Raw genomic sequence first — 72,089 nt, 5'->3', positions numbered from 1 at the left:
GTATTCGGATTATAAAATCCGAACAAACCAGAACCCATAAGAAGAAGAAGAAAACAAACACAAATTAAACATCATATGTTTGAGCAAATGCAAACTAAATTGATGGATTCGAGCAATTTCACTATGATGGAATGTGGCAAGTTTCGAAATTTGAAAGGTTTGACAGTATATTAGGGAAAAATGCAAAAATGAATAAATAAAGTAAGGAGTCTGAGATTGATTTAAATACTGGCAAGTATCAAATTTTATAATCCAGAACATAATAAAATCTAGAGACAAAATAGATAAACCGGAGGGCACGTGGGAAAAATGGAGGCTGGAATAAGACATTCTCCACATGTTATTATCAGATTATACCTTCATCATCTCTATTAAATGAACGATGGCCAAATAAAATGAAATGCCAAACAACATTGTGTATGGTGCGTTGGATTCTAAAGCAAACTGAACTATGCCAGTGCATGCAACGTTACTTTTAGATCGTATTGAGCAGCCAAATACTTCGCTTCTGATCGAAAATGAATTTGAAGTTGTATCAAACACTTTGATGATTTGAATTTGTTGCTAATTCTTTTTAGATTTCATCATGAATAACTACCGGATAGTTGTTTTGTTTCTGTATTAAAAAAACTACTGTATCCTCGTATCAATCCTATATTTTCTTTACAGAATTTGCAAGTACATGCATAAGCAACTGTTAATCAACCAGATTTGATTGCGGATATTTGATCGAATTCCAAAAACGTCGTTTAAGATTATGCCCACATAAGTGTGCTTCACTCTATCAAGAGTGACCAGAAATTCAAAGGAATAAAGCGTTTGCAAAAAAGAGTGTAATAATAGGGATACTAGCAAACCAATTAGGCAAGGACCTAGGTAAACATAATGCCCAGCATCAAATGCAACAGCACAAAGCAATTGAGGATTTTTTATTTTTTATTTTTATTTTGAGAGGTGAACTATGGATTTTAGGGATAATACTTTGGTGACATAATGTCACCGTGACATTAAATCTGAGCCACACTTTTTGTGTGGCTCAGATTTAATGTCATGGTGACATTATGTCACCAAAGTGCCACTCGGATTTTAGTTAGCCCAATCAACTACTTAGTAGATGAATATTTCTTTTTAAGCCCCCGCACATCTCTTTAGACCCCATAAAATTATAAAATTGTTTTTAATAAGGATTTGTCTAACATGTGCAATATTGCACATGTTAAGGTAACTAAAAGTATCAAGTTTTTATTGAAATCAACAATTATTTAACAAAAAGTTATATATTTAATACAAAATATTCAAGCTCCAATGCAAAGTTACTATATTAAATTTCTTAACATGTGCAAATTTGCACATGATAGAAAAACCCTTATAATAATATCTTAAAAATATATATAAACGATGAGATGAATGTCCAATGCAAGAATAAAAAGTGTAACAAAATCAATAATGAATTAATCCAAGTGGTAAGAGTTTTGGGTCCCTTTAAACATGTGGTCATGGGTTTGTTTCGTGGCCCATGCGTATGAGAGAAAAAAATCGATTGAAAGGGAATAAAATTGGTGTTTGGCAAACCTGAAAAAGGAAAAATGTTAGATGAAAAGAAGGTTTGGGGTTTCTGCTTGTGCTCAAAATATGTAAATATGTGATTAACAAAAAATTATTTATTTATAATTAACATTTGCATTAGAATATGCTGCTAAAAGATAACATAATAACTAATCGAACCTTTTTTTTATCAAAAATAAAAACTAATCGAACCCTTTTTTTCCTCAAGCATAAAAACTAATTGAATGATACAGTGCTAAAAGATTAGTAATAACTAATTGAAGTTTCTTTTCCTAAAAACAAATAAACAAATTGAAGTCTTTTAATAATAAAATAAGATCATACATGTAAAATCTGTTGAAAGTATTATGTGTAGTTTGTTGAGATATTTCTGCTACATAAAATATTAGAAATTCAAAAAAAATTTAAAGAAAATATTGAGTGGATAAGATCAAAATGTTGTTGAGATATTTATGTTAAATAAAATATTGGTTTTTAAAAATAGAAAAAATAATAGAAATATTGAGAATGAATGTGGAAGTGACACGTGGAATACAAAAACTTACTTTATATATATACTATTGATTTTTTGAGGGAATATATACTATTGATTATTGATTGATCGATTGATGTGTAGTTTGTTTAGATATTTCACCTACATAAAATATTAGAAATTCAATAAAAATTTAAAGAAAATACTGAGTGCATTAGATCAAAAGTTTGTTGTCCTCGTGAGCATAGCTCAGTTGGTATGGACAATGCATAATATATGCAAGGTCAGGGGTTCAAACCTTGGTCACCACCAAAAAAAAAAGATCAAAAGTTTGTTGAGATATTTATGTTAAATAAAATATTGGTTTTTAATAATAAAAAAATAATAAAAATATTGAGAATGAATGTGGAAGTGACATGTGGCATAAAAAACCTTACTTTTTATATATACTATTGATACTATTGATTGATTGATGTGTAGTTTGTTGAGATATTTCTGCTACATAAAATATTAGAAATTCAATAAAAATAAAAATAAATACTGAGTGCATAAGATCAAAAGTTTGTTGAGATATTTATGACAAAAAATAAAATATTGGTTTTTAAAAATAGAAAAAATAATAAAAATATTGAAAATGGATGTGGAAGTGACACGTGACATAACAAACCTTACTTTATATATAGGGTTAATTATGTTTCTAGTCCCTATAAAATAGCGACCTTGTAAGTTTAGTCCCTACTTAATTTTAATAGCATTTTTAGTCCCTATAAAAAAAAATTACTTATAATTTTAGTCCCTGCTAAAACAAAGTTTGATTAATTATCCTTAAACTCTTAAATTTTTGAACGATTTTTTTGAGACAAGATTAGAACACTATGAAAGGTTCGTTTACTAAAATTTAGAATTTTCTGACATGAAATGAATTAAATATGAATTTTTTAAAACGACAAAAGTTAAAGATAAAAAGTAATAAAATCTGGATGTAGAAATCAAATTTTGCAATAATTTTTTGCGGATGAACTTTTAGTAATGTTCTAAACATGTCTGCAAAAAATTGTTCAAAAATTTAAGAGTTTAAGCATAAATTAAACAAATTTGAATTGAGTAGGGACTAATACTCAGTGCAGAAAAACAAAATTAGGGACTAAAAATGCTATTAAAATTAAGTAGGGACTAAACTTACAAGGTCGCTATTTTATAGGGACTAGAAACATAATTAACCCTTATATATATGCTATTGATTTAGAAATAAGTACCTGAAATAATAGTATAGATTTAGAAATAAGGACCTGAAATAATAGTATAGGTGTTATCATAAAATGATAGTATAGGTGATTAATAATATTAAAATGCTACTGGTGAAATAATAATATCTTAGGACCTGAAATATTATTATTAAAATCAAAACGCTACTGATTAATAATATTGAAACGAAAAGGACCTGAAAAAATAGTATATGTGGTAATCGTATAGGTGATTAATAATATTAAAACGCTACTGTTGAATCGAAAAGAGAAAAAAAAATAGTATAGGTGTTAGTTCAAGGACGTGAAACAGAAACAATAGTATAGGTGTTAGTTCAAGCACCTGAAACTCGTAGGTGTTTGTAATGGATGCCAACAACAATAGTTCAAGGACCTGGAAAAAAAAATCAGTAAGCTCACACGTAGGTTTTAGTTCCCTCTTATATTATATATAAAAATAAAAATCTAAGCATAAGTAAAAGTAAAAGAAAAAATAGTATAGGTGTTTGTCAAACCTGAAGAAAGAAAAAGCTTAGATCAAAAGAAGGTCTGAGTTTCAGTTTCTGCTCAAAATATGTGATTACGTGATTAAAAATTTTTCCTTTATTTATAGTTAAAAAAAAAAAAACAAACCCGAAGCCTTTTTTTCCTCAATGAAAAAAACTAATTGAATAATATGGTGCTAAAAGAGATAGTAACTAATTGAAACTTCTTTTCCTAAAAAAAAGAAATATTTAATGGATAATATTGAAAGTATTATATATAGTTTGTTGAGACATTTTGGCTACATAAAATATTAAAAATTAAATATGAAATTAAATAAAAATATTTCAGGTCCTGAAATATTATTATTAAAATCAAAACGCTACTGATTAATAATATTAAAACGAAAAGGACCTGAAAAAATAGTATAGGTGATAATAGTATAGGTGATTAATAATATTAAAACGCTACTGTTGAAACGAAAAGGAAAAAAAATAGTTTAGGTGTTAGTTCAAGGACTTGAAACAGAAACAATAGTATAAGTGTTAGTTCAAGGACCTGAAACTCGTAGGTGTTTGCAATGGATGCCAGCAACAATAGTTCAAGGACCTGAAAGAAAAAAAAACAATCGGTAAACTCACTCGTATGTGTTAGTTCCCTCTCATATTATATATAAAAATTAAAATCTAAGCATAAGTAAAAGAAACAATAGTATAGGTGTTTGTAAAACCTGAAGAAAGAAAAAACTTAGATCAAAAGAAGGTTTGAGTTTCAGTTTCTGCTCAAATTATGTGTTTACGTGATTAAAAAATTCTCCTTTATTTATAGTTAAAAAAACAAATCGAAGCCTTTTTTTCCTCAATGAAAAAAAACTAATAGAAACTTCTTTTCCTAAAAAAAAGAAAGAAAAAAATAAAGGAAGATTTAATGGATAGTATTGAAAGTATTATATATAGTTTGTTGAGATATTTTGGCTACACAAAACATTAGGAATTAAATATAAAATTAAATAAAATATTTAGTGGATAAGATCAAAAGTTTGCTGAGATTTTTATGTCAAGTAAGATGTCAAATAAAATATAGAAAAAAATATATAAATATTGAGAATAAAAGTGGAAGCGACACGTGGCATAAAAAACCTTACTTTATATATATACTATTGATTTAACTACAATTTAGAGTGAAGAATTTTTTTTAACCCTTTGGTTTTGAGGAGAAGGGACCCTGATAATTCAGAGTTCGATAGTTAGGTAAATATAATATGTTTAATAATTGTTTTACTCAAGAGTCAAACTCAAGGTCTAAATAGTAAAATATGTTTTTATTTCCTCTAAATATACTTAAGGACATTTATATCATTCTATATAGTAAAATATGTTTTTATTTCCTCTAAATATACTAAATTTTCATTTTAGTCTATTTAAAATATTTCTTCGATTTAAGGCCCGTCTAAATATTCAATATTCAATTTTGTTCTCTGTTTTTTATACAAAAGTTCATGTTTTCTATCCCAAATGATTTTTTTTTTGTTCTCAGTTTTTTATACAAAAGTTCATGTTTTCTATCCCAAATGATTTTTTTTTTTTTATGATATATAAATGTCCAGACCTTAAAATATCATTAGTTTAAGAGTTAATTGTTCAAATTGATCATGTAATATACAAAAGTCTGGAAAATGATCCTGTACAAATAAAAAAAAACACATATTCTACAGATGAAATTTCACTTTTTTTCTCTTTCTATTTATGACCCTCTAATGTACGTGAAGTTCAGAAAAGTGACTTAGAGATTAAATTTTTTCATTATTTTTTGTATGCATGTTTATGATGTTAAAATATGGCTTTAAAAAAAATAGAATTTTTCAGCAATAGACGGATTAATTATGAATTTTTAAAGTGACAAAACTCAAAAAACGAAACAACAAAAAACTTGACCTAAAAATTAAATTATGAGCTAATTGTTTTAGAACATAAAAATGATAAGCAAAGTTTTAGAACATATTTATGACGCCTCAATTTATTTCAAATTTTCAACTAAAGCATGCAAAATGGAAATTCCACCATTATCGGTCAAATTTTATTCACTAATTTTGTAGGCACGGTAAGAACATCCGAAGAACTTTCACCATAAAATTTTAGAGTTTTTAAAAGAGGTACGAATTAATTATGAATTGTTTAAAAAATTCATAATTACGGGAATAAAAAATCCATAATTAATCTTTCGCTTATATTACAAGGTCAAAATTATGTAGAATCTCAAATTACAGGGGTTTAATACATGTTTTATTATTATAGGTTCATTTTCAAACTTCGCGTGTATTACATGGTCAATTTGAACAATTAACCCATAGTTTAATAATTTAATTATTTAATCTTTATTAATTTATCTATAACTTCAAATTTAAGATTAAATTGTTAAATTTAAGATTATAGTTCAATGATTAAACTAATGATATTTTATGATCTTATCCACAATATATCACAAAAAAATCGTTTGAAACACAAAACATGATTCCACGATATATCACAAAAAAATCGTCTGAAACACAAAACGTGATTTTTTGTAAACAAACGGGGATGAAAATTGAAAACAAATATTTAAGGGAATAAAAAATCGATAAATTTTTTTAGAGAGATTGAAATGAAAATTTGATATATTTTAAGAGAATAAAAACATATTTAACCCTGTTTTATAAAACTATCTCATACCACATTACTAAATAATCATCTTTTTTCTATTCATTCTCTCTTCTTAATTTCACTTTATTTAAGATCACCTATCTCTATCTTTCCTTCATCAAACAAACAAACAAAGTGCAAAGAAGGTAGAAATTAGGTTGTTCCCATTTATTTTTCTTAAGGTTTTTTCAAAAAAATATGGTTTTTATTCTTCCTAGTAACCAAAATAAATTTCCCCTCTATAATCTTTATTTATTAATTTTATTAGGTCTGCAACAACTTAACCTAATAATTTCCCTCTAAAATGCTGCATTAGGTTAGCAGCAATTTAACCTAACAAATTCCATCTAAAATGCAGCGCACCAATTTAACATAACAAATTCCCTCTGAAATGCAGCAATCCCTAATATTTCTCCTCACGGATAAGCTTTTCATTTCTATTGTCATCGTTTGTATATATCTGTTTCTGTAGACTTTTTTTTTTGACAAGTTGTTATACACTTATTTAATACGTTTACAAACAGAATACCCTAATTTTCATGCAAACTCCGCTAAAAATGTTATATCACACGCTTTCACTTTGACAACAAATTACTAATCAAACAAAAATTATTAATTAGGAAATTCACTGTATTTAATTTCATGACGAATTTTTTTATATTTAAGTTATACAACAATTGTATAATTTTATTATAACGTTTATTTGATTTAGATTTTAATCATACTTCTCTTTTTGCTCTTCTTTTTATGTTGATTTTATCTTATGTTTCTGATTTGGACAATAGGATGATTATGTTGCTGATGACAGATGAATTCGAGGAGAAATTAAAATGGAGACAATGAGTGATAGTAGTCTCCTAGTATGAAGAGGAAGTGAAGAAGCATACAAATCGCTTCTTCTTCCATTCAATCAAGAAGCAATAGGAGGCTTGCAACATCAACATATTTTTTTTACTTACCCAATGAGTGTTGGAACATGCCTTCAAATTTATCATCAGCGATAACTACAACAAACACCGCGACTTGACGTCCCTATCCGTCGTCTCAAAACAGTTTCTCTCCATCACTGACCGTCTCCGGTTCACTCTCACTAATGCAAACAAGCACACCCTTTCCTCCTTCGCCTTTTACATAGATTCACCAATCTCACCTCCCTCAACCTCACATGCTCCATCGGTTACCTGGACAAGCTTCTCCACCAAATCTCTTGTTTCCCATCAAACCTCACATCACTCTTTCTCTCCCTGGAACGCCACACCTTTCCCACAAATGGGTTGCAAACCTTCCGCCCAAAGAAGATTACTACTTTAACCTCCCTCACTTGTTCCAACGTTGCTTTTCTCGATAGCTGTTATTAGGAATCAAGAAGAAATGAATGAAAGTGAATTCTCATTGATTGTTGAATGATTACAATGGGTATATATACATAAACTAGGGAGCATCATATCATAATATGTGCATGCAATATCATAACAAAGCCCTAGTTTCTATTACTTGCGCAGCAAGTTATTGTCTAAACTAATCATTCTCATCATAAAACTAATCATTCTCATCACTCTGTGATAGCCCCCCACAAGTTGGAGGTTGATAGATGTTGATCAACCCTAACTTGGATAGAAAAACATGAAAATGCTTAGGAAGCAATGCTTTAGTGAAGAAATCAGCCACTTGATCTTGGGATGAAATAGGTAAAAGTTTAAGGATCCCTGATTGTAACTTTTCTCTAATGAGGTGACAGTCAATCTCAAGATGCTTAGTGCGTTCATGAAAGACAGGATTGGCAGCTATATGAATAACACTATGATTATCACAATAAAGCACAGGAAGCTTTGAACAAGTGATAAGCAAATCTTTGAGGAGATACAGGATCCATTGAAGTTCACAAGTGGCAGATGCTAAAGCTCTATACTCAGCCTCTGAAGAAGATCTGGACACAGTGATTTGCTTCTTAGTTCTCCAAGAAATCAATGAACTACCCAAGAAGAAACATTGGCCAGATATTGACCTTCTGGTGTCAAGACAACCAGCCCAGTCTGCATCTGAAAAGCCCTGCAAAGTGATGGAAGAGCTTCTGGGAAAGAACAAGCCTTTACCAGGACAACCTTTGAGATACTTGAGAACTCTAATAGCTGCTTTGTGATGTGCTTGTGTAGGTTTTGATAAAAACTGACTCAACTGCTGAGTGATGAATGTAATGTCAGGTCTGGTATTGTTAAGATAAAGCAGTCTCCCAACTAATCTTCTGTAGGCAGGAACATCTTCAAATGGTGCACTTGAATCTGAATGAAGCTTAAGAGAGGAATCAGAAGGTGTTGATAATGGTTTAGATCCCAAACTCTCAGTATCTTCAAGTAAATCCAGGCAGTATTTTCTTTGGCAAAGTGAAATGCCCAGCTTTGAATGTGCAACTTCAATGCCCAGAAAATATTTCAAGATACCTAAATCTTTAATTTTGAATAGTGAATCCAAAATGGACTTGATGTGATCAAACTCAATGAGGGAGTTGCCTGCAAGGATGATGTCATCAACATATACCAGAAGAATTGTAAAGGAAGTGGGAGTTTTCTTCACAAAAAGTGAATGATCAGAAGCAGCTTGAGTATAGTTGTGATCATAGAGCACAGATGTCAGTTTTTCATACCATTTTCTGCTAGCTTGCTTTAAGCCATAAAGAGATTTGGTTAATTTGCAAACTTGATTTGGTTTGGTGGATTTAATGCCAGGAGGAATCAACATGTACACATCTTCCTGCAACTCTCCATGTAAAAAGGCATTATTAACATCAAGTTGATGTATATGCCAATTATGAATAGATGACAAGGCAATAACAAGTCTCACAGTAGTGAGCTTGGCAACTGGAGAGTAAGTATCAAAATAGTCCAAGCCCTCAATTTGATTGTAGCCTTTAGCAACCAATCTTGCCTTGTATCTTTCAACAGTCCCATCAGCATGAAATTTCACTTTATAAATCCACCTGCAACCAATAGGCTTCACATTTGGTGGCAGATCCACCAGTTTCCAAGTCCCAGTTTTCTCAAGAGCTTGGAGTTCAACTTGCATATCCTGTTTCCAACAATCAAGCTTACTAGCCTCTGCATAGGTCTTGGGCTCAGGTTGAGTATGTAAATACATGACAAAAGAAGAATGATTATTAGATAAATGATGATGAGAAATGTAATTAGAAATAGGGTATGTAGATGCAGTAATATTATTGCATATATAATCTTGAAGATATGCAGGAGTATGGATATTTCTAGATGAATGTCTAGGAGCAATAGGTGATATATGTGGTGGAGAGGATGGAGAGTCAGGTAAGGAGGGAGAGGGAGTGATAATGTCATCAATAATAGGTGGAGAATGGAAATCAGGAGATGCAGGTGAAGAATGAAAATGAGAGAAGTATTGCCAAGAAGGAGAGGTGGAAGAAGAAGTATGAGGATATGGAAGGAAGTTTTCATGAAATGTAACATGTCTAGAGATAAAAATTTCTCTAGAATTGAGGTCATAGAGTGTAAAACCCTTATAACCTGACTGATAGCCAATGAAGACAGATTTCCTGGCTCTAGGGTTTAGTTTGGTTCTGTGAGAATGTAAAGTTGAAGCATAACATAAACAGCCAAACACTTTGAACAAAGAAATATCAGGGATTTTATGATGAAGAACAAAATATGGGGATTGATTTTGAAGAATAGGTGTAGGAACTCTATTGATGAGAAAGACAGCATGTTGTAAAGCATAAGACCAATATGAAGGAGGTAACTTGGATTGATAGAGCAATGCTCTACCAACATTGAGAATGTGTTGATGTTTTCTTTCAACACGACCATTTTGTTGTGGAGTTTCTACACATGACCTTTGATGCACAATACCATGAGAAGAATAAAAGGAAGACAACATGAATTCAGGACCATTATCAGTTCTCAAAACTTTAGGAGTAATGTGAAAATGGTTCTGAATCATAGTAATGAAGTTTTTAACATGAGATGATACTTCAGATTTGGTTTTAAGAAGAATGATCCAAAGAAATCTACTGTGATCATCAAGAATGGTTAAGAAATATCTGTGTCCATGAACAGATGCAGTAGATATAGGTCCCCAAATGTCAAGATGAATGAGATCAAAACAATTTGAAGCATGAGAAGTACTATTATTAAAGGGTAAATGTTTATGTTTTGCAAAATGACACAAATCACAAGCATCTTTGTTATTGATAGCTTTGATAGAAGGATACAAAAGAGACAAAATTTGTTGTCTTTGAGAAGACAAATGCCCTAATCTAAAGTGCCATAAGGCATTATTGGGAACAAAAGTAGGGGATTTATTACAATGAGGAGGTAATACAGCATTACAAGATATGTTTTTGGAACTAGACAATTCTAAATTGCAGTCTTGGTTAGAAGGATAAAATTTGTAAAGGCCATCCATTTGCTTAGCCAAACCAATCATCTTCAAAGATTGTTGGTCCTGTATGAGACATTTGTCAATGGAAAAGTGAAAGAAACAAGTCAAGGATTCACACAACTTGGCAACAGAAATGAGATTGAGTAAGAAATGTGGTGAATAGAGAACATGGTTAAGGTAAAATTTAGAGTTAAATTCAACAGTTCCAGCATAATGAACAAGAACAATATTACCATTGGGCAAAGAAACATGGACAGGCTTAATTTTATAGAATGAAGTAAAACAAGTGGAATCACAACATATGTGCTCATTAGCACCTGAATCAACAAGCCAAAAGGAAGGTTTCAATGAAGAAGAAAGAGGGATAGATACAGGTATACCTGCAGAGGATTCAGTAGCAGAGATGCTGGTAGAAAGAGTAGGAGTGGCTGCAATGTGGTTAGAAGTTGCTTGAGGGGTGGGTGATGCAGAGACAACTAAGTTTGATTGTTGCAGCAGAGACACAAGTTGAGACAACTGTTCTTGAGAAAAACTGAGATTGGAACTTGAAGAAGCACTAGAACCAGTTGAAGAAGAAGCACCATCATCTGAATCCTCATGAGAAGCAGCATTAGCACGAGGTTGCCCCTTATTAACATTGGGATATCCATGTTTCATATAGCAAAAATCAACTGTGTGATTTGTACGATTGCAAAATGTGCAAAACCTAGAAGGTTTGTTCTGTGAATAACTCTTGCCACGCCCTTGAGGTCTTCTAGTGTCAGAAGCATTGACTTGAATAGAGGTATCATCAGTAACACTTAGAGAAGGAATTGAAGCATGATTACTCTCCTCTTGAACAACCAAAGAATAGACTTTGTTCAAGGAAGGAAGAGGATCAAGAAGTAACACTTGCGTTCTAACCACAGAAAACTGATCATTCAAGCCAGTAAGGAACTGCATGATTTGATCTTCATTTCTATGAATCTTTGCAGTTCTAGAAGCTACACAGCGACACTGATGAACACAAACACAATTTGGAATTGGTCTGTGTGAAGAAAGTTCTTCCCAAAGAGATTTCATCTCAGTAAAATAATCCAAAACACTTTTATCACCTTGTTTCAAAGTGTTGATAGATGAACGCAAATTTGCAATACGAATACGATCAATCTTAGAAAAACGCTCTTTCAAATCAAGCCAAACCTCAAGAGCTGTATCACAAAAAACCACAGTTGGTGCAATGGATTCTGAAACTGAATTGATGAGCCAGGATTGCACCAAATGATTACATCTTTCCCAAGCTGAACGGTTCAAATCATCTTCATCAGGCATAGGTATTGTACCATTGATGAAGCCAAGCTTGTTCTTCGTTCCCAGAGAACGTTCAACCGTACGACTCCATGCAATATAGTTTGAACCGGTGAGTTTGGGAGTAATAGAAAGAGAATTAGGATTCTCACTAGGATGAACAAAGTAAACGGATTCAGTATCAGGAGAAGAGTTACGAGGCGCCATGGAAATTCAGAGAAGAAGCGAGTTGCAGAAAAACAGAGTATGAAAAAGCTTCAAGGAAGAAGATGAAGAAGAACGAGAAAAGGTGCAACTGTGAAAATCAATGGCGTAGCAAAGGTTGAAACAACCACAAGAAGCAAGAATCACGGTGGAAAACAAGAATCAACACCGGAAAAGGCAAGAATCAACGATCAAAATGATGATCGGAGAAGAAAAATGCAGCGGAGAAAAACGGTTACAAAACCGTTATGGATCGTAACAACCTTTCTCTTATGGAGAGAAGGCGCGTGATACCATATTAGGAATCAAGAAGAAATGAATGAAAGTGAATTCTCATTGATTGTTGAATGATTACAATGGGTATATATACATAAACTAGGGAGCATCATATCATAATATGTGCATGCAATATCATAACAAAGCCCTAGTTTCTATTACTTGCGCAGCAAGTTATTGTCTAAACTAATCATTCTCATCATAAAACTAATCATTCTCATCACTCTGTGATAGCTGTGACCTGGCCTTCATCGCCTATTATTTCCCCAATTTACAGCGGCTCTATTTGAACGATTTCTACGACATATCTGAAGAAGGTATTGCTCATCTTTTAAGCAGATGTTGTAACATTACACATTTGAACTTAAAGGGCTCTTTAGGAGTGAAACTGCGTGAAATGAACTTTGAAGTTCCTAAATTGGAAGAGTTGAACTTGTCAAAAACATTCGTTGATGATAAAACACTCTATGCGGTCTCAAAGAGTTGTTCTGGGCTTTTGAAACTGGTATTGGAAAATTGTTTTAATGTATCAGAGAAGGGAGTGAGACATGTGGTAGAAAACTGTACATAACTGAGGGAGATCAATTTGAGTGGTTGCTATAAAGTGGATAATAAGGTCGTTCTCTCAATGGTACCATCAAGGCCATCATTGAGAGAGATAATTGGTCGACGGCAGCGTAGTTATCGTTTTTGTGGCTAAGTGAAGAAACTCATGTGGAGTCATATATGCCTTGTTTTCTATAGTGTCAGTTTTCGAATGTGTATTTTCTGATTAATTGTATGTGTGATAATTGCCTAAGTATTTGTGTAAGATATTTTATATAATGCACAATATAATTTATGCAGTTTGGTGTTTTATGTCATAACTTAACCGACATTTTTTTATTCAATTGGAATAATATTGACATAATAAAGGATTTGCAAGATTGTATGTTGCAAAAATAGGGTTTGTCAACATGAGGTCACAAATCTTTTACTATTTTTCATTTTCTATTATGTCTCTATTTTCTATTTGTACGTGCAACCAATAGTTCCAACTCAATTAGTTATCTTATTAAGCAAAGACTTACATTTGTAAGTACAAAAAGTTGGGTTTCATGATTTAGAGATTTAATCATGATGTGCGACTTAATATAATGTACTAATCTAGGCATCATGGTTTCCCTTGGAATAATTCAAGCCTAGTACGGACAAGAAGTTCTGCTTGACTTCTTTTCATGATAGTTCTCAATTTGAAGATAGTTTAGTTTTAACAGGAAATATATTAGAACACATATTGTTAGTTTCAGGAAAAAATCTACCAGCAGAATTGTATTTTTCGTTCTTTAAAAAAAAAGGATTGTAGTTTTCGTGTTCTCTCAGGTTTAACAATATTGTATAACATGTGGATTTTCTGTTTATTGCGATGTTTGTTGTTCCATATCGAATTTCATTGGGAATGCACACGATTGGTAGATGTTAAGTGAAATGCTTGATTAACAACATGATGTACAATGGTGGTTGTTTCCCACTTTGCCTGGTTTTGCATATTCTGTTGCTTGAGTAAGGGATAATGATTAACTTTATTGTTTCTTTTAAATGTAATGTGAAATGTGAATTCCCTATCCATTCTAATCACATGAGTTTACCAGAGAATGGTTAAATGAATTGAACCCTGATTGACATAATGATATTAGAATTTCAAATTATATCGTCATTGCCTTATATCGTAGGAATACACATGATTGTTAGATGTTTATTAAAATGTTCACTTAACTAGATGGGTGTTCGCTTTGGGTTTGAAGGTTTGTTTTTTATAGGTGTTGGTGGTAGTTCTCGTTTGAGTCGTGCTTTTATTGGTGTTTATGATGTACGATGTATGATTTTTCTTTCGAGTGTTCCACCTATATACTACACTACGCCTTGTGCTATGTAATTTCTATCTGCTGGTTGTTTGTTTCCCACTAATCTAATTATGTGCCTGATTTTTCATATTTTCTTGCTTGTTTGAGGAATTGTGATTAACTTGTTAATGTTGCTTTTGAGCGTCATGTAATCGCCTGACCACGTTCTAAATGCGAAAGTTTACCAGAAAATGGTTTAAGTTAATTGAAAAACATGATAATTTGAGAATGTCAATTTTCCAAACTTATTTGTTAATCAAAAGTGTTTTATAGAAAGAAGCCTAATGTATGTACATTTACAAATACAACTACGTAATTCAGCTCAACTTATTAATGAACTCTATCAAAGGACATCGTTTAAAAGAATCCGAGTTCGATTTCTTGGTGGAACAATTGTTGATCACTTTATTTAATTCCCAGCCGAACTATCATTCAAGTAGTGATTTTAGTTGTTAACTCTCTCTTCGGGTCACCAACATCACCTCCCACGACACGCTTCTCGGCAAAATCTCTCGTTTTCCATTGAACCACCTCACATTGCTTGATCTCTCCTATCAACTCACCATTCCTGCTAATGGGTTGCAAGCTTTCTCCCAAAATATTACAACTTTGACATCTCTCACTTGTTCCCATATTAAATCTATAAGTGTCACTGACTTGTTCTTCATCGCCATCATACTGACTCAACTTAACCTAAACCCCTCAAATTTGCCACAAATCGAAGAAAGTCTCTCTATATGAAGAGGAAGGGAAAAACTCACAAATCGTTTCTTCTTCTATTCAAACAAGATGCAAAACAAGGAGGCTTGCAACACCAACAAATCTTGATTTTTACCTACCCGAGGAGTGTTGGGAATGTGTCTTCAAATTCATCGTTAGAAACAACTACACCACCCGCTGTTACTTAAAGTCACTCTCCCTGGTCTCTAAACAGTTTCTCTCTATCAACAACCGCCTCCGATTATTTCTCACTATCCACACACAAGCACACCCTTTCCTCTCTATCAACATCACCTCTCTCAATCTCACATGCTCCGTCACTGACCTCAACAAGCTTCTCTTACAAATCGTTCGTTTCCCATTGAACCTTACATCACTCGTTCTCTCCCTCCAACGCTTCACCTTTTCCGCAAATGGGTTGCAAACCTTCCACCCAAAAAAGATTACAACTTTAACCTCTCTCATTTGTTCCAACTATTCTCTCGACAGTAGTAAACTTGTCCTCGTCGCCTATTCTTTCCACAATTTGCAGCTGCTTGATTTGAGCAATTGCTGTTACATATCTGAAGAAGGTATTGCTCATATTTTAAGATGTTCTAACATTACATGTTTGGACTTAAGTGGCTCTTTAGGAGTGAAGCTGCACAGAATGAACTTTGAAGTTCCTAAATTGAAGGTGTTGAACTTGTCACATACACTGGTTGATGATATAACACTCTATGCGATCTCAAAGAATTGTCGTGGGCTTTTGCAGCTGTTACTGAAAAATTGTTACCATATCACAAAGAAGGGAGTGAAACATATGGTAGAAATCTGCACACGACTGAGAGAGCTCAATTTGAAGTATTGCTATGTGGATGCTAATGCCATTGCCTCAATGATATTATCAAGGCCATCATTGAGAAAGATAATTGCTCCATATCTTTATCGTTTAAGTGACGGAGAGAGGGAACTCTTGTCGCATCATAGATGCCTTGTTTACTAGTATTTTGAAACTGCTCCATTGAAGTTTGAATATTGAAATTTTAGATTTTCTCTGAGATTTTTTGTTTGTTTATAAATATCAATCAGTTTACAAATGTGTTGATAATTGCCTAAGTATTTGTGTATGATATTCCATATAATGCATAATATAATTTATGTAGTTGGTGTTCTATACAGTTTTAAATTTTATTGCTTTGCCTTGAATCATATTACTTGGATAAGATTCTTATGTCATAACCGATATTTCTTTTATTGGAGCAATATTTGACATTATGAAGGATTTGCAACATTGTTGCTGGGAACAAAGGGGTTTGACAGTATGAGGTTACAAATCTTTTACTATTATATTTGGTTAGATCCAAAAATAGGGTGAAATGTTCCAAAAACTTCATTTCTTTATTTTCTATTTGGATGTACAACCAATAGTTTCAACTCAATAAATTATCTTATTATGCAAAGAAATACATTTGTAAATACAAAGTTGGGTTCCATGATTTAGAGATTTAATCATGATGTACGGCTTAATGTAATGTACTAATCTAGGCATCATGATTTCCCTTGGAAATTTGAAGATAGTTAAATATTAGCAGGAAATATATTAGAACACATATTGTTAGTTTCAGGAAAAATCTATCAGAAGAATTGTAGTTTTCGTGTTCTCTCAGGTTCAACAATATTGGTCATTGACCACCACTTATGCACGCACTTCAGTACAATGGTTACTTAGAATCAAGTTCCATAGGATATACTTTGAGCAAGCTCGTTATTTTCCCATTTCTGCTTTGCAATATCCCAACTCATGTTCACGTCGTGTTCTCCAGGTCAACCTCCATGTAAGTGTGTGTTCTTTTACTCAATTTTTTATTTCTTTTTCTTCTTTTGAGGTTTTAGTTTTTGTGATTTTGTTCTTTCCTCTCGGTGGGAAAATTGATGACGAGAAAAGGGTTCCTTAATTTTTAATTTTTTAGTCAAAAATAAATTTAGCAATTTGTGATTGACTTTTTTTGTTTTCCCCTCTTTTTGTTTGAATAAATCGTAACACTGTTGTGGTTAGTGAAAAGAATGCCTTCTCTGTTATTTCTCCTAGTTCATCGTTCTTCTGGATGAGTCATGTGTTAAGGGAACAGTGGATTGTGAAGATATGAGAATGCTTTAACTGTAGTACATTGACACCCATTAGAATGTATGTTTACATGTGACTGTCTTTTTATTTTTACTTGTAAAATTCAAGTACCAAGAAAATGGGAACTAAAGATGGATAGATATATGATTTTAATTTAAGTTAAAAATAGTAAATACTAAAATATGAGATTTGGGCTGATTTAACATTTGAAATGGTGCTCATGTTGATTCTCACAAGCAAATTCGCCCAAGTCTCTTTTTTCATTACTACATTAACGATCAATCGCTTTTCCAGTTGCTCAAAAACTGCAAGCTTCTGTGGAAATGCTTGATGGTGAACATATATTTCTTATAGATTTGATTAGGAGCTTGTGCACAGAAAAACAAAATTTAATCCTTCAAGAATTCACACTTATATTTGAGAATATGATCATTGTCCTCCATTAAACCTGCTAAAAGGAAAGGGAACACAAAGTGGTGCTCATGTTGATATAATGCAAGTTTTTGCATTGATTGAATTCATCACTTTTGCACATGTGTAAGAATTGTGGGTTTCTTGAAGAGGTTAGAATGTTGAAATGCCCACTCTAACTCATGTTGGCATTGCTTCTGCCATCTACGGGAGACCAACTTCGAAATCTCTATTCGTCAGATGGAGATCAAATGGAAGCCATGACAACATTAGTTCACACTTGCCGTTAAGTTTCCATTAACTAGAATAGACATTGAACTATTGAAAATGCAAGTGTTCATCCATCTAATCCACCGTGGATCAAAGTTCATTCTTCTCATCATATATTCCAAAAATTTCCAACTGACCGAATCATATACCCACTCAAAATCAACATTCAATTAAAAAAGCATACTTTCTTATTCCTCTTCACATAATCTACTAGTTCATTAAGCACAAGCACACCATTTAGAATTTGCCTATCTCGCAAGAAAGCGGATTGGCACTTGGAAATCAAACGATCAAGGACAGATTTCCGCCTCACAGATAGCACCTTGGATAAGATTTTGTACAATTGTAGATTATTCGTCTTACGAATTAGAGCCGTGAAAGATGTTGTCAATTCCTTCCATAGTTCTGCATTAGAATAAAACTCTTGCAAAAGCTGAATGAATTATTCATTCAACTAATCCCAGCTTGCTTTGATAAAACTAAAAATATGTCCAAATCATCATCTTCATCCTTAAACCCAGATCTTCATCCCTTCTTCATCTTCTTCGTCTCATCATAATTTTTGTTTTTTAAAAAAAAATTAAAGAAGAAAAAAACACACAACACTAAACAGTCAGCAAATTCATGCTCTTCCATAGTTCAACAGTGATTCAAAAATGGAATTTCATCTCAATTTAGGATGGCAAAAAAAAAAAAAAACACATTAACATGAGATTTAATGAAAAAAAAAACATGAATTCATGTAGGGGACACACCACTATGATGTGATAATGTTTATTCGTTTAACCAAGGCAGCAAAATAATGTTCTCCCTACTCATAGTACTCCTCTCACTTCATTAAGAACAATTAAACACACCCTAAAACATACAATGTTCACCATATATCTCATCAAAATTCAATCAAAGCTTCAAATCCCAAAAACTAGTTGCTGACCAGACAAATCCAGATCATCTTTAGGCTTTAATTAGATTTTCCATTTTTGGAATATAATCTCAAACTAAACCTCTGCACACAAAGTTCTCAATAGCAAAGTCCCGACAAAATTTATGCATTCTCATTAGTCATTCCTCAGTAAAAAAAATGTAAAACATTGGACCAGAGAGAATTCCATTTTAAATATTTGATTGTTAAAAAAATATTTGAATAATTGGTTGTTAAAAAAGTTGATTTTGATATTTTTTAATGTTTTTTGTTTTGATAAAAATCTATATTGATTTGAAATAGCCCAAAATCAAACTTTCAAAGAATATATTTATTTATTGAAAGGATTCCAAAAAATATATATTTCCTTGTAAAAAAAACAAAATATATCTTTCCTTGTAAAAAAACAAAATATATCTTCCATCACTTTTGTATAAATATATTATATACATATCAATCTCACTTACTCAACAACCTAAACCGAATGTCTCTCAAAGAATGTCTCTCAATATGAAGAGGAAGAGAAGAAACTCACAAATAGTTAATTCTTCCATTCAAACAAGAAGCAAAACAAGGAAGCTTGCAACAGCAACAGCAACACATCTTGATTTTTACTTACCGGACGAGTGCTGGGAACATGCCTTCAAAATCCTCATCAGCGGCTCCGACAAAAGGGCCTGCCTCTGCTTGAAGTCTATCTCTGCCGTCTCAAAACAGCTTCTCTCCATCACCAACCGTCTCCGATTATCTCTCACTATTAACACACAAGAACATCCTTTCCTCCCTCGCCTATTATGTAGATTCACCAATCTCAATTCCCTCAACCTCACTTGCTCCGCCAGTAACCTCAACAAGCTTCTCCTCCAACTTTCTCGTTTCCCATCAAACCTCACAACACTCGTTCTCTCCCTCCAACGGGGTATGTTTCCCGCAGATTGGTTGCAAACCTTCCACCGAAAGAAGATTACAACTTTAACCTCTCTCATTTGTTCTAACTTTACTTCTCTCGACACTAGTTACCTGGTCCTCATTGCCTATTCTTTCCCCAATTTGCAGCTCCTTGATTTGAAGGATTGTCGTTACATATCTGAAGAAGGTGTTGCTCATGTTTTAAGGAGATGTTGTAACATTACACGTTTGGACTTAAGCGGCTGTTCAGGAGTGATGCTTCACGGAATGAACTTTGAAGTTCCTAAATTGAAGGTATTGGACTTGTCACATACACTGGTTGATGATAAAACACTCTATGCACTCTCAGAGAGTTGCCGTGGGCTTTCAGAACTATTATTGAGAAACTGTTATCATGTCACAAAGAAGGGAGTGAAGCATGTGGTAAAATACTACACAACTGAGAGAAATCAATTTGAGGCGTTGCTATGTGGATACTAATGCCATTGTCTCAATGGTATTATCAAGCCCATCATTGAGAAAGATAATTGCTCCAGATCTTTGTTATTTTAGTGACGGAGAGAGGGAACTCTTATCGCGTCAAAGCTGCCTTGTTTGCTAGTATTTTGAAACTGCCCTGTTAATGTCGGTTTACGAATGTGCATTTTCTGATTAGTGTATGCGTGATAATTGCCTAAGTATTTGTGTAAGATATTTTATATAAGAGTGGTGCTATTTAAAGCGAAAAAACACATCAAGAATTTTTCACGACTAAGTGGCAACCGTTATGTGTTATATGCAATTTCAATTTGTATTGCTTTTCATTGCTTTACCTTTAATCATATTACTTGGAATTCTTATGTTGTAACATAATAACCGACATTTTTTTATTGGAACAACATTGTCATAGCGAAGGATTTGCGAGATTGTTGCTTGGAATCCAAATAAAGGGTGTCATGTGGCAAAAATTCCATGTCTCTATTTTCTATTTGTATTGCATGAATTACCAATTGCAGACTTACTAAATGCTTGATCCAATTGGTAACTTCTATTTTCTATTAAGTATACTAAATGCATTTAGTAAACTGTCTCTACTTGTTTTGCAATTTTACTTCATGTCTCTAATATTTTCTATCAAAATTGCATTTTTCACCATATATTTTTGCTCCAAGACAACATGAAAATACGAAAATACCTCCACGGCAGTTGCCGTCAGAGGTATTTTGTATTTTCTTGATGTTTTGGAGCAAAAATGATGGTGATAAGAACATATTTCATTTTCTATTTGTATTGCTTGATCCAAATAAATTAAAGTGTTTCATCCGACAGTAGATACCGTCCAAGTTTCCCATTTTTCCCTTTATTTTTTCATATTTTACTTCCCCTATACTATAGAGCTTGCAAGGATGTGATTCACCCGCGATTCCTAAAGCAATGTAATTGTTAACATGGGTTCAATTGATTCAACTATTGATCCAATTCATTGGTTGAGTTTGGTCTAAGTTTTAGAATATTGAAACCGCGCATTTTAGAATTTATATGTTCCTTTATTTTGATTCTCTGATGTCTATATTTTGTACATATTTTACTTGAAACGTGTTTTTTACACAATCTAATGAAGCATGGACACGATCGCGAACATAACACTGACATGTTGACACCGGTAATAGTTTGAGAAACTTGATATAATTAAATGCAACTTCATCTATCGGTGTTGGACGAATAGAGGAGACAACACTAACATTGACACATACAGTCATGTGATAAGATAGAATGGAAGTAATTGAATACATGTACTAGGGTCGTTGCGGTGTGACACACCCAATTTGTAGTGTCGGTGCTATATATAGGATACGATGATTTAGTTCATATGCACCGACAATGTAAATATTTTTTACATAGTCAGTCAATATCACAATGTTGTATTTAAATTAACATTTATATAAATTATGGTTTTTGATTTGTTGACTGGGTTTTACACGACAATGCATCAAAGTTATTGTTTAGGACACAATACAATTTCTGGTTCTAACTTTGCTTCAAGTCTGGCTTATAACTCAGATAGTTCAATCAACCAAGTATTTTTTTTTGCTACTCCCATTATAAGCCACTTTGGAGAAAAAATTATCCCAAATTATAAGTCGCTATACAATACTCCCTCCATTCCTTTTCTTTTGATGTTTTAGGTGATTGCACATATATTAAGGAATCATTAAATTATAGGAATAATTGTATGGTTTATACTAAAATACCCTTACTTACTCCTTATTTTTTTTTTCTCAAAATTCTAATCTCCTTAATTATTGAAACTCACCACACAAATTGCATTTATTATTTAAACTTCCAATTTTCAAAGTGTGTTTTTCAACAAGGGTAAAATTGGATAAAAAAATATTAAAATTCTAAAACATCAAAAATTTTGGAATAAAGTTTAAGCTTTAAAACATCAAAAGAAAAGGAATTGAGGGAGTACTAATGTTACATTAATGTTACTCTTCCTATTATATCATTAACTATTTATTGCTCTATTTTCTTCAATTCCTCGATTTATTTATCCAATGAAATTATAGTTGACTAGGTTGCGGTATGGATATTTTCACAAAGATTTTCATAGCCTTATGTTGGTGTTGAGTCCTTTTTTTTTTTTTTTTAGAGAATCTCACACCACATTACTAAATAATATTCTTATTTCTTTTCATTTTATCTTCTTTTCACTTTATTTGCATTCATTTATCTTTCTTTCATTAAACAAACAAATTGTAAAGAAGGTAAGGATTAGGCTGTCCTTATTTATTTTTCTTAAGGATTAAAAGTTTTTTTATTTTGTGAGAGAGAGAGAGAGAGAGAGAGAGAGAGAGAGAGAGAGAGAGTTGCTTTTACTCTTAGTAACTAAAATAAATCTCCACTCTATAATATTTTTGATAAAACTAGACTAGAGGTCCTATAACTTCATTTAAATAAATCTTCTTTAACAATGTCATTTATCTATTTTATTGTCAAATTAATCATTCCCCTTAAAAATTACTTACATTATGGACCTAATGCTCATAATTAGACTACTTTTTTTTTTTAAAGAATTAGACTACTTTTATTATCATTTTTTTATTATCAATTTATGTACACCAAAAAGGAGTTGGCTCATCTTCCGTAAGAGTATGGTTTCTCGAGGGATGCGTAAGTATTTGAATAATTGAATGTAAAAGTTGAAATTAACCTATTTTGATTTTTGTTAAAAAATGATTTTTATTTTTTTCTTTTAAGGTTTTTGTTATGATAAAAATCAATTTTGCTTTGAAATAGCCCAAATAAAATTTTTAGGGAATAATTCAACAAAATATATATTTATTTATTTTTTTGAAAGGATTCGAACAAAATATATTTTCCTTGTAAAAAAACAAAGGAAAATGCTATTTCTTTAGAAAATTTGGGTCAAAAAAAATTCTTTAGAAAAATAACATTTGTCCTCGTGAGCATAGCTTAGTTGGTATGGACAATGCATAAAATATGCAAGGTACGGGGTTCGAACCCCGGCCACCATAAAAAAAAGAAACAGCCGGGGTTCGAACCCCGGCCACCATAAAAAAAGAAAAATAACATCAAGAATTTTTCCAAGACACAGTTGGTAAGTTTTAATTGCATGATTTATTTGTCCACTTCCTATTTTTCAGCCATAATTCCTTGAATTGTGGTAAATAGTGCATTGTGATTGGCTGCTCTTTATTCTTGAAGAATTTTTATGTTATTTTTCTCGAGATATAGCGTTGCTCAAAAACAAAATATATCTTGCGTCACTTTTATATAAACATATACATATCAATCACACTGACTGAACATAACCTAAACCCTTCAATTCTGCCGCAAAAAGAAGAAAGTCTCACAATATGAAAAGGAAGAGAGGAAACTCACAAATTGTTGATTCTTCCATTCAAACAAGGAGGCTTGTTACAGCAACACGGTTTGATTTTTACTTACCTGACGAGTGTTGGGAACTTGCCTTCAAATTCTTGATCAGAGACGGCGACGACTACACCACTTCCCACAACTTGAAGTCTCTCTCTGTCGTCTCAAAACAGTTTCTCTCTATCACCAACCGTCTCCAATTATCGCTCACTATCAACACACAAGCACACTCCTTCCTCCCTCGCCTATTACATAGATTCACCAACCTCACCTCACTCAACTTCACTTGCAACGACGTTCTCTCCCTCCCACACGACACCGTTCTCGCTGATGGGTTGAAAAACTTCTTCCCAAAAAAGATTACAACTTTAACCTCTCTCATTTGTTTCAAATTTTATTCTCTCCAAACCAGTGAACTGGTCCTCATCGCCTATTGTTTTCCCAATTTGCAGCTGCTTGATTTGCACGATTGTTGTCGCATATCTGAAGAAGGTATTACTCATCTTTTAAGGAGATGTTGTAAGCATTACACATTTGAACTTAACCAGCTGTTTAGGAGTGAATTTGCTGCGACATGCGATGAACTTTGAAGTTCCTAAATTGAAGATGTTGAACTTGTCAAAAACATTAGTTGATGATGAAACACTCTATGTGATCTCAAAGAATTGTAGTGGGCTTTTGCAGCTGTTACTAGAATATTGTTTAGTTGTCACACACAAGGGAGTGAGACATGTGATAGAAAATTGCACACAACTGAGAGAGATCAATTTGAGTGGTTGCCGCAAAGTGGATGATAACGTCGTTTTCTCAATGGTACCATCAAGGCCATCATTGAGAGAGATAATTAGTCGACGACGTATTTATCGTTTTAGGGATAGGGACTGAGTGAGGGAACTCTTTTGGAGTCACAAATACCTTGTTTACTAGTATTTTGAAACTGCTCTGCTGAAGTTTGGATTTTGAAATTTTAGACGTTTTTTGTTTTAAGATTTTTTTTTCCCTGAGAAATTACTTTTTCTTAGTGTCAGTTTACACATGTGTATTTTTAGCCTAAGTATTTGTGTAAGACATTTTGCATAATGCACAATGTAATTTATACAGTTGGGTGTTATATGCAATTTTAACGTGTATTGCTTTTAATTGATTTACCTTGTATTAAATTTATTAATAGGAAAATGCTATGTATAGCGAACAAAAACGTCCCGAAACTTTCAAGAATGATGGCTACTAGTTAACACCACTACCCGGGGTGTATTCCACTCTTTCCGGAGATTAACAACAAAAGCGGGTTGTTTATTCCTCTTTTTATTTTTAATAATTGTTTAAGATATTACAATAAACAAGTTCACATTCTAAAAAAGCAGCATGCCTTGTATCGTGAATTTCCGCGAAAAATGATTTCGCTTGATATAGCAACGCCCTTATTAATATTCCCATAACTGTCCCCTTGAATCCTTTGTGCTAAAATCACTCCACAAGTGACAGTAGCACAAGTTAATGTAACCAAATATGGCTAGGGTTTCATTGAAATGAAAAAAGTTCAAGAGTAAAAGTTACAATAAGTGTATAAATATTAGATACTAGAAAAACTAAACTAGCCTTAGCTCAATTACAACCAAAGGTCCATTACATATTGTCCTTATTACTTGAATCCAGCAACTGTAAAACCTTACAAATACCTCAAATCAATCTACCCATCTTCACAAATTGAGTGACGACCACCACCGTCCACAATGAAAAGATGGACAAGAAGAAGAAACTCTCAAGTATTGTTCACAACAAATCGGTTCTTCGGTTCAAACAAGGAGGCTTGTAGCAACAAATTTTTACTAGCTCAACGAGTGTTGCGATATTTTCTTCAAATTCCCCATTGATTGTGACGACTACAACAACCACCGCTACTTGAAGTCTCTCTCCGTCGTCTACAAATAGCTCCTCTCCATCACCAACCGTCTTCGGTTTTATCTGTGTGATTGAACCAACACTCCCTTTCATCCATCTTCCATAGATTCTCCAACCTCACTTCTCTTGACCTCTCCTTCTACACCAGTGATCTTGACGTGCTTCTCCTACAAATCTATCATTCCCCATTGAACCTCACACCCCTCGATCTCTCCAACCAACTCACCATTGCTGCAAATGGGTTGCGAGCCTTCTCTAGAAACATTACAACTTTAACCTCTCTCTCACATGTTCTCACATTGGTTCTCTCCATAGTCGTGACCTGTTCTTCATCATCGATTGTTTCCTTAAATTTTCAGCAGCTTGATTTGAGCCATTGCTATGACTTATATGAAGAAGGTATTGATCAAGTTTTAAAGAGATGTTAAAACATTAAACATTTGAGCTTAACAGGCTGTCTTGAAGTGACGCTGCCGGAATGGACTTTGAAGTTTCCAATTGAAGCTATTGAACTTGTCACGTACAAGAGTGGATGATGAAACACTCTGTGATCTCATAGATTGTTTCTTCATCTCATCACAATAGCTAATTGATCATGTGTGTTAATATATATATATATATATATATATATATATATATATATATATATATATATATAAAATTAAGATATACATTAATATCATCACTCACTCATCGTAAGACATACAATATATATAGCATTATAACCATATTACAAAAGTTCACATCTAGTTTATTCTGTACATACTAGTACACACAAACTTAAGATAGAGAAACTAATTAATTAAGGTGGCTAATTAATATTTCATAGTGGCATTAATGATGGTTTTGGTATGATATTCTTCACCTTGAAAACAGAATTGCTCTAGTGGTAGCTGCGGCACAGTCTGCAGGGACTCAATTGAGCCTGAAGGGTTATGCTCAATGGTATTACCATTAGTAAAACTTTTACTAGGCTTCACATATTTGTGGGTCATCGAATCTGTCAATTAATTCTTCAACCTGTCAAGATGTTAGTGTGATAAATGAATAGTCAATTTTTTTGGTCTTATATATGATAACATGTTTTGGCATATATATCACTTGATTCAAAATATGGTATCAGGAATATATCTATTATAGAAACTACAATAAAATTTGGAAAGAAAAAAAAATGTCTAAAGTGTAAGACACTTTAAAGTTTTGATAAACTGAAATTTTGCCAAAATGATTAGAATCTTAAAAGTTTAGAATCACCGGGAGGCAGGAGCTAGGTATCCATAAGACACTTTAAAGGTCTCACTCACTATTTTTATGTCATTTTGATCCAAGGGTTTGAACTTCTACTATAAACAGATCTCTCTCTGGTGGCTCTTCATTCTTTATTGGCCATAGCTTCTTCACTGCAATAACCTATTTTGTTGGGGTCTACACGATAGTCGATAAACAACTCGAGAGCAACCCTTTTCTACAGTGTTTGAATCTAACAACTTTGTTAGAAAGTCATTGATTGAGAAGTTAATCTTTTGGAATGGAGTGAAAGCCCATTCCAATTTCACCTTCATCAAAGTTACTACTCCTTGAATCCTGAGTACTAATCACTCCACAAATGACAATAGCAGAAGTTAAGGCACCGTTTACCTTGTGCTAAAATTTGTGTTAATTATTCCCCTTTTTGACCTTCACTATTTGAAGATTCCTCATCATATCAAACTCAATTGTTTGTTAAGACTGTTTTTATTCCTTGAATCCTGAGTACTCATTATATTTATCTTTAGTATAAATAATCATTGGCTTTCTCCTATTGTGGTTCGTTATCTTGACTTCCAACATGTTCGCTAATGTGGAAAGAGATTATTATGATTAAGGTTGTCAAACTCGAGATTTTGCTTCAGATCGAAAGAGGATAGCAAGATCGCAAAACCTAAAATCGCAACCAAAATCGATGGATTTTAAAAACAATGATTATGACACACCAATGGCCAAAAACATTGTTGTTTAGTCAAAGAATTTTAAAAAATGTATGTTTTTTCATTGCTTATAATTCAATGATGATTACTTTTTGTAGGGTAAGAAATTAGTATTCCCAATCAGTCTATAGAAAGATATGACTTCCATTGGTTAGTTTATTACAGCATCGTGTGATTTTCGTGTTGTCTTTTCTTCCATGTTTTGTGTTCTCTGTGGTGGGCTCTATTGCTTTCAATTTTCAATGGTTTAATTTAGCAACATATAAGGATTTTGATTGGGATTATACACCCAAGGCAACAAATGGCATTGGCTCATTGCCCGAATCATATAGATTCATGTAAGTACCAACCTTTCATGAAGCTATGAATCTTTTTCATTACTAGTGTAGAACATGCTATTGTTTTCTTAAACCTAGCAGATTAGTACTCAAATAAAAACTAGAATCCGCTTTGAACTTCTTGATTTCATAATCCAAACTTAAATCAATACTACTTTCACATTGGTGATCTAATCAAAGTTGTAAGCAAATAGTAATGACCAAAATGTGTATGTAAACCTTTTTTTGTTAATGACAATTGCACTGCAACTTCAATAGGATCTTATCAATATGACGAGCTCCACCACGTAAATATAATGAATTTTGGTCAATTGTAGATAAATTCTTTGACATTGTTGAGTTGTCATCTTTCTAATCTTCGAGTTTTCAGGACACAAATTATACAACGTGATCATTCTAAAACCACTTTCTAAAATCAACAAACAAGCTCAATGACATCAACTTTTCACACTCATCGTATCTTTTTACTTCATTAAATAGGCAATATTATTTATATCAAAATCAACGCCACAAAAATCATTTTCTTTAAAATCAATTAGCACACAAGCATTTCCTACTCAAAAAACTACGTAGCTTTGAATTATCTATTGCACCAAGAGATACGTAGGATTAAGAGACCACGCTTATCATGCACAATAATAACTAAACCTTTTTTTTCTTTCTATTTAAACACAATGCTATATCACGCTATTTTTCTTGAGAAGTAGCATTTTCCTTCTATTTAAACACAATGCATTTTCATTTCAAACTTAATTTTATTCACATTTAAAAAAATGGAGAAAATATATATTTTAAAAGCTGACAAAATACGGATGTTGTAGGGTGCTAATACCTTTCCTACGCATAATCGACTTCCGGCCTTAAAATTTGGTTTCAAAGACCACTTGTTTTAATGGATTTTTTTTCGATGTATTCCCTATTTTAATAAACTTTGGGGATGACTTGTTGTTTTGGAGCAACCCTCAAATTTTTAGGCTGCGACAAATTTCCGAACATTCTTGTTTTTTTTTAGTCTCTTTCTGCATTAAACAACTCCAGAGCAACCCTGCCCTACAATGCTTGAATTTGACAACTTTGTGACAATGTCGTTAATTGAGAAGTTAAGCTTTTGAAATGTGGTGAAAACCCTTTCCCAATGGAGTGTTAAGTTTAATGTTTTTGGGGTTTTAGCTATTGATTGTGTATTTAATGTACTGTACACAATAAGTATTTATAGACAAAACTATTCATACGAGCCTAATGACATGACCTATAACGTTTAGTCATGCTTGGCTATTTGTACGGGTAGTGCGTTAGTTTTTCTCATTGAGAGGTGTGTGGCGTCTCACATTCGGCTAACAACTTTCCTCTTTGTGGGTGATCAATTGACGGCTCCAATATGTGCAGCCGCCCTTGAAACAAGCATCATTACACATCAATTTCTTGCAATTAGTGGCACTGCAAACATGAAATGAAACACGAGTTAATAGTCTTATTGTTCAATTCTACTTAACTTTAACTATGTATGATGTCTACATGACTTATGTATTAACCGTAAAATAGACCAAGATTTCAACCTCGAAATTGATTCATTTTAAATGTATTCATTTTCAACTATTGAAATGAATCATTTCATATAGTTTTAGTTTTTGGGCAATGCAGCTTTCCACTAAACCTGAAAGTTTTTTTGTGTATGATGAAGTGGCAAAACCTTATTGGAGACAGATTTTGATTATTACAAAAAGGTGAATTTTATGAAGTCAAGTCAACCCCCTCTCTATTTCATCTATTCCGTGCGTGTTTGTTTCTTATCCCTTCCATCCATAAATCAATCATTTGAGATCTATTCTATTCTTTTTTGTTCTTCATAGTCGAAAATGGACGATGTAAAAGACAAGATGAAAGGATTCATCAAGAAAGTTAACAACCCTTTCACTTCTTCTTCTTCTTCTTCTGGTAAATTCAAAGGCCAAGGTCGAGTCTTGGGTTCTTCTTCTTCTTCTTCTTCTTCAACACCTGCAAATTCCATTCCTACCCCTACCCCTCGTCCTTCTCAGAACCCTAATCCCAAACCCAAACCTACTCCACCGATCGCTTCAGATCAAAGCAAAATCGATAAACCACGCAAACCCGCAGATGGCTTTGATCCATTTGATTCATTCGTCACTTCTTCTCAAAGATCTCAAAATGGCTATTCACTCAACGTATATGAATGTCCAATTTGTAAACAACCCTTTCGATCCGAGGACGAGGTTTCTGAACACGTGGAATCTTGTTTGAGTAACCCAATTGAAAACGATGATGATTCAAAATTGAAAGAGAGTCAAGTTTCTGAGTCTAATACTGAATTGGAGATTTCTATTGGTACTTATGTTTCAGGGAATCCGTCTGAAGGTTCTGTTGATATTGTTCTTAAATTGTTGAGGAATATTGTTAAGGAACCTGAGAATGTTAAGTTTAGGAAGATTAGGATGGGTAATCCAAAGATTAAAGAAGCTGTGGGCGAGGTTATTGGTGGTGTTGAATTGCTGAGTTTGTTAGGATTTGAACTTAAAGAGGAGAATGGAGAGACATGGGCATTCATGGAGGTTCCTACTGAGGAGAAAGTTAATTTGATCAAGAAAGCAATTGTGTTGTTGGAACCACAATTGGTTCAAGATGCTCCAAAGAGAGAAAATTTAACGCCTACCGTTTCCGCTGAGAAAGTAGCCGATGCCGAACCAAAAAAGATTGACAGACAGGTAATAGTCGTATATTCATAATACTTTTGAATTTGATTGAGGGCTATGGAGAAAATAAAGTTCATTATCTGATTTTATTTGATTTTTTAGTAGTTTGTGTTATTAGCTAATCAATCCAATCTGTTTCAGTGTCTAACTGTAATTTTATTACTATATTAAATGTGGTGGCTTAAAATATATTTGTCATTCTTATATCATTGATTTTGCGTTATGGATGTAGAAGTAGAAACAAAGAGTAAATTGCAAGTTATTTTGCATAGACGTACTGAAATTTTGTGATGAATGTCGTCAATACGTTTTGCACAGTTTGAGACTAGGGCTTGAATATTTGGTTTAAACTTGGTTGTATAAATAGAGGGGAAAAGTAAACTGTGGGTTCTGTTGGGAAGTAATTGTGTAGGGTTGGATAGATATACTGAAATTTGTTGATAGGCTTTGTCCAACTTTTGTATGTTGGTTTAAATTTGGCTGTAATGCAAGGTTAAAATTGAAGACGCATATATCATAAAACAACCATCCACAATCCTATCAAGTAAAGGTTTAAGTAAGCAAAACTACTAAGCTGAAGAAGTTATGGTACCCAAGTATATTTACACCCCAAGAGAAACTCATCCTAATACAATAAAAAAAATCTTGCATAAAAGTAGAAAAATCGGAGATAAAAACTATTTTCAACCAAGGGTATACTTTGTTTATGGGTGAAACATATATTTCAGCTTCAGAAGTAGTTTGTGACTGTATATGACCATGACCCTGTTTTCATAAGCTATATTGGAGAGCATATGAAAATAAGCTGAATAAGCTGAAAATAACTTAAGAGCATGTCATAAGCTATTTTCATAGGTTCTCCCGAACAGTCTCACAATTGCTTGTGCCAGTAGATAAACTCAAATAAGGTAATCCAAACAGGCTCTTTATGAAAAATTGTTGTTTGATGTAATCTCCTTTTTCTTTGAGTATTTTAGTTTGATGGTCTAGTTATTATCCCACAGAGCATGTGTGTCATTAAGTACTTTACTAAATACAAACTACCTAATTCTTTAGATTGATTATGTCTATCTTTTCTGATTCAAATTTACCTCTTTCAGGTGAAGGTCTTCTTTGCTGTCTCTGAAAGTGTTGCAGCTAGAATTGAGCTACCAGATTCCTTCTACAAACGTTCAGCTGAAGAGGTGAGAAGAGAAGCTGAATTAAGGAGAAAAAAGATTGAAGAGTCTCAGCTTTTAATCCCAAAGTCACTTAAAGAAAAGCAAGCTAAAGCTGCGAAGAAGAGATACACAAGAACTATTATTAGGATTCAGTTTTCAGATGGAGTTGTACTTCAAGGTGTATTTGCTCCATGGGAACCAACTACTGCTCTGTATGAGGTTTGTCCTTTTCTATTTGATTTTAACTTATGCCTTTCAATTGTGGAAATTAACCGTTCTGACATAAAAGTTCCCCAAATAACAATTTACGTTTGGATATATATGTGAACTAGTGTATGTTATTCATATCCCAAGTGTTAGTGTCTTACTGTTTATTCCGAGTTGGCAACTCAGCATTGTTTTTGTTTTCCATGTTGATAATGCAGTTTGTGAGCTCTGCTTTAAAAGAATCATGTTTGGAATTTGAGCTAATGCATCCTGTAGTTGTTCAACGGCGTGTAATCCCATGTTTCCCAAAAGCAGGGCAAAAAGCCAAAACGATAGAGGAAGAAGACCTGGTGCCTTCTGCCCTAATCAAGTTCAAGCCCCTAGAAACAGATTCTGTTGTTTTCACCGGTCTCAAAAATGAATTGCTGGAAATCAGTGAACCACTTGTAAATGGTTAAGCATTTGCTTTTCTGTATAAACTAAATTGTTTTCTTTCCTTACTTTTCACTATTCTCTTTTTTTTCCCCTTAAATGGTGGGGATATAGACACAATTCGGTCCTCATTTTCATTCATAATTTTGTGACAAACAATATTGTAGTCAGATACATCTATAAACAAAAAGAAATCATTATTGATGAAAGCATCCAATTCCTACCTACATTCATGAGGCAATATATGTTCTACTACCTATCAAAGCAGTGGAAAATACTGAATGTGTTTGTATACATTCAATTTGACAAAATTATGTTGGTACCATGATTTTGGTAAAACTTCAAAGTGTAGATTTTGCCAAAATTACTGTGGCGCGTCGTGACCTGTCAAATTCACTGCCAATCCAAACATGCACTGTTTCCTTTGGTGTTTTAAAGTTCCACTCACATCTATTTTATTAGTGTAAGCTAGTGTCTATGTTTCCAGCAATTTTGATGATCAACAACGTTCCTTCAAAAACTGAGTTCAGGAAAGTCAAAATTGGATGCAGCAAGCCTTGCTCAGGTTAAATTCTATCATCAATGTGTTGAGCTGAGTTAGGTCTAAAATTGACACAAATGGTTGCCCAAGTTGATATTAATGTCAGAAAAGTAGCCTGAGTTTGTTCTTCCATGACTCTAATTTAAACTTGAGATAATTCCTTGCAGACTGTTGTGAGATGTTTGGTTTTGACTACATTTGTGAGATATTCCTATCAGATATATTTTGATTTATTTTAAACACAAAACTGATTTAAATGCCAAGTATTGGTCTCTCGATGCTTTCTCAATAATAAATTTGTTTTGAACTCAGTTCGTTAACAATGACCAAACTCAGCCTTTTTAAGCATGACCGAAATCATGTTGGCTCAGTTAAATCATGCTGCTTCAAATATGTAAATTCTTGAATGCAAATGCTATGTTCAACAATAATTTCTGTAGGTATAAATTTTATACAAATAATTGCAGTAACTCAATGACTAGGCATGATGATATTATAAGCTTCATCATCGCAAGTCATTTCCATTATAGAACATCAGTGTATGTATATCCGTGAGAATTTTCGTCACACACTCTGCAGAGAAATGAAGATTCTGAAGAAGCGCACCACCAATTTGTGTGCTGCTTACAATATGGTTTGTTACAGAAATTGCACTTGGGAAGCTGTAACCAACATTCAAGGCACAAGAAATCTCCGCATGCAACTTCTTCAAGTTCTTCGGATCCAACACATCCACCACAGTTTTCACACCTTGGATTACAAAATATGCATCCCCTACATTGAGCTTGGCGCGGTTCCTTCCTATTGCAGTCCACTTTTGGGCAGTCATACACCATTCTCACCTCAAAGCACTTGGGACATTTCTCCAAATCAATAATCTTCTGGTTTTCGTTGTGCTTGAATGCTGAAACGCTGCCACGTTTATGATAGTAGATAGGTTGTTGTGTTGGCTCGTCTTCTAATGGAAGGTTTTTTCTGAGGTTTGAGGTAAGCACATCAAGATGATCGTTTTGTAGGTTGTAAATGCCGTTTAAACTCAAGGTGGTTAAGCAGTTGGCTCTTTGGCAGAGTGTTTTCACAGCCGTTAGAACTCCTTCAGGGGTTATCCCAGTGCATGCTGGTATATGAAGCTACAAATCAAATTAAACCAGAAATCAGACTGTGATTGAAGAACCTAAAAAACTTAATTTTGTATTTTACATTGACTAATGAAAAAAAAAAAATATAAAAACCAGAGGTGAACAATCCTCGACACAATGGTAAGGTCGCTGCCTTGTGACACAGAAATTTGCAAACACAAAGACTATTGATCCGTTGAATTGAATGAATTCCACATCCCTTCGCTCACTATCCTAATTGTTAAGCAGCTAAAACTAACATCATACGTTCACTTAAATGAAGCAGACTTTGCTTATAATCAAAACCATTGAATCATAGTAGCAAAATAGAAATCTCTCTAAAAACATTACCTCTTCAATAAAGAGGTTTTGTTCAACAACCCTTTGTAGTCCATGGTCAGTAATGTGGATGCAGTTCATGAGAGCAAGTGTTTGAAGCCTACCATTTGCTTTGGATGTGATCTTCAATAGTGTGTCATCTGAGAGTCTTGAATTGAGAGGGGTTTCAACAATAATTTTAAGCCATAGCAATACATCATTGTTGACTGCATATCTCAGTGATGTGCAAACACGAGACATGGTTAAAACCTCGTACACTCGAAGGTAAGCTATCACCAGAAACATGGCTTCATGAGGAGGACCCTCTTGTTCTGCTTCCTCAACTGTGGTGCTCGTTTCAGAAGAAGAAGCTTTGCAAGACTCTTCCATATTTGATTTGATTTGATTCACACGTTACTTTATAGTTTATAGTATAAATGCAAAACAAGCCAATCATATCATATGATATGATATTAATACAAATATATTTATAAAAGAAGGAGGTAAGCTTGGATCTTGATCAAAGATGTTGCATCCGTATCTATGTGGCTGGGAAACTATTCTTTTGAAGATATTGTCATATTAATGTGACACGTTAATACGGCTACATATATATGGTTGAGGTTAATGCACGTATGAGAAGAAATGTTACACTTTTCCCTTCCTTTCCCTCTCCAATAGGAATAAGACATAAATAAGCAGCCAATTTTGACTGTTTCCTTCTCACCCTTCCTCGACAATCTTTGCATTGGACTCAAAGTAAAGGTTATTTTTTTATAAAAATCATCACTACTCATTTTCAAAGAAAATCCTTGCTTTTTATGTGAAATTACATTTTCTTCAAGAGTCAATTACCTCAACAAATTTTTGCAGGTCTATGTGGACTAAAAATTAAATATGTATAGTTTATAGTAAAAATCTACCTTGCTCAACCAAATTGTTGAAATTGCTAGACCGTACACTTTCACCTAGGTTTGAACTTAAGATGTGAGTTTTATGTAGTGTTTGTCACTTCGTTTACATACCAAAACCAAAAAAGAAGAAAGAAAACTCTATTATTTACAGTACAGATAGATAACAACTGTGAATTTAAAATCCGAGCCCCAATTATTAGCAGCAACAAGAAGTTTAATGGTTGTAGGCAAAGGCAGAGGAAAGGGAGTGATGGATATCCAGTAGCATCTCCAACTTTATAATTTTCTTTATGTAATCTTTCATAGTACTAGATTTCACCATATGCTTTGTAAAGCAACAATTTGTGTACCAATAAAACAACTATCAAGAAGCATTTTTAGACTAATTTTTTTATTTATAAAATTTATCTTCTGAGCTGAAGTGAAGAATATCATGTGCTTGTTACAACAAATTGCATCAATGTGCATATAATATAAGCTCAAACATTTGGAAATTATGAATGGTCTAATGGTTCAACAGTTGTCTTGAAGAGAAGGATATGAACTTTGTCAATGGAAAAATACAAGAAACCACCAACAGAATGAGTGACATAGGAACCAAAGCTAGTACCTACAATGCAATGCCAAGCTGGACCATAGGTAGAGTCAAATTCCTGTAATAACAAAATATTTCCAAAGTTAGCAAGTAATAAAATAATACCAAACAAAGTTCTAATTCATTTGCAATATTGCAAGCTTGGTAAAGAAACAAGATAAAGTTACACCTGACAAAATAACACTGAGGATATCACATTATTAGAAAATTCAAGATTACAACTTTAATATCATTTACCAATACCTGAAACCTCGATCAATGAAATGAGGGACCATCCAATCTAACATTTTTTATGTCACAAATAACTTCCACACCAAGCCAACTAAGTTCATTAATAAATACTACAACCAACAAAACTATACCCATACTTTTTTGGTTTTGGCCATACGCAAGAGTCACACCACATGCACAAGTCCAAAATATGCAATCTTTGATAGTGCTAGGATGGAAACTTTTGGCAGTAGTGAACTTAGATTTGTAATGATTGTGTACCAGAAACTGTAACATTTCTTAGTTATGAATAATCACAAGTTTGAGTGATGAAACTATGAAATATTTTTGCATTTAACAGCTCAGAAATGTTGAAGCAATATTTTTGGTCATCAATATGAACATGAACTATTTAAAATACAAGGTATGCAACTGCAATTCAGGCTTTTTGATATCTCCACAACAGCAATTGTACCCTAATTGTAAATTGTAATAGTAAGAGCCTATGTTTGGTTTGGACCTCCTAGAATCACTTTTGATTAGTCAAACGTGATTTAACAGCAAATTTGTTATGTTTGATTTCCAAAAGCTAAACTTTCTAGCTTATGAGTTCACATAGAATCAATTCTGAAATTTGTTAAAATTGGCACCCTTAGATACACATACAAAAGCAACAGTGATTCAAAGTGCAAACTATCCAAAAGATTCCAACTTGACCATCCAAACCTCACCAAGTGATAAAAAAAATCATAACCCAGAAACAGATCTTAGCAAAAATTAATAAAACTATACAAAAAAGAATGAATGAAGGAAAAAGTGTAACCTTCTTAAGGGTAAGAGCAAGACGTTTAGTGTCAAGTTTCTTTGGTGGCATAGAATCCAAAAGATCACGTGCAAACCGAAAAGCATGGTTCTGCAAAGTGAGAGGCATGTCACAAGCTCTGATGCTTACATTATTGTTGAAATGTTCATGCTGTTCAATGGTTTTCTTGTTCTTTATCAAGCTTTTGAGAAACTTGCTTCTTTTCTCTAACTCCTCCTCTGCACGTTCCATATATGTTACTGTATTGTATTGGTTGCAATGTTATGTGGTAATTTGTTGTGTGACTGACAACATTAATAGATATGCTTTAAGGCAATGGCAAACATCTTTTGTGCTCCATTGCCTACGGAAAGGGAAAGTGACCAAAATCAAACAAAAGAAAAGGAACAGAACAGAGAGAGACTAGTGAGTGAATGTGTCTTTGTTAGATTTGGTATTGGTTTTTGAGTTTACTTCTTTCTTTTAATGCATTCACTTGCTGCTGCTGTTGATAAAATCTAAATTTATGTTTCAAAATTAATTAACTTAGCAGTTTACTGCATATGTTTAGATTTATTATTTATGGGTTAATATATGTTTACATGTAATGTAATATTAACGGTTCCTCGTTTATTCCATGTAAAAAGATATCTTTAGATTTCAACTATGTAATTTAAAGATTATTTGATTTTAGATTTTCATGACATTAAATTTCAAAATTTAAGATATTTTTGTCTTTAATAATTTGATCGAATTTTAATTTACCGCTGTCATATCATTGATATTGTACAGAAAAAATTTAAGAAAGTCCAAAACCAAATAATTTTTAAATTACATGGTTGGAATCTATTTTTTACGGGGCTAACCCAAAAAAATCATTAAATATCACAGGGGTAAACATATATTAATCCTTTATTTATTTTGCCTCACAATTGTGATTTTTTTTTATGGATTTGTCTATCATATGCAATATTGTACATACATGTTAAACAACTAAAAGTAGCAATTTTTTTATTAAAAACAACAATTATTTATTAAAAAGTTATATCATTTATAAAATGCACAAATTTCAATACAAACTTACTATTTTAAATTATTTTAACATGTGGAAATTTGGACATGATAGAAAAACTTTTTTTTATTTAGGATCTTGTCGTCAAGTATATGAAGAACTCTTTAAATATTTTAAATTAAAAATTATTCTTAAAAAAATAGATGTTTTAATTTTCAATGTATTGAATTGAATTCGTAAATTTACACAAAAAATTGCATTTTTAAATACTTAATGAGTGTCGCGAAAGTACTCGTTAGCATTTTCCTTTTTTTTTATAACATTAAATTTAGACTTGACCTTAAAAAGTAATTAGATGAGTTGGATTTCTGAGATTCAACGTGAACAAAAGTGATTTTTTTGTACACGACAAAATTTTTGATATTTTTTTAGCGTTAGAATTGATTCTACTTTGAAAATGATTGGCCAGCAATATGAACCATTATCACTTATCATTGCTCTCTCCATCCCAAATTATAAGTTGTCTTGAAACACAAATTATCCTAAATTATTACTATTTTTTTCTTTCAATTCTTTAATTCATTTTTTTCATATTTTTTTTTAACAAGCCAAAATTTGTAAAATAACTCATAATATCTCTTTTAGCTTTTATTTTTGAAGGAAAAAAAAAAGATAGATAGATAGAGTATAATTTTAGATAGAGGAATGTTTAAAATGTCATATAATTTTTTATTTTCTTTTTGAGAGAAAATGTCATATAATTTTAGATAGATAGAGTATTTTTTTTACTTCTAATAAACATGAAGAGCTTGTCCTCGTAAATTTAATTTAGTTGATATAAACAAATACATAATGTATACAAGAGTCGAGGTTAAAAAAAAAAAAAAAATGAACCCCAGCCAACAAAAAAAACATGAAGAATTGAACTTTCCCTTTCCCTCTGCCTCTGCCCGTCTGCCGTGGTTCTGGTCAAAGTAAAAGAATCTTACGGTTTTGCACAGCTTGCTGTCAGAACTCTAACAATAATTAGTTACTCTGTATTTTTGGTCAAACCTAACAAAATTGGATTTTCTACCTTTCTCTGTCTCTTTTGATATTTTCTTTCTTACTTTTTCTCTTTCTATTAAGATGAGTTTCACTAATTTATCAATTGTTTTAAAATTAAAAAAAAATAGATAAACGGACAATAAATAAAAGATAGATGGAGAAAATTCAAGTTTGATCAAAATATAATGAGATTTTTTAAATGAAAAAAGAATACAAAGTCATAAAAAAAAAAAAAATTTCTAGTATAAGGTTTGAGTTGAAATCTACAAGTATTTGAAACTTATAATTTGACTAAATAGATGTAAGTGCTCTCAACACAATTGGTCTTATCTTATCTACTTAATACTAGGTATCAATCCCTCCTAAATTTTGTGTGACCATACAGTGAAAAATAAAGAGAATTTCAAACACAACTTAAAAAAAGTTAGTACTACCTTTTTAAAACAAACATTTTTCAAAAAGACAAATTCAATAATATATATATATATATATATATATATATATATATATATATATTCTCAAAACAAGACAAAAAAAATTACAAGACAAAAAATTGAATATTCTATTTTATTTTTATATCAGATATGTGGAATAGAAAATCAATTGAATGTTTCATTGTGAAAACATTTTTTACTTGAATCTCAAAACAACAAAACTGGCAATAATATACATTCTATTTTTAAAATGATCTTTCAATTATTAAAAATATAAGTTATTGATGCATATTGTAATATAAAAAAGGGTATAAATAGGACAAAAAATTAGTTAATTAATATTGTAATATAAAAAATATTCACAAACAAGACAAAAAAAATTACAAGAAAGTCCTACATATAAGAGCATAAATATATGTCATTGCAGTCAAAAAAATTATTTGATTTTATATGTTATTTTACAATACAAATAAAGCATTCATACATATTTTCTTATTATCGCTTATAATTCTCATTTGGATCGGCTAGTTTAGTTTCTTCAAAAGAAAAAACTTTCTCATTTTTCACATTTTAATTTTTGTTTTTTATACTATTAATTAAGGATAATATTATAAAGTAACTTATAATTTTTCTTTGTCTTAAATACACTTTTGGTCTCTCTTATTTTAAAAAATCTTTTTTTATTTTCTATTACAAATTTTTTGGAATTTTGGTCCCCATCTAATTTTTTATTATGTGACTTATTCATTTATGACGTCACATATCTTTTTTTCTCAAAATAATATATAACTTGTGACGGAGAAAGCAATAGTAAAAATTTTGTGCAAAATTGTAGTATGAAATATGAGAAGTAAGAAAACGCGAGAAAAATAGATATGTAAAATTCCACAACGCATTAGTGGAAATTTTTTTGAGCTATGCTAAATCAATTCTTAGGAAGAAATATATCTACGAAACGTAAGAATACATACGTGGTCGTTTTTTAGATTAGTTGGTATTTGGCGGAGATCATGGGTTGCAAGCCAATTAAGTTATGCCACGTTTTATTCTGGTTCTCATCCGTCGTATTGTTCAGCATTTTTTTTTATTACAATAAATAGATAGAAAAATAATTGACAAAATCCCCTAAAAAGAATTGACTAAATTATTCACTTAGATGAGATATTCTTCCTTGAGCACAAACTCAAATAAATATATTTGGACCACACAAAACTATAAAAAAAATGAATAAAATTGAATAATGTCAATTGATATAACTAAATATCTTTTCTTAAATTTTTTCATTTCATGTGAAGGTGTGCCTAACAATATTGATTTGTGATTATGTTCATAAAAGATTTTTTCCACCTAGACATTTAGAAGACTTAAAAAATAAAAAAATGTTGTCAGAAGATTTGGTCACAAACATAAAAATACATTTTTTTTTGAAGAAAAAAATACATTTTTTTTAAAACAAACTTAAAAATACGTATCATTTAATTATCTAAGAAATACATATTTAAAATTATCTAAGAAATACATATTTAATTTTGTTTCCTCTTCTACTTCTTTATTTATTTATTTATTTAGAGTAAATTACACTATCTTCTCCTCAAAGATGATTGAATTACATTCATCTCTCATCTTATGTTAAAATATACACTCCCCTCCCTTGAAAAGTAAAATTTATACTCCCCTCCCCTGTAAGACGCTTGAATTATAACTCTCTCCCTTAATAATTAAATATGGACTACATTTTAATCAATTTTAACATAAATAAATATTTTTATAATATATATTGATTTTGAATCACCATTTAAAAAATATAAATTTGTTTCTTTACAACCTAAATGTCAACGACAATTAAATTTAAATATTTTGTTATTAATTTTATAATTTAGAGTATAAAATTCACTTTAAAATAACCATACTTAATCGACTTTAATAATTTTTCACATATTTTAATTTTAGTTTGGGTTGTTTCATATTTTATAATAGAGTTTAAAACTATATGTTAATGAAGTTGTGAATAAAAAATAGAGAAAGATATGTATTCAAAATTTGATTACATTAAAATGAACCTGCAATGCTATTTTTCTTTGAAGTGTGTTAGATTATTTGTTAGCTAGATTATTAGAAGAAAAAAAAATTATTGAGGGACTAAAGCGTAGATTTTAACATAAGAGGGGAGGGGAATGTAATTCAAGCTTCTCTTAAGGGATGAGAGTGAAATATTTTCTAATCTGTTTTGAATAAGAGGTGAGGGAAGTGTATATTTTAACATAAGAGGGGACATGAGTGTAATTCAAGCATCCTTGAAGGGATGAAGTGTAATTTACTCTATTGTTTTTTTGGGTACAAATTTACCCTATTTTTTTATAAGAAACAATAATGTCTTTTTTATCATAAACAATATTGTCTTTATTAATTGAATGAGTTCGTCTAACATATGTACTATTGCACATGTTAAAGCAATTAAAAATAATTACATCTTTTTATTAAAAACAACAATTATTTATTAAAAATGTATATATTTAATATAAAATACATATATTCCAATACAAACTTACTATTTTAAAAATTTTAACATTTGTAAACCTGCACACTAGAAAAATCCTAATTAAATATCCAATACAGAGCTAAATATAAGCCCACAAAAAAGAAAAAAACAGAGCTAAAAAAATTTATTCAAATGATCACAATGATTCCAAAACAATAAAAGAATCTTAAGTCGCATGAGTTACATAGGTACATGGATTCTCCCGACTTCAACGAGTCATGTGTTCAACTGCTGGAGCTGTTGGTGCCATGGCTACTCCCTGGTTCCCTTGTGCCACATTTCCATGCCACCCTATAGCCAATTTCAAATAAATAAATTAAACAGATTCAAGTAATAAAAAAATTAAAAAAAACTCATCCAGATGCGACAATGGTACAAATTAAATAATATGTGTCTTAAACTATTTCTACTCATGTTTATCTCATCGCTCTCTCGTTGAAAATTTCAAAGATTAAAGTTGACTAGTACAATACTAATATATTTCAAAGTGATTTAATTTCTATGACCTTAAATAAAAAATTTAAGAGAATCGTTTAAAAGTAGAGCACCATAGAAACATTGAATTGTCGACTAAAGAATAAAACTGAATACCAAAAGATAAAAGAATTAAGATTATTGAAGAGCAAAATAATAGTACTATATACATACCAAGTTCCATGTCAAATCCACGGTTTTCAAGCTCGCGATATTCTTGACATAATGCACATGATTCACAACAACAATGAACTAAGCAATCACAACAAGGAGTGTCTTTGAGCATGTATTGTTGTCTCATTTTGTTACGGTAGATGCACGAGTATAAACAACCACAACCCGTCACACAACAAATTAATGTATATAGAGCCCCGCTTACAGCACAAGCTGCAATATAATTCAAACAATATAATAATTAATACATGTATAATATAATAGTTATATATCATTATTAATGGACCAATTAATGAATATCTTACAAGTTGATCCCTTGTCAACAATCTCAGCAATTCGTCCAAAGGTGATGCATGGACACCAAAACGTTATGCAACCTAAAAAATGAAATGAAATTTAGTATATATAATTATTAAAATTTAGAAGAGGAATTAATTAATGGACGGTCCAAATTAAGTGGTAATTAGAACATAACATACAAGTTTTGCAGTCGGAGAAGCAGTCAAATAGACCCGTGGACCATTCCTGGTTGGCATTAGGTTGTTGGTGGCCTACGTTCACCGGGAAACCGGTGGCTGGTGGCTGATTGTACGGTTGTTGGAATTTTGAACTTGGAGGATTCATAACTATAATACTAGTAATGTACAGTAAATGTGTATAGTAGGATCAGGAAATTAGCTAGGACACAAAATCGGTTAAATATTGAGCGGGCTTTGGAAATATAGATAGATTATGATGGAGTTTGTGTTATGGATCAACAATTTAGTATGTATATATATATATATATATATATATATATATATATATATATATATATATATATATATATATATATATATATAAGGTTAAAATTAGAGGAGGCGTGGAATGAATTATGAATGGTTCTTCAATTGGACCATGTCAATGTGCCAGATTAATTGGTGCATTTCCGTATAGCATTGTATGTAACTTCTTGGAAACTATTGTATGCTCCAATTTATCAATAAACAATGATACTAATTGATAAAGAAATATTATTATACTAATAGTTACCCAATTAACAAGGTAGGTTACTTTGAACTTTCACCATGTATGCATTGAATTGAATGAATCAGCACAAGAATATATCATGCGACGGGCCTCCTGCCTTGACTCTATTGTTTCCTTTTGATTGTCTTGATATCTTTTGTTTAAAGGCAAATGTTAATACTTCTTCCGTTTTACAATACTTGTCACTTTTGAAGAATAATTTTGTTTCACAATACTTGTCACTTTCAAGTTTCAATGCAACATTAATTATTGATTTGTCAATAATATCCTTACCTATTTATTGTAAAGAGGTAAATAATAGAATGAAATAATAAATGGTTAAGGGTATTATAGAAAAAAACACACATAATTTCATCAAAAATAACAAAATTTATTTGATTTCTTAGTATGCGTAAATTTCTCAAAAACGACAAGTATTGTGAAACAGATGAAGTAGTTAGTTTGTTACGGAGTGAAAGAAATGTTGGAGCATAAATATCAGTGTTGCATTTGTTTGTGTGGGGAAGGGTTGTAAATAATGAACACTCATAATTGAGTTTATTGTTTGGGTGATAATAATTGACCGCACATCCATTTAAACACAACGGTGTCATTCTCTTCTTTCTTTTAACAATACTTTTGGGCGATAAAATAAAAATTTGGAGTATATTGTGAGATTAATGAACCCATTTTAGAGTTTTGAATGGATGATATGAATATTTAGAAATTATAGTTGAGTTGTTTAAATAATTAAAAAACGTGAAGTAATATAAAATATTGAGTGGAGTCCATGTATACCACCAAAATGGGTGGCATAGATGTAGATGCTCATGTGAATATAACTCATTTGGTGTCTCATTATCTCTTTTAATTCATTTTAATGTTGAAAATTCTAACAACTTATACTTCCTTGGTTTCAAATTGAACCTCGTTTTACACACATATTAAAAAATATAATGATTAGAAGAAAACGATTAGTTATTTTACCAAATTATCTTCATTGACTATTGATACCGTTTCTATCTTCATAAATGTTGGAATGTGTGTGACTCAAAATTTATTTTGCTAGTTTCTATGTAGATCGCGGCACCATGGAGAGACACCGCGAGGCAATTGAAAGCTATCTCCAACGGTCCTTTTTGAAATATAAGCATAGTGTCACAATGCAATTTGTCGATAGTTCAGGACTATAAAACTGCAATTTTGACTCTCTTTTTTTGTGAATCTCATGAAAAAAGGAAGGAGTTTTAGGAACCTTAGTGGCTAAAGCTTGAGGGTCTTTATGTGAGATTCAAAGGGACTTAAGACATGTAATCTTGGAGAACCGAAAACGAGGACTCTTGGAAAAGGGTTTGTTTCTTTAGCAGAGAGATTCACGAGAAAAGAAATAAAGATTTGTGATCAACTTGAGTGAATTTTGAGAGACCAAAAGAGGATATCTTTAGGAAATCAAAGGCTAAAGGTTGTTGCCTTTTGGGAATAGATTCAAGAGTTGGAAAACACCTTGTGTAGAGAAATCACCGAGTATTTTGGCTACAGGAAGAGATTTGGAAAAATGGTAAAAATTAGGTGTGCTATTTGAGAGTTTATTAAAGTTAATTTCTCGTAACTAACTATCTATATATCTTTTTAAAGAACTCTTTGATAATGAAATTGAGAATTGTTATCTCCCTCAAATATAGGTCATTGTTGGACTGAATTGGATACACAAATATCTCAGTGTGTGATTTTCTACTCTTTTTATCTTGTTGTTCTCTGGTTTGATTGTAGTTTTACTTTACTCTTGCTTGTTAGATTAGATCTACATATTTTGTTGTAGCTTGAAACTGGTTAATTTTTGGTTGTTAGATTAGTTCAAATAATCGGTTACAATGATAACTGACTTTGCAGTTAGTTAGCAAACTAACAGAATGTAAACTAAGTTAAATTAAAGCAAGTGATTTTGTCACCATTGTTATAGTCTAGTAATTTAACTATGAGACTATTTTATTTGGAATCTGAAATTAAGTCATCATATTTTCCTCTCTTGTGGTATTTATTTGAGTATCGATTAGCAAATAGGCCAATAGATAAATAAATAAAAAAAGTGAGTTCTAATTAATATATAACAAAATGGGTTTAGACATGATAGCAATGTCTTGAATTATAAGATACTTGCCATTGATGTGAGTTTAAGATAACATCGATAGTAATATATTGAATTATAATTCAGAGACTATCTTGTAATAATGGTTTAGACATTAATATTTATAGCGTTAAACATGTTTTTAGGTCTTCTAAATATATGTTTTTCATTCTTCTTGAGTATATCAATTTTTATTTTTAACCCCTCTTTAAATTTCCTTCAAATTTGGTCATTCTATATATTAAGAAAGAAAAAAAAAATTAGCACTCCTTCCGTTAAAAATTATAAGTCGTTCTGAGAAGAAAAAAAATTGTCTCAAATTATAAGTCGTTCTGAGGGATGGCAATTCTGTAGATTGAAAAGGAGAATGAGGAACGAAAGTTTGGTAACATTCGTTTGATATTTGATTACATTTGATCTTATCAAATAGTTAAATAATAAACATCACACAACATTCTTATTTATGTTACCAGTGAGACACATTTCAGACTAGAAATAGTGGGAATTTGGCTGCAAAACGAAGGTACAACTCGCATCACATATCTTGAGATGATAAACACAAAGATTAATTATGAACACACTGGTCTCAATTACACAATTGCATGTATTATTATATAACACATATGGATCTTCACTCACTTCAACGGCTCATGCCTTGTTCAACTGTTGGAGCTGTTGTAGTTGTAGCCATTGCTATTCCTCTAGTTCGTTGCTCAACATTTCCATGCCACCCTATCCATTCCAAGTTCAATCAAAATAAATCAGACATGAATATATAAGAATCTTTTAAAAAAATATTCAAAACAAAGATAACAAACAAATACTAAAAAACTAATGGTTCATATCATAGTATATAGATAATATTATATTATATGGTTGATGAATAAGAGAATATACATACCAATGACCATGTTAAATCCACGGTTCTCAAGCTCACGATATTCTTGACACAAGGCGCAGGCCTCACAACAGCAATGAATCAAACAATCTGTGCAATCATTTCCCTTCAAACCGTATTGTTGTCTCATCTTTGACCGGTAGAAGCATGAATACAAACATCCACATCCAATCACACAACAAATCAATGTATATAGAGCCCCACTAGCACCACATGCTGCAAATGCAAAACCACAAAAATCCTTAAGTTGACTCACAACAATTAATAATTAAATTCATCCATTACATTAGTAACTTATTTCCAATTTTACTTTTTAAAACATATATATCCATCACATCAATTTAGAGTTCAAAGAAGTCAAATTAGTATAAACTAATGAAATCATCATATTTATAAATATATAAAATGTAACCTCTAAAGTATTATTATGTATTATTAAATTTGGTAACATACTTTGCAATCCTATAACTACTTCTTTGACAATTGTGCTACCCAACCCTTTCAATATCTATATTATTATTATTATTATTATTATTATTATATAAATTGAATTTGTTATGAGAAGTGAATGGGTGTCTTACAAGTGGATCCCTTGTCAATGATTTCTGCAACTTGGCCAAAAGTGATACATGGACACCAGAATGTTATGCAACCTGAAACAAATTAGATATGCAAAGTCAATCAAGTGAAAGTCAATATATCTATAGTTATATGCATAGTAAAGGATGGGGGACATACTTTTTCCAGGGTTAGAGCAGCAATCACAAAGACCGGTGGACCATTCAACTAGAGGTTTAGGAGGAGGAGGAGGAGGCGCGTAATCTGATGAGGCACCGGAGTACCCCGATGTAGCGCTGTTGTAGCTAACCGGAAAACCTGTGGCAGCTCCTTGTGGTTGATTGTATGCTGGCTTTCCATCCTCTGGTTGATACATTTTTTAAACTAACGAACCAAAAATGAGTTAAAGCAGATTGTATGGATAAGAGTGTTGATATATTGTTGTGAAGATGAATGGATTGGCCTCACATTTATAAATGTGGAACATTGTGAGTGTTGAATAGTTCAATGATGATGATATTGAATGTACAAGTCAATGATTGGCGGCTTGTATAAGCGCGTATGATATCTGCTTATGCAACTTGTTCGTTACTTCCGTTCCACTAATATTATTATTAAAGAAAACAAAAATGTTTCTTTCAATAAGTGACTAAGGTAGTTACATTGTACCGCATGATGCCACTGTAAATTAAATGTGATATCTTTTATTTGACTGAACATACATACAGACTGTTATCGCATGCTCTATACGGAACTTCTTTCAGTATATGCTGTATCGACAAGGATAGTTGAATTTAGAACAATAATCTACACACGTAGAATTAACGAAACTAATTAAAGGGTTTGTCTTGTTCGGTTGACTTGACTTGGTAGTTGGCAAAATGTAATGGTTTCTAAAATTGATAATGGAATAAAATGATAATTTGTGAATTGATTATTGAATAAAGAGTAAAATTGATAGATTAGAACTCAATTAAAATTGATGTTCTTAGTACATAAAGGATAAAGGAAAAGATAGAAGAAATTACTCTACTAGAGAGTACCAAAGGGAGAGAGGAGAGACTTTTATCATTTTTCTTTCATGCCCTTCTTGTTAACCATTGCTCCATTTTATAGAATGTTATCCCTTAATTGTTGGATCAAGTGACACATGTCCCTTTTCTCTAACCAATTGTTAATTCCACTTTGATGACTTGGCTTTGCTTATATTTGAATCATAACATTACTCCCCCCATTAAAATCAACCTTGTCCTCAAGGTTGAAGTTAAAATAATCTTGTTGGATGATAGGAGCAACTTTGCAAGAGGCCTCCAACACACATAGACTTTCACAATGAACAACAACATCCACCAGGATCCCATTGTTGGAATTGTAGAGTCTTCTTGAGAAGGAAAAAACACCCAGTACCACTCAAATCAAATATCATGTTGTGAATATTGGAAGTGATAGCAAAACCATAGCAGAACATGACATATGAATCAATTTCTTCCACCAACACAGTAAAATCAAGTTGTATAATATTTTGTGGAGAATAAGAAGAACCTTGTGTATCAGCCATTTCTAAGTTAGGGAACTTCTCCCTTCCTTGCTGAACAAATTCCACTGTGTCAATTCTTGCAACTCCATCAATTTTTAATTGTGCAGCCAAACCAAAGGAAATCAAGCAATGAATAATGAGAATAAAATTCAATATAAAGCCACCCATAACCTCTTTTTCATTGGCATATAGTGTTGTAAAATCTGGCCAACCAAGAGGTAGACTAAGATGCAAATTCAGGCCATCTTCACCACCATTAATAGATACCAACATAGAAGAAACATAACCACTTTTGACTCTCTCAAAGTGTAGGAAGCTCCCAATCAGATCTAAATGAAAGCATCTAGCAGTACCATTTTCACAGAAAAGCACAAGGTACAAGCAATTTCTCAGACAAGCATTTTTACAAAAACTCCATGTTGATTTTAAAAGTGCTGCATCATACTTAAGTGCCACATAATGAGGATGTGCATCAACATATACTAAATGGCTAGAACATGCTGGAATGCTTAGAGGTTTGCCATTGAAATGTGATATGAGAAGTGAAGGGAATTCATACCAGTTTTTAAAGAAGCAAACATAGTAAGTATTATACGGGTCTCGATCCTGCCATTGTAAGCATGTCAAATGAGTTTCTCCTTTGGGACTCTTGAAAATTGTTAATGTTTTCCGGCATGCAAAGATTGTTTCATAGTGCCTCCCTTTGCTGATACTCATTGCAGCAATAAGCATGTCAATGCCCACAACCTTGAAAACAAACTCAAATTCTTCAGATGAGATCTTGCCCTCCTTCAACTTCTTCAAAAGTTGAACCAAAGTAGCTTCATAGTCCTCTGACATATTAGAAAATAAACTTGACAGCCACTCTTGTTGCTTCCATCCATTGAATACTTTATGGCCAATAAGAAACCTATGACACTTCAACTTAATCAACGCATTCTCCTTCAGAAGTGTCACATACCATCCTAAAGAAATTAAATGGCATCCAAAGACTTCTTGAACCTTAATTCCATTCCAGCCAATACCTTTAACAACAAATCCTTGAACTAAGGTAGTCCATAAGAGCAGCATACCACCTACTGTCGTATCCAACTTACTTGAGGTATGGAAGCTACAAATAATTGATTGCTCCATGCCTGCAGCAACGAAACAGCCACAACAATTCTGTGCAACCCTTGCAACATTTGCAAAAGAATAATGTGCAGAGACATACTGCATGAATTTATTTCCCAACCAACAAGAAAATACATCAACTAGACTTCTAAGTACAAGGTCACTGTAAATTGGGCCAGCATTAAAGATTGTGAGCCATGCAATTCGTAATTCCATTAAATTGAAAGCAAAGGCAACAAAATTGGATTTTCCATACAAGAGGAACCTAGTAGGTTCTACTGTACCAGAGGTGTCAATATCATCATGTACAAAATATGTATGGAATTGCATCTCAGATAGAAGACTTGTAAGGTTGTCCCAAGAGAAATTGGTGTTGAGGGGACTTTTATCAAACGGATGGTGGGAATCACTTGAGGACCCAATGTTGGTGGTATGGTTGTTTGAATCCCATGTTCCATATCCAGCAAATACACCAGCTCTAACTATGGGAATAACAATAGAACACACAGAAATTTGGGGATGAAATTCATGAGTAAAACCTTTTGCATCTTGAGTTGAATTTTTCAGCAAAATGGTAATAAATTGAGGATCCATATTTAATCCATCACGTTCAAATTGGAATGAGTAAGGGAGATAGCTTACGGTGGTTAGTGGTGGTGAGTCGGTTGGTCCCGGATCATATAGATAGGTGTGTCCGAGGGACGCCTCCGCCGTGAAAGAGTGAGTCGCATCACCTAGAAAAGGTATAACGACGACATCTTCCATCTTCGTGTATCTCGCAGCTGTAACACCCCGTTCTCCCAACAACGTAATATTAATTATTGTAATCAGAGTAAACCATACAACGGAGTGTCACACTGCTAATCAAAATTTCATAAATAGAAAATAGCTATTTATTTAAATCAACATTTTAAATATCTCCAAAACTGCAGCGGAATAATTCTTTAGGAAATACAATTTCAACCAAATCCAACATAAAGGAAAATCTTGGCACAAAGGCCTCAACGTAATCAACATTATTTTCAACAACGATAAACTCCATTATTAAGTCTTTTCCCAAAAATATGATACATAAAAGAAATGAAGAAAACGAAAACATTCGCGACGAATCCCCATCCTAATATGTATCAGAGCCCTAGACACTTGAGCCGACCAAACCTACAAGCCATCATTACCTGCAAGTTACCCATACGAAGGGCAACATTTTCAAGCAGAAGGGGTGAGAAACTTATCCAATAATAATAATATATAATTCATCAAATTAATGAAAATACAACATATCACAACAGACATCATTGAAATGTATATAAAAGAATACATATAGCATCAACATAATCATCTTCAGCAACAAGAACAGCAACAACAACAATTTCATTATCAACCACGACACCGACAACTCGACCATGCAACAACGACGACAACAACTCAACAATGCGACTACAACTTCAACAACAACTTAGACAAACTCAACAACAACTTAGACAACTTCATTATGCATGTGGTACCACCAGGGCATTAAGCCCCCTTCGCTAAGGTCATAATTGGACCTGTCGGGCATTAAGCCCCCATCGCTAAGGTCATAAAGGACCTGTCAGGCATTAAGCCCCCATCGCTAACTATGCAACAACACAACTCTAAATGCAATGGACTCAACTAGTGTATATCAACATACAACTGCAACAACACCTACAACAACAACATATGTGCCTAAAACAGTTATGACACACTCCCCAACTTCGACATTAGACGATACAACAACGTCAACAACGGAAATCATCAACATAGCATATATATAAAATCAATTACATTCCTCTCAAAGTTCAAAACATCCTTCAATAGCAATTAAGTTTTGATCAATAGAACATAAGCCAAATATCCATAAAACACCTCAATTAAATCACTAACACTTAAGTTTGAAGTTGGGAAACCAACCATAAGTTTTTGGACTAACTAGAGATTAGTCATGCTAAGTTTTCTTAAAATTTTCTGAAGACTCACTTGGACTATTTTCATCATAACTCAAAATCTACAAATAATTTTCTAGTCATTCCAAAGCCATTAGAAAGCTAACTCAATTATCTACAACTTTTATGTTTACACCGAAGGCTAATTCAAAACAGAAACGGGTGAAAAATGTGAGTATTTCCTAGATTGGCCTGTCAGAAAATCAGTGGCCGATTTTGACAAATCGGTGGCCGATTTTTCCAGAACTAAAACTGGAAATTTAGATCAGAAAATGGTGGCCGATTTTGACAATTCGGTGGCCGATTTTGGGCTTCTCAGCAGTTCAAAAATCAGTTCATCAATGCGTTTTTCGCTTAAGAATCACTATTAAAAACCAATTTTTAATCACCCAAACCCCCAAAATGATTTAGAACAATGTTTACAGATTCTATATACAACATAGCAAGTAAAACAACATATAACTATGCATTCAACAACATAATTCATCATAATTCATTAATTATCATAACTTCTCTAACCCTAACCTCAAGAACAACAATTCACCAATTTTCAGAATTACATATCAAGATTATTGAAAGGAATCCCACCTTTACCTTAGATTAGTTTTCTGAATTCCAACATCCGCGTTCTTCGTCCAATTAGGGTTCTCTCTGACTTCTCTGCTTTCTCTCCTCTTTTCTCAGTTATACGCGTTATGTTTTTATTTCCCACTTACTGATTTTATTCTTTCCCTAATTGCTCTTCTCACCACAGTCCTACTCTTTCCCTTAATAATTAATTATTTCTACTAATAATAATATTTCTCCCCCACTTAGAAAAATACCTATTTAATAACTATTAACATATATTTCACATAATATTCTAATAAATCAATTCAAATAACAATTATGAAAAAGTGGGTGTTACAGCAGCAGCTGCTACCTCCATTGAAACTGAAATTGGATCGTTTGATGATTCCTTAGAGATCCGGCACTGGAAGCGCAACATTCAACAACTTCGAAGCATCAATTGCTTCCTCTACGCATCCAAAAACTTCATCATTGACGTAATGTTCCTCAATTGGATCCACAGAGAAAGGAAAATCCTCCAAGACGTGAACTGTTGATGATTCTGAATCCACAATCACCAAATCAAACTCCGAAACAGTAGCATCAATCATTTCAGAATCTGAAAGAGTAAGGTCAGCTGCTTCTGATTCCGATTCAGCAATCATTTCTGCAAGCAACTGAGATATAATGGTCAATTGATTTTGTACTGCACGACCTGATTCCATGAACCGTTGGTTTGATTCTTCCATGAACCGTTGGTGTGATTCTTCGTAAGCCATGGACAAAAAGGAGTTCATAGATGAAAGCACCAATGTAATGGTTTCTAAAATTGATAATGGAATAAAATGATAATTTGTGAATTGATTATTGAATAAAGAGTAAAATTGATAGATTAGAACTCAATTAAAATTGATGTTCTTAGTACATAAAGGATAAAGGAAAAGATAGAAGAAATTACTCTACTAGAGAGTACCAAAGGGAGAGAGGAGAGACTTTCATCATTTTTCTTTCATGCCCTTCTTATTAACCATTGCTCCATTTTATAGAATGTTATCCCTTAATTGTTGGATCAAGTGACACATGTCCCTTTTCTCTAACCAATTGTTAATTCCACTTTGATGACTTGGCTTTGCTTATATTTGAATCATAACACAAAACAAACACGTAAAATCAAACACTTGTTAGGCGACTAGACGTTTTTCCACCTTAAAATAAGTCTATTGCAAACAAAAAAATACTCCATCCGTTTCAAAATGAGTGTCGCTTTAGCCTAAAAAAATTGTTTCAAAATGAATGTCGCTTTCAGTTTCCAATGCAATAATAACTTTTTCTTTTCAATTGTACCCTCCAATTAATACTCTGCACACTACTTCCAAAGTATTACTTTTAAAACTAACCAATAGTTAATAAGCATAATTTGGTAAAATAATCATTCTCTTTCTTTTAATCATTGCATTTCTTAATATGTGTGTAAACACCTAAAACGACACTCATTTTGAAACGGAAGTGGAAATCACACCTTGAGGTGTGACTTGCTAAAAGAGGGTGTGGTTATGGTGCATAAGGAAATCCTTATGCACCGTGCATAAATCCCAGCCCATTAACCGGTAGCCCAACATAATTGCTTCCTATACCCCAAACGAAACCTTAATTCTCAGTAAAGGAGCATTGACAATTGGGAGTTCATTTGTGAGGGAAATAACTTGTACCAAAAATAAATAAAAAGTTTATCCGAACAATGTTCCATCTATAAGATTTAAACTCATATTTTCAATTGATTCGTTCTTAACTAAAGTTTGTTGAATCCAACAATTTGATTAATTTCAATTAGTTCTTATTTTTATCTCAAACATTTTTGTTTATATATAAAATCTATTATTGTAAGAAGTTTTCGATAAAATTTTACAGTTTTGTCAACCGACCAATTTTTCTCACATCCCTAAAATTAATTGCATAAAATCTTCACTATTTTGAGAAGAAAAAAAATGCTCCAGTTCAAAAAAAATTCACACTAACATGTAAAAAACTCAACATGCCTCAGATAAAATGAAAACATGTAATAAAAAATGAAAACATGAAATTATGTCAAAACCATTTTGCTGTGGAAATGGTTTCTATGAGTTGTACTCCAAAACCATTAAATGTACATAATGGTTTCCAGCATGTGAAAAAAAACTAAGAACCTAGAGTCATTGCCATCATTCAGTTTTGGACTGACACAATTGGAGGAGGAGGAAATGAATGGTTTCTGTGAGTTGTACTCCAAAACCATTTTGCTGTGGAAATGGTTTCTGTGAGTTGTACTCCAAAACCATTTTGCTGTGGAAATGGTTTCTGTGAGTTGTACTCCAAAACCATTTTGCCGTGGGAATGGTTTCCAGCAAGAACAACATGAACAATATTTTTCAGCAATTCAATTTTTGAGCTTTCACTACAAATCCATCAAACATTTTTCCAGCAAAATTCCATAACCTCATGAACATTGATATGCATTTTTCCAGAACCTCAAGAACACATCCATAGTGTTCATCACAAAACTCATCAAACTACACAAAAACTCACAAAACTCATCACTGTTCCGATTTTTTTCGAATCCAACACTCTCAAGGGTTTGCAAATCAGAACCGTTACCTTCAAAGAAACAAATCGTGCTTGAACAAAAAGAAAAAGAGGAACAAGCAACTGGATCGAAGCTCAAAGAGAGGTAGAACGTTTGTTTGGATTTCGGTTTCTAAAACTGTAGATCTAGCTTGTTTTGTTCATCTTTTTGTGTTTTTGTTTGTAGATCCGAGTAGAGAAGAGAAAGAGGAGTGGTTTGGTATAAAAAATTTCAGAATAAAGTAAAAAAAAATATACTCCGGAGTGGCGGCTCTCTGACCGACCACCGCGTCGGAGGTGTTTCGACCACCCTTCCCTTTCTTCTCCGATCTGCTGTTTGTAGAGAGAAGATGAAGCTCATGCTTCACGTCACTTATACCTCTTTCTTTATTCCTTGATTTGGTTTAATTTGAGAAGCCTAGGATTATGACACATGTACATTAGATCTCATGGTTGTGAAGTGTTTATGCACAATGCATAAGGATTTCCTTATGCACCATAACTTTTGCCGCTAAAAGACACCTTCATGGGTGGCTTCTAGCAAAACCCATATATATATATATATATATATATATATATATATATATATATATATATATATATATATATATATATATATATATATATATATATTAAAAAGTAAGAATCTATAAAAACAAAAGTAAGCAACTATAGCTTCTCTAAAAATAAAAAATAAAAGTAAACAGCTTTAGCTCTAAAAAAAAAAAAAACCATACTCTCAACAAAAATAAACTATACACTTACTGAAAAAAATTATGTTTTTTTTTGTGATGGCCAAGGATCGAACCCTAGACCTTGCATATTTTATGCATTGTCCATACCAACTGAGCTAAGCTCACGCGGACAAAAAAAAAAAAAAAAAACTCTAGCTTGAACCTGTACTCATTCAAATCAGATCATCCCCATCAAAATTTAGCCATGTTAGCCTGTAGGTTAGAATCAGAAGATCATGTTCTGTTCATGCGAAAGCAGATTAATTGGCATAATCCTTTATTTTTCATCATGTTTTTCAATTTATAAAAACATTACCCTTTTCAATTTATAACATTACCCTCCAAAATAAAATATGGATTCGAAATCATCTCAAATTCAAGGCGCGTGGGCGACTAGTTATGAGCATGTGATTAGGAAGCCGACAATCATATGAAAACACCAATTAGTAGTTTTATTAAATGTCAAAGGTGAAACAAGTGTAATCTGTTACACTTTTTTAATAAAATAATAAAATAAAATCGGTGAAGAACATTTAAACAAGATAAATATGATGAGGGTGTTGCACAAATTTTCACTTTTAATTATAGAGGGTCACATTTTTGCAGAAAGGAAATTATAGCTAGCATGAAAAACATACACGGCTGATTTTCAGAATGTTCATGATACTTTAACTTTTTCATCACACAAGTGCTCAACCCCAGAGAGAGAGACCAAAAGGAAAGAAGCATCAATCAAAATTGTCATTACATTATAATTACATTACAAACAAATGGAGAGGTGGGGGTGGATGTCATTGCCATCATCAAGCGCAGAATCAAACCATCTTTCAACTAGTAATCAGTTGAAACTTGTGGTAAAATCAAACATCTGCACCGGCTTGTAGTTGCATCGTCATTTTTCAGAAATCTAATTGACGCGAGCACCCCAACTGTCCAAAATGAACTCTGGCATAAAACAATGAACACACTACAAGGATAATATTTCGGACACTCGGCCATGTGCATCGGGAGGAATCTCCCTCCCAGGGACCAGAACATTCAAAAGGTTGGCGTACCTGTCGGAATATAATGTCAATATCATTCCATAATAGGGTATTAACAACTAAAATTTGGGAATTAACTCACTCTGCAGCAGTAAACAAGTGTACATGTTCTGTAATGAAGGCAAGCAAGGCCTGTGACAGGAATAGAAATGCCAAGATAAGATAACTTTAGAAAAATTACATTAAACACAGAGCTGTTAGTGTTAGGTTATTAGACTTACCTCAAATGGCATGTTTAAGAGTTCATAGTAGGTGCGTACTCGGTCCAACCTTTGTTGCACTACTTCACTGTTTATGGATGGAATAGCAGCCAATGCCTGTAACACCGTCCAAATTTATTATGAATCTTAAATTTCGTCAAGAACTTTTCTATCTCCACTTTATTCCTAATCTCTCTGAATGAACAGTCAAATGGTAACACTGTCTAATTAATAAAAAAATATATGCAACAGGCAATGAAATTAAGAAAAGCAGATACTAAACATGCAATGCAACCATGCACATATGGAAAAAAATTAAAATTATTTGTCATGACTATTTTAATCTTTACCACTGTTGGTTAGATCTAGTGGTAAAAATTAGGCTTATTCAATCACCCGGTCCCTTAACTTAATTGATTGTCTCAATTTGGTCCCCTAACTATAATTTGTACCAATTTGGTCCCCTATGTTTTGCTTCGTTACTAGTTTTAGTCCTTTCTGTTAGTTTCTCTCAGAAAACGTTAATTTATGTACCAATTTGGTCCCCTATGTTTTGCTCCATTACTAGTTTTAGTCCTTTCTGTTAACGTTTTTTTGAGAGAAACTAACAGAAAGGACTAAAACTAGTAACACAGCAAAACATAGAGGACCAAATTGGTACAAATTATAGTTAGGGGACCAAATTGAGACAATCAATTAAGTTAAGGGACCGGGTGATTGAATAAGCCTAAAAATTAAACCCTCTTAGGTTGTGTTTGGGGTTTGGAGGGGAAGGGAGCAAGAGGGAGAACGGTAAGGAGCTCTAATCAATGCGCTGAAGTGAGAGACCACCAAAATTGGCTAATATTATGCCCTAACCCAAACCCAAAACTTTAGGGTTTCAAGTACATGAATCTCCACACTTGTATTATACCGCTCCCTAACATGCGGTCAAAAACAACCATCGGCTCTAGTACAATTTGTTAGAAATGATGCAAAATAGAGATAAGAATCAAGGAGAAAGGACACATTTGGGAAAAGAACATTCACGAGAAAAAATCACAAGCAAAGGACATCAAAATGAGCAACTACAACAAACATCTTAGATGCTAAACCTTAGTATGTACTCCCTCCGGTCTCAAATGTAAGCAACAAAAAAAAAAAAAATTCTCATGGTCTTAAACATAAGCAAAAGTTTACTATAGTTATTATATTTAATGCCACTATTCCAAATTTACCCTTAAAGTAAATCTAATGTCTAATGTAACTATTCATATTCCAATAGTTCCAAAGCACTTTCAAGGGTAAAATTGGAAAGGGCGCTTCTTTATGATGATTTAAATGCACTTAGACCATTTTCTTAAAGGGTGTGCTTTTTTGGTTTTTGCTTACACATGAGACCAGAGGAAGTATATGTATTAGAGCACATGTAAAACCCTAACTCAAAAGCCCTAAAACGTAAAAGGCTCATACATCACTTTAGAACACGTTTTGAACTTGAGTGTATGCATGCTTAATAACGAGCACTCTTGGAGCGCTGGCAGAATAATAGCCCTCGCACTCGATACATCTCCTACGCGCGCACACACAATATTAGTTACCTGTTCCAATGCAATCGAGTTTCGACATATTTGCTGAACACCAAAAAGATTAATAGACTTCATATCCGCCAAAGCCTGCCAGTAAAAGTGCCCCCTCTCGTTAGCAGTGAAGAAACGGAAAATAACTTTTCAAACATAAATATTAAAAGTATTTATGTCAAAACAAAACTGTAAAGAAGTGTATACATTCACACCTTAATAGATGCATTTGCTGCAACCCCACAAATTCCACCAAATATGTAATTCCGCTTTGCATTTGAAATAAAAGGAGCCATTTCCTCATCTCTTCGGGTTATCTAGACATTTCATTAAAATAGTAAACATAACTAGTTTAACTTACACAGGCATAACATACATCTTTGAGTCACTTGAAATTCATCATTTTGGCTATTGACCGTTTACTTTCACTATTGGGGTTTATAGTATTAGTAACATTCCATTGTTTTATTTTATCAATCAGAATACTTTGACTGGTGGGTTTATTAAGCCGCCATTGCAACAAATTTAGTTTGATTTTAACTTTTATTTATAGTAGTATTTAAGTTATTCCCACAGTTCCCTAGTGAAGGAATATACCTTCTGGCTAGAATTTATGCACTCAAGGTTTATTTGGTATGGTCTTGATGAATGTATGTTACTTTTTGGTTTAGTATTAGAAGTCTATAAAGCTTTCTTCAATAATAGTGATTACGTTTATAAATTCATTCACCAAAGTATGATTTCTTGGCTAATTTTATCTCTATAATCTGAAGTTTTTAAGGGAGCATTCATATTAATAGCATAATCAAACCTTTGTCATACACATTAAAAAGGAAATGATGGAACTGTGTTAGTGTGCATAAACTCTATATGAGCTATTCTTGGGAGGCTATGAACATAAGCTGAAAATAGATTATTAGCATATCATAAGCTCTTCTAAACACGTACACAAATGTTTGTCATATGATAAGTTCAAATAAGATCTTACAAATGCTTCCTAAATAGTAATGCTTTTTGATAATAGCTTGGCCAGACCACAATCTAATTCCGAAAATAGATTTTGATATCACATCAATATATTAGAAAGCTATTTCAACAATCCCACTGATCTAATTCTCTTATGGTGTGTTTGCGAGTTGGATTTTGGAGGGGAAGGCTTCGGAGGGCTAAGTCTATATTCTAATATATATTTGATATTTAAAATAAAAAATAAAAGTTGAAAGAACAACATGAGACACGAGCATATTATATAATGTTGTTTTTTAATATTTTTCTAACTATCAAATATATATCAAAATATACACTTGGCCCTCTAAACCCCTCTCCTCCAAAATCTCCAAAAACTAACTCGCAAACATACGCATCCAAATAGATTTGTTCTTGATCAGAAAGTAGTATAATCTTTGGTTACCAATTCAGGGATTGAAAGAGAGTCTCAATAGATATTGATGTGAGTGCAAGTGCATACACTTAGCTTGTAAGGTGAGGACTTCCCATCATGTATGCATTACTTAGGTCATATTTGTAGTCAATGTGGGACTGTCAACACTTCGCTTCATGCTCAAGACTGGACATCTAAATTGGGACTTGTGTGGATGGAATAACATAGATGTCAACACCCCCTCGCCACACACATCTAAAACTAGACATCTAAGCGTGGACAAACACGAACAGAATAAAAGAGAACTTGGCCCAATAACAGCTTGAACCAAGCTCTAATACCATCTAATGTTTTGGGCCTAACTCAATCTCACAATATCAGTTTCTAAAGCAAGGACTGCCTAGTGTCTAGTCTTATATGCACTACTTAGGCCACATCTTTAGTTGATGTGGGGCAATGAACCATAATTTGAAAATTTAATAAAATTCATAAATCTACATAATTTTATTTAAACAATGTTGGAAAATCTAACTTAATTGCGGCGATCCCTGTGGTCTAGTATTGGGTCAGTTCGTCTATCTTCATTGCAGCAGAACAACACCTTTGGTGTGTTGGTTTGAGGGGGAGGTTCTAATCCCACATCACCTAATGATATGATATTGTAAAGATGATAAGACTAGGGCAATCTTCAGTACCTTACCAATCAGTTTTGTGAGGTTTAATTAGGTCCAAAACCTAATATGGTGTCACAGTCTGTCCTAGGTCCATTGTTGGGCTTACCGCTTCCTACATCATCCATCCCTAGCCCAATTGATGGTGTGAAGGAGAGGTCCAACGGGTATTGATGTCAGTGCATGGACATAAAACCAAATTCTAAGGTGAGGACGGCCCCAAGTCGTGCATGCACTACTTAGGCCATATCTTTGGTCGAAGCGATACTCTCGAGACAGGACATTTAAAGTAGAATTTATGTGGGTGGAATAACAAAGACTTCACCCCACCCCCACCCCACCCCCCACACACAACTAAGAATCGTTTGAAGACAACATACAAAGATAGATAAAAAGACACCTGTGCAGTGAGAGAGATGATGAAGTCGTCTGGTTCTTCAGCATCTTGGTCATCCAAGTATTCTGTATTTGTCATTTCCTGTTCAAATGCTCAGATAAGTTTGGCAACAATCAAATTATCAAACTCTTCAACCAGAGAAAAGCAACATCACGTTTGGCAAACCTGCATATGAAATATTGTCTCCAATTGCATTTCTATACGTAAAACCTTAAGGCAGTCAACTGCCAATTTTCTATAATCTTGAGCAAACGATGCTAGGCTCCTTGTAGGTTCACTGTCTGAATGGCTATGATGCTTTCCTCCAATATGATTTGTTGCTCTTTGAGTAGTCTGTCCAAGCCTGCCAATTTCACAAGAATTTTTAATGCTTGGAATTCTTTCATTATAAATTAAAAATAAAAAACAACACTGTACTGCTCACTAACATCGTTGGGATATCAGTACCAATAATGTTAGAATATATGAAAATATTATTAATAAATCTTCTGAGTAATTTAGGGTAACTTAGATCATCTATTAGGGATGGTTTCAATATTTTATATATCAAAGTTTGTTTCCATTTTAATTAGAATTGTAATAGGCCCATCGTGAAAGTGTATAAAAGGAGAGGGAAGAAAGGAAAGGGAGAAGGAAGAAAAGAAAGTAATGGGCCTCAAGAGCAAGGCCTGTGAGTGTATGAAAGGAGAAGGAACCGAGTGGGTTCAGAAGGGAAGGAAAGAGAAATAAGGAGGGAAGAAATAACAGAAAGGACAGCTTGCCGCAAAGGATTGGAGGAGGGAGATGTGATAATAATGGAAGAGGAGAGAGAGAGAGAGAGAGAGTATTATGTTTTGTTCCTTTCAAATATACTACCATCACAGATTGTAAGGAGCTTGGCTCCAGCTATTGTTCTAGCTCATTTAATAGTTTCCTTCATTTTCACATAGTAACAGATGACACTTCCTCTGATTTAACTCGACTTACATTATTAATACCAATTCTAGTCCATCTCTCTGTTGATGCTATGATTTTTGTGATATCATCCAGCATATCACCCGCATACACATCAACATAATTTTATGGAGCATTGTTTTCCTGTACTATACCTTAAAGACTAACCTTCAGTAAAAACTTTCAGATGCCTTTGATGATTTAATGAAATACAATTTTCTTATTTATAGGGTATCTGATACACAAGTTTTAGTTGAAGGATAGTCGGTCCTAGAAGAGCACTCAAGGGTTATTAAGAGTACCCTACAAAGAGGAGCACTCTTGGATATTTTCCCTACATCATAAGTACTATGCTCTGCTATATCCCTCGAAAACCATACAAGGTTTGTCACATTTATAGATCCTGCCGCCCAACAAGGCAGATACACATGTAAAATCTGAGAGATTGTAACAAAGAACGATATTTTACCTACAACATAAAATTGTACTCAAGAATACATACATATAATATAAACAAACAGAGATACGATATTTTACCTACAACATAAAATTGTACTCAAAGAATACATACATATAATATAAACAAACAGATAAAATAACACAAATTAACATAATAGCTTTAATAATGTTGAGATCTTATCTCTGATTTACTTTTGTATATACTTTCCAAATTGTAATCGAAATTAGAGAGATATAGGCTTTTGTTCTTATAATTATAATCAAGGGATAGGCTTTTGTAATCCTATACTAATAGTAATTTATTTAGATAGATATAGGCTTTAGTAATCCCGAAAATGGGTTAATCTCTCAAGAAATTCAAGTCCAATTTTAATCCCCATTTCAATGTGGTATCAGAGCTCAGATCCTGTGGGCCTGATAAAACCCTAAAAAGTTTCAAGAAATCCAAAGCAGGGTAACCCAGTAAAAGAAGCAGCTCATAGTCCTAGCTCAAATGCAAGTCCATCACCCAACCCTCACAATCAACTCAGAGACACTATCAAACTAAACCAGTTGGCACAGAGGCCACCGACACAGGTCACAGACTCGCAGCAAGAAAGTTGCACACAAACCAGTCTCATCCAAGGGAAACATAGATCTAAGAAGACGGGCACAAAACAAGTTTCACCCAAGAGACGCTCTTTTAAATAGATTCACACACTTGTGAAAAAGCAATGATAAAAAACTACTAGGTGGTGGGAAACTCCAAAGGAGTTTTTTTTCCTCACGCCATAAGATTCTGAATACTAAAAACTATGGTTTGCGAACTCTACAATCTGAATTGGAATTCTGGCGTCTCATGTTTATACTTGCTTTATATACAGCATGCAATAAAACATTGCTAGATTGCACAGCACATAGAAAACACACCTTTCAACAGAGTCTGCAACATACTCCAGTGAGTCACTAAGGGATGCCAACAAAATAAGTTTATTGTCATCGTGGATTAGGTTTTCCTGGGGAAAAAAATACAATTAAGTCACAGGAGAAGCATAATACAATTAAAAACTTAATAAGAAAATTATATCAATAATGAAGCACAGTAACTCATAAGCATAAACAAAGAAATGAACCTGCTTAATAGGACGCAAGTTTAGCAGTAATTCACTTAGCTCCAGTTCAGCCTCAATTGTTTCAATGTCATAGGAATTGCTTTCCAAATTAAAAGGACCTTGCAGATTTGGTAAATATCCACTTGAGGGGTCAAGCCTCATCAATTTCTCAATATCATGCCTCCCAATAAGCATGTAACTCTGCTTTTCAAGAACAGCCTGAAATATAGTTGACAAAAATGTCAGAAAATGCTAACATAGGAAAGGTACGATTCGAGGCAACTATTCTAAATAGCCCAAGGACGGAGTAATCAACGGGTCCGTATATACTTTATGCTGAAACTTGATTTAATTTTTTTTTTTAAAACTAGTTATCCGGCCCAAGGACCTACTAATCTGGAGGACCAATCACATGCAGAGGGGCCATTTGAAGCCAGAGCAAAGTCTTGTATGGACTGGCCCATCACAGGAATTGTTGGCACTTCGGGGTTCGAACTTAAGACCTAGAGAGGAGCACACTCCTAGGTCCCAAGCCTACACCCCTGGGGATTCTTGATTGAATTAACAAATAATAGGACTGAAGAAGCAGCAAAGATCCAATTCTTGTGTGTTATTTGCTTCTTTAAGGTCTATGATGTGCCAATTCGGAGAAACGGTCATTGATACAGCAGCAACACGGCTGCAATATGTGTACGCTTCTTCACGAATTTACATATTCCCCGCTGAGATACATACATGGCTCAATTTTTCTTCTTAATTATGACTCTCGGTAATCACCATAACACCTATGGCATAACCCATTCATCTCAGATACATGTATCATTCACACTTACACTCTTCTAATATTTTCTCACCAGCTCATCAAATTGAACCCTTCACGTGAATAATATCTTTCACCCATTCACTTTTCCCTTTGCCTTTACCCATTTTTAGTTTGGAACTTTTGAATTAAAATAATATATTTATTATATTTTGTATTTTTTTTATGTACATATCTTAAACATAGTGTATCCTATTTTTTCAAAAATGTTGTATCACTGCATCGGATATGTATCGTATCCGATACTCCTGTTGCGTCCATGCATCATAGTTTATGGTGCTTATCTATTCGTTGTTTCAAATATACGACTTTGTCAGGTAGCTTGAGGATTTAGTAATCTATGTTCTCTGTTTCTTTTTCTAGATTATTGGAAGTTTTTCTATCAAAAAAATAAATAAAAATTACAGGAAGTTTCGTCCAAAAAAAAAGTACCTCCATGTATGAAGTCCGGCATCTTTCATAAGTCCTCTCCAGAAAAGTTTGCACATACTTCACAAGATCATTAGCAAATTTGGGCATTGCTTGTGCCCAGCCAAGCACCTGCAGTAAATTTGATGCAAAAAGTTTCAAAGGGAAAACAACCATGTTCTCTAACAATCAAATGAAACTAAATGTCAAGCATGGTCAGTGGAATAATATCCAAATTCCAAAACTTACTAGTCCAGGTAACATATCATCCTGTGTAAAATATAGAAAAGTAAAAAAAATAAAATAGAACCTGACGTATTGACATTATTATTGAAGCTAAAATTTACCTCTTTTGTCAAGTAATCAATAGCCAATAATCCTTGTAATACAGGCCGGCCCTTTTCAATTGATGAGGTATAAGTAGTAACCACATGTGCTCTTGGACGAAATGCAGCCGGACCTAAAAGTTTGTATGAAGAGAACAAATCTTAAAAAAAACTTATGGTGATATTTAGGACAAACACTAATCTCTCAACAAGTCATCAACATTCACATCCAATTTTCAATGCAAAACGATAATTATTGACCAAAATTTCTAATAGTTTTTCAGTGCACTATATGCCCGTAAGCCTAATAAGCTATGATTTCACATCATGCTTCCAGTAACTTCTTTATCTTTTACATTACAGATTGAAAAGTTCTGTAAATGTTATGCACAGTGATCTTACAAATTAGGATCAAAGTATGTTTTAATTGTACAAAAGAAGTGATCTATCATCTAAGAAAACTTGATTAACTACACTATCACAAGCTTATCCATTCCTATTTTGTAAACAAATTTAGGAAGTGCTCCTTTTAAAATCCCAACAAACTAACATGTATGAGCAAGTATACTTTCAACAATATGAACACTACGAACAATTGCAACAATTAAAACACTCCAAAAACAAAGAAATGCATACTCTGTTTTTGGTGGCTTTAGAATTGAACTGTAAGGAAAAGATAATCTAGCAAGGGAATAAGTCTTGGGTTACTGATTCCCACAACTATGGCCAGTACAACTTCAAAATTACTTAACTCCCACATTACCAACTACTTTAAACTAGAATGCATTATTTTTCTGGAAACCAAATTTGCTTCAGAAATTTGTGTTTGGGGGTGGGTATTATAGTTATCACTCAAATGCTTGTTGATAACACCTTCAATTAAGAATGGGTCTTAGCATCAAACATTTCAGAGAAAGCTAACTTCAAAATGCTTTACTGCATGACTGACATACTATGATGTTTCAAAAACATTAAGATTCAGAAAAGATCACACTTTAAAATAAGGGAAACGGAAAAAAAAATAGCCAGAACAGTTTAAAAGACTTGCTTGATATTGCTTGTTGTACGCCTTTTCGGTAGTCCACAAACATAGTTGGTAAAAAGTGGTCCTTTACAAAGTTCTCCACAAAAGCTAGCAACCCATCATTGCTGCAATTCACAAAATTGACAACACCATGAAGTAATATTAATGCATTAGAAAGTCACAAAATTTGAGCTTAAAAAGAAGTTTGCTATTTTTTTTTAAAATCAATAAGAGTTGGTATCAAAAATATATACTATACAAACATGATTAGTCAAAACCATATAAAAATTAATAGAAACTAGCTGACATGCAATCAAAACTTATAGCTACCATTTTCATTATGTTTCCTTATATTGATTATGTTTGAAGTTTATTGATCAACCACTCTGGGCTTGCAAAAGTAGTACTACACTGGCACTAGACCTAATTCTTATAGATAGCATAGATGTTAGTGCTTTGTATTTTACAAGCATCACCAATATCACATTATACATCCAAAGCCTCCGATCTAAGGGTATGTTTCAATTAATGCTATGAGATGGAATAGAGTTTAATGGATTGGATCGAAGTTATTTTCATTGTTTGGATTTTAAAAGTAAGGACGGGAAGAATGGAATCTAATGGTATCTATTCCATCAATGCTATTACTTACCACTATTTTTCATTCCCTTGAATTTGGATGGAATGGTATGGAATCACAGCTGGACATATTTTTATAGTTTAAAATTATTGTTTCACCCAAGTAAAGTGAAGTGTGTCGCGTAGCACAAGAACGCTGAGTTTGTCGTACAGCTGTGACTGATGAGATTTTTCTGACGCACAATTTTGTCCTTAACAATGGTTGGACACTGGGTATTGGATTAATGCTATTAATTTGGGGATTGAGCACACTTCACTTTTATTGTTACTTTATTATTGAGAACGTGAGGTGTTGAAGTTGCGGAAAAACCAAAGGTAAAACTAGCAATAATTTTTACTTATTCTGCATTTTACTCGACATTGATATTGGGATTTTATTAACATACAGTTATTGGATTTTTGACTTGTATTTTTTTCTTGTCAAAAATACTTATAATATCTTTGTTGCTATTATTATTTTTACATTTCATGTGTGTTACAAAATATAAATCTAGCATCAGATTGTTAAAATTTTGAAGAGTATTAAGTTTCTAGATTTTGTAAAAATGAACTATTATTTGAAATAAGGTTATAAAGGGAATAAAAAGGTTCTAACTCATTCCCTTCCATTCACGTCACAAAGGATAGAATGGAAATTATGTTTGAAGTTTAATGGACATTTCGCATTCCCTAGTCCCTCTAAAGATTTTTGTTGGAATATCAGGTCTAGAGTAATAAAAGAAAGAGAAAACAAGACGGCTAACAATGTATTCAGTATATATATATATATATATATATATATATATCTCTCTCTATAATCAATAGATGTTATTCAATAACCTAACCTAATAGTCCTATTTATATTGGGTTCTATAATCAACTTGCTCAAAAAATTTGTGTTTTGTTTTGTTTTGTTTTGACATTGACAAGTAAAACGATTTGTTACATTTCAACCACATTCTTGACTCCTGTTCTTCATCATTTACAAATAAGCAATGTTCAGAAAACTAGACTTGACTGGCCAATTAAACCAATTAGCTGGAACCATACCATGATGTAGATTGATAGATTGATTAACATTAATATCTCTGCCCTGCATCTACACTTTTTTTTTATTAAAGAACTATTCTAGCAAATAAGTTTCTTTCAAAATTTCACGTCAACAAACTCAATTCATTCTACTTTTAGAACCTGGTTTTTCAAGCACATTTAGAAGTATATACTTAACATATTGGCACTAAATACTCAATGCAGAATGACACTATGTCTCGATATCAATATGTAAAATAAAGTAAAATGTACAAGCATATGTGCTTAACTTAGCACTAAATACAGAAAGCAACATTTTATTCACACATTTTTTTCAACAAAAAAAGTGAACAATAAAGTAGCATTTTGGTTTTGCATACAAGAAATCAAAGAATAATTTTTAAAAAATAATGAACAGAGAAAAACTGTGCAATGTTTTTGAGCTCACCTAAGTTGGGAATACTTTGTTGGCAGAATTGAAGCAACTTTATCTGTGAACTGCACAAAGAATCAAGTCAGGAAAAAAACATATTGAACACGGTCAAAACTTTACAGGAGGGATGTAACAATCCAAGAAGCAACACCTGAAGCACAGGTCGGTATATTGATGCTGCTAAATATATGCCCTCCTCGGGTAAAACCGCTGCAGACCCATAACCCTCCTGCACCACATTGGGACCCTTCCTATTCCATCCTTGGCGAACAAGATCAACTCCTGAATATTAAAACAACATAAATGTTGGAATTGGGAAAAAAATTAATAGATTAATAAACGGAAAAAAAAATGATAACGAAAAAAGTGCTATAAATAAGATGTTCAGCAGTTAGGCAATGACTTTTTGTCAAAGCATAAAACTACTGCTAGAGATTAAATTGTCAAGAATTAAGTAAAAGGGCGATATTACCAGAAACTTCCATAACTAATTTACAAATTAAAAGCTATTACAGTCATGGTACTGTCAGCACAGCATGCCAAAATCCAACATATACACAATATCTTTCTAAACTGAAAGGTAAACAATTTAGAATTGCAGGCACTAAACCACCAAATGGACAATGTCCCTATAACAGCGCTTGCTTATTTGTTTTTTATCTAATATTACTTGTAGTCTTAAACATTGATGATTTTCTTGTCCATATCATAATATTAAGATTACTATTCTTATATACCATGTCTATGAGACAGCAGCTGTAATCATGTAAAACATTAAGGGTGTATTTGGATGGAGGGTTTAGGAGGGGAAGGGAGGGGAGGGCTTACTTTTCTTTTTTAAATTACGGACATTATAAAATAATTTTTAGAAAATTGAATTAACAACATGATAAATGATCATATAATACTTCAAAAACACTTAATTGATTTTAAAAAAACATTTTACATTGTTCGTAATTTAAAATAAAAGTGAGCTCTCCCCTCCCTTCCCCTCCTAAACCCTCAATCCAAACACACCCTAAAAGTGGGAGAAGGAAATAAACATGCCAAAAACTTTGACAGCTCAAATATGTGCACAAATAAATATAAATTTCATGATATGAATAGAAGTTATATCAGTGGTAAGAGAAAAATATGTACAGACGTTGCAAGGAAGAGGAGTGCTTGCAACACACTCTTCCCATCATGCGCTCTCTTATTGGTTGAAATTCAAACGCGTAGAAGTTTAGCTTTACCCCTATAATAGCAATTCCTATGTAGGCAATTTTAACAAATTATGCAAGCTTCGCCAAAATAAACATATCTTAACAGCATCCCGTGTATACCAACAGCAACATGATTTTAAATTGTATAAGCAGAACTCCTTCAATTTAATAGAATTTATCATACCCTGATTAGGAATAGATATTGTAGCATCAGTAAAGCGAAATGCAAAGGTAAGACCATTCTCTGATCCATCCCTGTAATCAATAAGAAACATTAATCATTAACTACATGATACAAATTTGGCTTGAGAGATAATATTGTATTACCATAGAAAATTAAAATTTCTGAATTATTTTCTCCTGGCTTCTCCTGGCAATTGTGAACCTGACTCAAATAACTTGTCAATCGCATTAAGGCAAAAGACCTTGTGTCAAATACCCTACTTCTCAATTTTTTCTTGTTTAAACATCTTTCCTTGCAACACCTAAATTTCAAATTATCTATAGACTGAGTGCATAAGAGGGATTCGAGGTCGTGATTGTACTGATGCCATTGTTTTCATTTCTATCTCTCTAATAACATAACTTTCACAAATTTAAAAACAAAAAATATAAGTCACAAACTAACAAGTGACACCGAGCATGTCATATTTGACTTGCAAACGAAATGCTCCTCAACTAGATGATCAACAGTGAATCCAAAATAAAGGCTGCGATAATGGCTTGATTGGAGCTCCATTTATTATCTATCAAGTTCTTATGCCAGCTTCATCATAGACTTTCTTAATTATTAGGTGTTTGTTGCCAAAGGACTATTACACGATATTTCAGAAAATTAAAACTTTGAATTGAACAGAGGTTGCTGTTTAATGTTATACTAAAGAGCAAAAGAAATTCAACTCACTTGCCTTTTCTCTTTCGAAGGGGTTTTGCTTGCAAGTCTAGCTGTTTGCACAGCGGCATCAGCAGATGCAGCTTCTGGAGTAGCCCGCAGAATTTCACATATAAGTTGTTGGCATTCACTCTACAAAAATAAAGGATGAATAAATATAAGCCGAAAGAAAAAATAAAAGGGATTACAACCAACATGCACATTCTGAGTACCGATTTAAGGATATTTTACCTTTGTAACACGGGTTCTTCATGTTTATATGCATATTAAACAATATAAATCAGGTCCAGTCAATTTTTTTTTCATATAAACTAGATTCCTTTGCCATTAATTTAAAACAAACTGTCTCAAATGGTCAAGCGAAACATGATAATACAGGATGCTACAAAATTTGGAGCTCGTTTACTTTATGAGAACATTTACTCTTTTCATTTTATAAATTTGTGTTAATTTTACTTTCTAATAAGGAGATAAGAGACTCTTGAAGTGAATAAATGTCTAAAATTGTTCGGAAACAATGAAAATTCCAAAAGAATTACTTTCGTTATTTCCTGAAATGCATCATCCCTGGCTAGCATTTCACCTTCTCTCAATCACAATGGTTCATTTCAAGAGACTCGCATCTTCCCATTAGCAAGTTAAAATGGGCACATATTTTTTAAAATGAAAAATAGAAAATGTTTCCGCAAAGTAAACAGACCCTTACATTCCAGTCAACAACAAAATCATCCTTCAATATAATAAATAAGACATCACCGTATAAGAAGACAAAGAAACTTATGCAGTAAAAAAACTAAACATGTTTCTAAACCAATAAGTGTGATACTTTCCGGTAGTTTCAACACTCGCTAACATGCATGTCAAACTGCTTATTTAGTTTTTCAGATATAAATTTGTCATGAATTTTCACTTCGCAAGTTAAGCTTTTTAGAAAGTTGATCATTAATGTAGTAACAAAGCATGAAGCCTCTACGAGCAGGTGGAATAGTTCAATTCTTGCCATCCCCAATATTCAAGCATGTTAGATTTATGAATTCAACTATGGAGATTCCTCGATCTCTGAAACTTATTTCTGTATTCTGCTGATTGATTCTGTTACAGAGTGGGAAAGGTCCTTATATAGACCGCAGAGACAGCTGGCTATAACCAGTTACAAGCATCGCACATCCGACACGTGTCAGTTGAGTAGGTTACAATCTATTGAGTTAGTCACATTTACAGTTAGAGACATCTATTAGCTACTCTAGGGTACATAATAGTTATGCTGAGCTGTAGCTGAACTATCCTTTAATAAATCACAAGGTAGTATAAGCTTGTCAATTTCCACGTTTCAAGCTCAAAGGACTGTTGAGCAAGTATATTTCAAATATAAAACCATTTGAGTCATCAATTATTAGTTTAAGCTTTGATGAAAGTTGGTAATTAAGTACAGAGAAAATTTAAGTGTACTCTTTTATCTACTATCCAATAACCATAACTTCATGCATATCATCATGAGGTGTGTAAGACACTAATCATGTCTAAGCATATTCAATTAGTACAGATATGTATTTAAATTATAGTAATAAATTTCTCTGAGAAAAGCTGGTAATTACATTTGATTTATTTAAAGTACAGAAAAAAGTATAAGTGTACTAGTACTACAACTTATATTTACTATCCATAACCAAAACTCCATGTAGGTCAATATTACGTTTGTATCCTAGATCAAGACACCAACCATGTCTAGCCATATCAAATTAGCACAGATATGTCCTCATTCTATTATTAAATATCTTGCAACTGAATAACCCCTACATATAGATTACCTGTAACACTGTCAAGGAGAAACTTATGCTGTAACCTCCTGTGACTTGAGATGCTTCAGAATCAGGGTTCCAACTCACATCTACTGGCACTGATTTTGGTGTGT

The 72,089-nt window shown here is 32.8% G+C and overlaps 7 protein-coding genes and 1 pseudogene across 7 annotated transcripts in view; 3 read left to right on the top strand and 5 right to left on the bottom strand.

Annotated features, from left to right (window-relative positions):
* The first annotated feature begins 19,422 nt into the window (after positions 1-19,422).
* LOC146934651 (F-box/LRR-repeat protein 4-like) lies at positions 19,423-20,313 on the top strand. Its single transcript, XM_085707930.1, has one exon. The coding sequence runs from the start codon at positions 19,423-19,425 to the stop codon at positions 20,311-20,313; it is 891 nt and encodes a 296-aa protein (XP_085564056.1).
* Positions 20,314-23,679: 3,366 nt separating this feature from the next.
* LOC146934650 (antagonist of mitotic exit network protein 1-like) lies at positions 23,680-24,842 on the top strand (annotated as a pseudogene).
* Positions 24,843-29,665: 4,823 nt separating this feature from the next.
* Positions 29,666-32,635, top strand: PUX2 (plant UBX domain-containing protein 2). Its single transcript, XM_085706561.1, has 3 exons — positions 29,666-30,639; positions 31,728-32,006; positions 32,213-32,635. The coding sequence occupies exons 1-3, from the start codon at positions 29,776-29,778 to the stop codon at positions 32,450-32,452; spliced, it is 1,383 nt and encodes a 460-aa protein (XP_085562687.1). The 5' UTR covers positions 29,666-29,775; the 3' UTR covers positions 32,453-32,635.
* Positions 32,636-33,387: 752 nt separating this feature from the next.
* Positions 33,388-34,938, bottom strand: MEE11 (RNI-like superfamily protein). The gene is made up of 2 exons (XM_085706563.1): positions 34,437-34,938; positions 33,388-34,097 (listed from the first exon to the last, which is right to left on the bottom strand). The coding sequence occupies exons 1-2, from the start codon at positions 34,791-34,793 to the stop codon at positions 33,492-33,494; spliced, it is 963 nt and encodes a 320-aa protein (XP_085562689.1). The 5' UTR covers positions 34,794-34,938; the 3' UTR covers positions 33,388-33,491.
* Positions 34,939-35,482: 544 nt separating this feature from the next.
* LOC146934647 (dynein light chain 1, cytoplasmic-like) lies at positions 35,483-37,382 on the bottom strand. Its single transcript, XM_085706564.1, has 2 exons — positions 36,946-37,382; positions 35,483-35,970 (listed from the first exon to the last, which is right to left on the bottom strand). The coding sequence occupies exons 1-2, from the start codon at positions 37,174-37,176 to the stop codon at positions 35,812-35,814; spliced, it is 390 nt and encodes a 129-aa protein (XP_085562690.1). The 5' UTR covers positions 37,177-37,382; the 3' UTR covers positions 35,483-35,811.
* A 4,478-nt stretch (positions 37,383-41,860) lies between these two features.
* LOC146934646 (protein PLANT CADMIUM RESISTANCE 2-like) lies at positions 41,861-43,372 on the bottom strand. The gene is made up of 4 exons (XM_085706560.1): positions 43,084-43,372; positions 42,910-42,981; positions 42,605-42,817; positions 41,861-42,247 (listed from the first exon to the last, which is right to left on the bottom strand). The coding sequence occupies exons 1-4, from the start codon at positions 43,226-43,228 to the stop codon at positions 42,165-42,167; spliced, it is 513 nt and encodes a 170-aa protein (XP_085562686.1). The 5' UTR covers positions 43,229-43,372; the 3' UTR covers positions 41,861-42,164.
* Positions 43,373-46,092: 2,720 nt separating this feature from the next.
* Positions 46,093-47,638, bottom strand: LOC146934645 (protein PLANT CADMIUM RESISTANCE 2-like). Its single transcript, XM_085706559.1, has 4 exons — positions 47,374-47,638; positions 47,217-47,288; positions 46,639-46,851; positions 46,093-46,469 (listed from the first exon to the last, which is right to left on the bottom strand). The coding sequence occupies exons 1-4, from the start codon at positions 47,567-47,569 to the stop codon at positions 46,378-46,380; spliced, it is 573 nt and encodes a 190-aa protein (XP_085562685.1). The 5' UTR covers positions 47,570-47,638; the 3' UTR covers positions 46,093-46,377.
* An 8,696-nt stretch (positions 47,639-56,334) lies between these two features.
* Positions 56,335-72,089, bottom strand: part of LOC146934644 (exocyst complex component SEC8-like) — a 25,628-nt gene continuing 9,873 nt past the window's right edge. The window contains exons 11-27 of the mRNA XM_085706558.1: positions 71,986-72,089; positions 70,194-70,309; positions 69,470-69,540; positions 68,232-68,362; positions 68,096-68,145; positions 66,025-66,125; positions 64,998-65,110; positions 64,675-64,782; positions 63,444-63,641; positions 63,241-63,326; positions 61,105-61,282; positions 60,943-61,020; positions 58,706-58,807; positions 58,512-58,586; positions 56,953-57,048; positions 56,814-56,863; positions 56,335-56,743 (exon numbers count right to left, since the gene is read on the bottom strand). The exon at positions 71,986-72,089 is cut by the window's right edge and continues 60 nt beyond it. Of these exons, the coding sequence (XP_085562684.1) occupies positions 56,656-56,743; positions 56,814-56,863; positions 56,953-57,048; positions 58,512-58,586; positions 58,706-58,807; positions 60,943-61,020; positions 61,105-61,282; positions 63,241-63,326; positions 63,444-63,641; positions 64,675-64,782; positions 64,998-65,110; positions 66,025-66,125; positions 68,096-68,145; positions 68,232-68,362; positions 69,470-69,540; positions 70,194-70,309; positions 71,986-72,089 (1,745 nt within the window). The 3' untranslated portion in view covers positions 56,335-56,655. The remainder of the gene's footprint in view (positions 56,744-56,813; positions 56,864-56,952; positions 57,049-58,511; positions 58,587-58,705; positions 58,808-60,942; positions 61,021-61,104; positions 61,283-63,240; positions 63,327-63,443; positions 63,642-64,674; positions 64,783-64,997; positions 65,111-66,024; positions 66,126-68,095; positions 68,146-68,231; positions 68,363-69,469; positions 69,541-70,193; positions 70,310-71,985) is intronic.

The sequence above is a fragment of the Medicago sativa genome, chromosome 4, assembly GCF_051527215.1.
Source record: "Medicago sativa cultivar Bolivia chromosome 4, Bolivia_mono, whole genome shotgun sequence".
NCBI classification, from domain to species: domain Eukaryota; kingdom Viridiplantae; phylum Streptophyta; class Magnoliopsida; order Fabales; family Fabaceae; genus Medicago; species Medicago sativa.
The sequence above is the reverse complement of the archived record's forward strand: the minus strand, read 5'-3'. Positions and strand labels throughout refer to the sequence as shown.

Excerpts from the sequence above, each read along its gene's own strand:
- PUX2 (XM_085706561.1), top strand. The coding sequence starts at position 29,776 with ATGGACGATGTAAAAGACAAGATGAAAGGATTCATCAAGAAAGTTAAC. Across the intron at positions 30,640-31,727 it reads CAAAAAAGATTGACAGACAG|GTGAAGGTCTTCTTTGCTGT; the intron begins GTAATAGTCGTA and ends TACCTCTTTCAG. Across the intron at positions 32,007-32,212 it reads CAACTACTGCTCTGTATGAG|TTTGTGAGCTCTGCTTTAAA; the intron begins GTTTGTCCTTTT and ends TTGATAATGCAG.
- LOC146934651 (XM_085707930.1), top strand. The coding sequence starts at position 19,423 with ATGTCTCTCAATATGAAGAGGAAGAGAAGAAACTCACAAATAGTTAAT.
- LOC146934645 (XM_085706559.1), bottom strand. The coding sequence starts at position 47,569 with ATGTATCAACCAGAGGATGGAAAGCCAGCATACAATCAACCACAAGGA. Across the intron at positions 47,289-47,373 it reads CTGCTCTAACCCTGGAAAAA|GTTGCATAACATTCTGGTGT; the intron begins GTATGTCCCCCA and ends AATTTGTTTCAG. Across the intron at positions 46,852-47,216 it reads CATTGACAAGGGATCCACTT|CATGTGGTGCTAGTGGGGCT; the intron begins GTAAGACACCCA and ends TTGCATTTGCAG.
- MEE11 (XM_085706563.1), bottom strand. The coding sequence starts at position 34,793 with ATGGAAGAGTCTTGCAAAGCTTCTTCTTCTGAAACGAGCACCACAGTT. Across the intron at positions 34,098-34,436 it reads AAAACCTCTTTATTGAAGAG|CTTCATATACCAGCATGCAC; the intron begins GTAATGTTTTTA and ends TTTGATTTGTAG.
- LOC146934647 (XM_085706564.1), bottom strand. The coding sequence starts at position 37,176 with ATGGAACGTGCAGAGGAGGAGTTAGAGAAAAGAAGCAAGTTTCTCAAA. Across the intron at positions 35,971-36,945 it reads TTGCTCTTACCCTTAAGAAG|GAATTTGACTCTACCTATGG; the intron begins GTTACACTTTTT and ends TTGTTATTACAG.
- LOC146934646 (XM_085706560.1), bottom strand. The coding sequence starts at position 43,228 with ATGAATCCTCCAAGTTCAAAATTCCAACAACCGTACAATCAGCCACCA. Across the intron at positions 42,982-43,083 it reads CTTCTCCGACTGCAAAACTT|GTTGCATAACGTTTTGGTGT; the intron begins GTATGTTATGTT and ends TTCATTTTTTAG. Across the intron at positions 42,248-42,604 it reads TGGATTTGACATGGAACTTG|GGTGGCATGGAAATGTGGCA; the intron begins GTATGTATATAG and ends AATTGGCTATAG.